We start from the raw sequence: 65,077 nt of genomic DNA, 5'->3' as shown, positions 1-65,077 counted from the left end.
AGAGGCATTTTTAGGTAAACAAAAACTGATTTTGCCATCACAGACCCTCACTAATGAAGTTATAAAGGTTATCCTTCAAGAAGAAGGAAAATGATCGTAGATGGATAAAGATGAAAAAAGGAGGTGATGACCACAGTAAGTGGTAAATATGTGCATACCACATATTAAAAAATGAGTAAAGTAAAAAATGAGTAAAGTAAAAAAATGAGGGGGAAAGAGCTTTCCAAAGAAATACCTAAGAAAAGGGGCATGGGAAAGAGACCTCAAAATCGAGGGGCAACAGCCTATTAACAGATTTAATCTTCCATTGGAAATGTAGAATGATTTAATAGGGGTGCCTGTGTGGCTCAGTTTGTTAAACATTCAACTCTTGGTTTTGGCTCAGGTCATGATCTCAGGGTCCTGAGATCGAGCTCCCTGTCAGGCTCCATGCTCAGCGGGGAGTCTGCTTCTCTCCTTCTCCCTCTATCTCTGCCCCTCTCTTCTCTCTCTCTCTCAAAAGAAAGAAAAAGAAAGAAAGAAAGAAAGAAAGAAAGAAAGAAAGAAAGAAAGAAAGAAAGAAAGGAAGGAAGGAAGAAAGGAAGAAAGAAAGAAAGAAATCTTAAAAAAAAGGTTTAAAAAAAGAAATGTAGAATGACTTAATAAATAATGATAACTAAGAGTTACTGTTGCTAACAGTGCTACCAGCACTTTTCTAAGCATTTATATGTTTGAGGATTATACCTGGACCCTCACTGGTAATAGGGACTAAATGAATTATTATGTGTAAGATGTTTAAGACAATGCCTTATGCATAATAAGTACAAGATACTATTATTTTAATATTTATTCTTTACAACAAACCTGTGACATAGGTACTAATAGCATACTCGTTTTATAGAATCTTAGGTTGGTTTCCTAGAAGCAGATCCTGAAACAAGAATTAAATATGCATGATTATTGAGGAAGGGCTTTTCAGGATGACCCTGTAAGGAAAAGAGTGAAACAGGATAGGAAACAGAAAAGGGCCAAGTAAGAATGGATCTTGGAAAATCTTAGCCTTGGTCTGATTCATACAGGGAGGTCTCTAGAGTCTAGAGCATAAACCATAAAATTAGCCTGCTCTTTACAGAAGAGTGGCAGCTTTTCGTATCCCTGTGTTGGGATGAGGTAGGGTATAACTTCCCCAGCTCCCTGTAGTACAAACTCTACAGAGGAACAGCTGTAATCCTTACTAGCCCCAGGTAACTCACAGGTCTGGGAGATGAGGGTACTGGTGAGTAAAGGGTATCTGGACAGGGCACCTAAGCAGCACATACCACAGCTGGTAAATGCCAGAGCCAGTCTGTCTCAGGAGCCATGCTTTTCACCTCTCCCTACATTGCCTCTTATAAAGTCAAAAGGAAAATGACGAATGGAGACATATGCAACAGACGAAGGGTTAATACTAAATACTTACTTTTTAAAGAGCTCTTACAATGAAACAACCCAACAACAACAAAAAAATGGCAACAACCCAATAGAAAGGCAAAGGACAAGGACTAGCACTTTACAATGGAGTTTTAAAAGACCACAATCAGTCCACATATGAACTTCAGCTTCACTAGTTTTTAAATATATTCAATTTAAGACAATAGGATACTGTTTTTGCCTACCAGATTGTAGATGAAAAAGAATGATAATATTCAATGTTGGTGAGGATATGATGAAATTAATCCTCTCACATGTTGCTGTTGGGGCTAGAAATTGGTACAACCATTTCGAAGGGAGATTTTATAATATATAGCAAAAGTTTCAGTATCTCTTGACCAAATAATTCCATTTTTAAGGACTCTACTTACATAAATGATCAGACAAGTGTGCAAAATAAATGTACCAGATGTTCATCACATTCGTCACACAATCATTTGTAATATAGAAACATTAGACACAACTTACATGACCAGAGATTAGTGAAAACAGTACTTGCTCATTCATACAATGAAATATTACACAGCCATTAAAAATGATGGCTTAATACATGGTCTACATAGGGAATGACCATATACAAAACCATTCCTTCAAGTTTAGGAGAAGTAGCTGTTCTGCCTAATTCATAGAAACAAACACAGAACATCAAGCAAAATGAAGAGACAGAGGAATATTCTCCAAATGAAAGAAGAAGATAAAACATTTTTTAAAAAGAGCTAAATGAAACAGAGATAACCAATCAACACAAAGAGATCAAAGTAATGGTCATAAAGATGCTCACTGGACTGGAGAGGGGGTGGATAAATGCAGTGAGAACTTCAACAAAGAGATAAAAAATATTAAAAAAAAGAACCAATAAGAATTAAAGCATACAATAACTGAAATGAAAAATACATTAGAGGAAATCAATTGTAGATTGGAGGATACAGAAGAACAGATCAGTGATCTGGAAGACAGGGTAATGGGAAGCACCCAAACTGGACAGCAATAAAGGAAAAAGAACAAAAAACAAGGAGGATTGGTTAGAGGATCTCTTGGGTAACATCAAGTGAACAAACATTTGCATTATATGCGTGCCAGCAGGCAAAAAGGGAAAGAATGTGGCAGAAAACTTATCTGAAGGAATAATAGCTTAAAACTTCCCTAACCTGAGGAAGAGAAGAGATATCAGGGCTCAGGAAGTACACAGAGTTCCAAACAAAATGAACCCAAGGAGATCCACACCCCAACATATAACGATTAAAAAATACAGCTACAAAATTAGTTAAGGGGACTCACAAAATAAGATTTGAAATATGACAACATATACATAATATGTGGCAAGGGGAGTAAAAATGAAGTTCTTTTAGAATGTGTTTGACTTTAAGTGACCATCAACTTAATACAGACTACTATATACGTAGGATGTTATGTATAAACCTCATGGTAACCACAAACCAAAAACCTATAATAGATACCCTAAAAATAAACAGGAAGAGAGCCAAGTATAACGCTAAAGAAAGTCATCAATCACAAGGAAAGAGAGCAAGAGAAGAAAAAAGGAACAGGAAACTACAAAAACAACCAGAAAACAATGAACAAAATGGCAATAAGTACATACCTATCAATAATTACTTTAAATGTAAATGGTCTAAATTCTCCAGTCAAAAGACATAGGGTGATGGCAGGGATGAAAAAATAAGACCCACCTATATGCTGCATGCAAGAGATTTAGTTCAGACCTAAAGACATCTACAGACTGAAAGTGAAGGGATAGAAAAAGATATTCCATGTAAATGGAAAAAGGAAAAAAAAAAAAAGAGAGAGAGAGCCAGGGTAGCAATACTTACATCATACAAAATGAACTTTATTTTTTATTTTTATTTATTTCATTTTTTGACATTTTTAAATTCAGTTAACATATAAAATGAACTTTAAAACAAAGACTGCAGGGGCATCTGGGTGGCTCAGTTGGTTAAGTGCCTGACTCTTGATTTCAGCTGAGGTCATGATCTCAGGATCATGAGATTGAGCCCCACATAGGTGCCCTGCTGAGTGTGGAGTCTGCTTGAGATTAGCTCTCTCCCTCTCCCTCTGCCTTGCCCCCAGCTCTCACTTGCTCTCAAATAAACGAATAAATCTTAAAAAAAGAAGATTCTCTCTCGCCTCTCCGCCCACACTCTCTCTTAAAAAAAAGAAAGAAAAAAACCCCCAAAGACTGCAGCAAGAGACAAATAAGGGTATTACATAGTGATCAATCCAATAAGAGGATATAACAATTGTAAATCTGCACCCAACATTGGAGCATCTAAATACATAAAGCAAATATTAATACACATAAAGGGAAAAATTGACAGTCATACAATAATAGTAGGGGACTTTAACACCACACTTACATCAATGAATAGATATTTCAGGCAGAAAAATCAATAAGAAAACTATGTCTTTGAATGACATAATAGATCAGATGGACTTAATAAATATACACAGAACACTGCCTCAAAAAAAACCCCCCCAAAAAACAAAAAACAAAACCAGAATACACATTCTTTTCAAGTGCACATGGAAGACTCTCCAGGATAGATCATATTAGGTGACAAAACAAGTCTCAATAAATTTAAGGAGCTTTAAATCATATCAAGACTCTTCTCACCACAATGGTATGAAACTACAATCACAAGAAAAAAACTGGAAACACACACAACACAAAACACATGAAGACTAAACAGCATGCTACTAAACAAACAATGAGTCAATGAAGAAATCAAAGGAAATTAAAAAATACAAGGAGACAAATGAAAATGAAAACACAACAGTCCAAAATCTTTGGGATGCAGCAAAAGCAGATCTAAGAATGAAATTTATAGTGATACAAGCCTCCATCAAGAAACAAGATCTTAAACAATCTAACCTTACACATAGAGGAACTAGAAAAAGAAGACCAAACCCCAAAGTTACTAAAAGGAAGGAAATGATAAAGATCAGAGCAGAATTAGGGGCTGCCAGTTGGCTCAGTTGGTTAGGCATCTGACTCTTGATTTTGACTCAGGTCATGATCTCAGGGTTGTGAGATGGAGCCCTGTATTGGGCTTTGCACTCAACGGGGAGTCTGCTTGAGAATCTCTCCCTCTGCCCCTCCCCCCTCAAATAAATAAAAATAAATCCTTAAAAAAAAAAAGATCAGGGCAGAATTAAATGAAACACACACACACACACACACACACACACACACACACACAAAGACAAGATCAATGAAATCATGATCTAGCTCTTTGAAAAGAAACGAAATTGATAAACATTTAGCAAGATTCATCAAGAAAAGAAGAGACGACTTGAATAAATAAAATCAGAAATGAAAAAGGAGACATAACAAGCAACACAACAGAAGTACAAAAGATTATAAGAGACTATAATGAAAAATTATATGCCAACAAACTGGGCAACCTAGAAGAAATGTATAGATTCCTAGAGGCATATAACCTTCTAAAAGTGAATGAGGAAGATGTAGAAAATTTGAATAGACTGATTACTAGTAATGAAATTGAATTGGTAATCAAAAAACTCCCCACAAACAAAAGACATTCTACACTCATGGATTAGAAGAGTTAATATTGTTAAAATGTCCATATTACCCACAGCAACCTACAGATTCAATGCAATCCCCATCAAAATACCAATAGCATTTTTCACAGAACTAGAATAAACAATCCTAAAATGTGTATGGAACCTCAAAAGACCCTGAATAGCCAAAGCAATACTGAGAAAGAAGAATAAAGCTGGAGGTATCACAATCCCAGATTTCAAGATATACTACAAAGCTGTAATAATCCAAACAGTATGGTACTAGCACAAAAATAGATAAATAGATCAATGATACAGAATAGAGAGCCCAGAAATAAACCTATGCTTATATATGGCAAATTAATCTGCAATGAAGGAGGCAAGAATGTACAATAGGGAAAAGACAGTCTATTCAATAAATGGTGCTGGGAAAACTGAGCAGCTACATGTAAAAGAATAAAATTGTATCACTTTCATAGACCATACATAAAAACAAACTAAAAATGGATTAAAGACCTAAATGTGAGACCCCAAACAATAAAACTCCCAAAAGAAAATATAGGCAGTAATCTCTTTGATGTCAATCTTAGCAACATTTTTCTAGATATGTCACTTTAGACGAGGGAAACAAAAGCAAAACTAAGCTATTGGGACTACACCAAAATGAAAAGCTTTTTGCACAGAGAAGGAAACCATCAATAAAACAAAAAGGCAACTGACCAAATGGGAGAAGATATTTGCAAATGATATATCCAACAAGAGATTACTATCCAAAATATACAAAGAACTTATACAACTCGTTATCAAAAAACCAAATAATCTAATTAAAAATGAGCAGAGGAACTGAATAGACATTTTTTTCCAGGGAAGACATACAGATGGCCAACAGACACATGAAAAAATGCTCAACATCACTAATCCTCAGGGAACTGCAAATCAAAACCACATGAGATATTACCTCACATGAGTCAGAACGGCTAATATCAAAAAGACAAGAAATAAGAAGTGTTGGTGAGGATATAGAGAAAAAGGAACACTTGGGCACTGTTGGGGGAACGTAAAGTGGAGGAGTCACTGTGGAAAACAGTATGGTGGTTCCTCAAAAAATTAAAAATAGAAATACCATATGCTCTAGTAATTCCACTACTGGGTATTTACCCAAAGAAAATGAAAACACTAGTTTAAAAAGATATATGTACCCCCATGTTTATTTCAGCATTATTTGCAATAGCCAAGATATGGAAGCAACCCAAGTGTCCATCAACAGATGAATGGATAAGGAAGATATTATATATATATATTATATATATTTATTATATATAAAACATAGATATAGATACATATGGAGAGATAAATATCTTTATATTTATGGAGAAAGAGAGAGAATATTACTCAGCTATAAAAAATATGGGTCTCCTGGGTAGCTCAATCAGTTAAACATCTGACTCTTGATTTCAGCTCAGGTCATGTTCTCAGGGTTGTGGGATCAAGCCCTGTATCAGGCTCCATGCTCAGTGTGGAGTCTGCTTGAGATTCTCTCCCTCTCCTCTGCCCCTCCCCCACTCTCTCGCTCTCAAATAAATAAATAAATAAATAAAAATTAGATCTTGCCATTTGCAACAACATGGATAGATCTAGAGAGTATTGTGCTAAGTGAAAGAAGTCAGAAAGAGAAAGAAAAATACCATATGATTTCACTTATATGTGGAATCTAAAAAAAATACAAAAAACAAATGAATACACAAACAAACAAAGCAGAAATAGACCCATGAATTCAGAAAACAAACCGGTGGTTGCTGGAGGGAAGAGGGGTTATTGAGCAAAAAGGGTTAAACTGAGTGGGAGGTACAGGCTTCCTTTTATGGAATGAATAAGGGATGAAAGGTACAGTATAGGGAATATAGTTAAGGTATTATTATACGGTTGTATTGTAACATTTGGTAGTTATACTTGCAGGGAGAATACCAGAATATATAGAGTTGTTGGAATCACTATGTTGTACACTTGAAAATGTAATATTGTGTGTCAACTATACTTAAAAAAAAAAAAGATGGCTTAGATGTATACCGGTTGACATAGATACAATATATTGGATTGAGTTCTATAAGGAGCCCTTTATAAAGCACTATAAATATTAACATTTTCTAACACATTTCACAATGAACATGTATCACTTTTTGTAATAAGAAAAAACTAGTCATATTGTGGTAATAGATAAATGAGCAAAGGACTGAGATAATTCATAAATGAAAAAAATAAAAGAGACCAATAAATATATGAAAAATGTCCAACCTTACTAGTCATCAAGTGCTGCAAATTAAAACAACATTGAAATACCTTTTTTTAATCTACAAAGATTTTTTTTTTAATGTTACTGTTCAGTGTTACAGAGCACGTCAAACTATCATTGCCATATAGCTGGTGAGAAAATATGCTTGTACAGACTTTTTGAAATCAATATTAGGAAAGTTAAAATTCTTATACTTATAAAATTCTTATACTTTCCCACCTAATAATTTATCCCAAGGAAATGATTTAAAATGTAGGTAAGGATGTCTACTGTTATGTCATTTAAAAATACTGAAAATGGGGGCGCCTGGGTGGCACAGCGGTTACGCGTCTGCCTTCGGCTCAGGGCGTGATCCCGGGGTTCTGGGATCGAGCCCCACATCAGGCTCTTCCGCTATGAGCCTGCTTCTTCCTCTCCCACTCCCCCTGCTTGTGTTCCCTCTCTTGCTGGCTGTCTCTCTCTCTGTCGAATAAATAAATAAAATCTTTAAAAAAAATAAAATAAAATAAATACTGAAAATGGGATACAATCTAAATGTCTGTTGTTAGGAAAAGGATTGATTGCAGTGTAGCCATGCACTGGATAGAACTATTAAAAATAGACAATTATTTAAAAGTATAAGAACATGAGGAAATGTTCTTTATGTTCAGTAAAAAAATGCATGTTGCAGAATTGCTTATTTATTATGATCCCAACTATGGAAAACATGTTTAATAGACAGTAGAAAGAATTATGCTGAAGCTATCTGAGTCTGGACGTTTCTGTACTTTTCCCATTTTATACAATAAACTAAAAGCATAAAGCAATAAAAAAGGTTAAAACTAAGAAAAAATACTATGGATCTGAATATTCCACCATGAATGAGCTCTCTGTTATTTCCTTCTGGTGACTTTCTATTAAAAATAAATAGATAGATAGATAGATAGATAGATAGATAAATAAATAAATAAATAAATAAATAAATAAATAAATAAATAAATGTAAATTTAAAAATCCATAGATATGAAACAGGGGTAAATACTTAGGGGTGAGGAGATAACAGTTTAGGAGTTTGGCAGGGGTGAGGGAATCTGCCCTACACTAGGGTGACTTATCATTCTTGGACTGAGGGCATCCCAGGATGTAGAACTTTCTACTTGAAATCCAGGACAGGAATTGGTAAAGGCAGGTGAACCAGGCACCATGTTAGGACTTGTGGAATGAAGAAGGTAGGCTTAAGGAGCCTGAGAAAGAAAAGTAAGTAACTAGTTCAGGACTTTACCCAGGAAACAGCCCTGGGTTCCTTTACAGGGTTAACGTTTGGGGTCCTCTAGAGTTGAAGTGGTCAATATCATTGCTTAACAGTAGGTCTGGAGGCTGCCTGTTAGCAAGGCAATCAAGTGCTTTTAATTCACCTGGTGTCACGTACAAAATAAGTTGCACAATGAAACTTACTTACTACCCTGTTATTCCCAATATCACTCAGCAGGGTGCATTACTCAGAAAGGAGGCGGGACTCCCATGACTACCCTGGCAATCTCCTGTGTGTTCAACTTCTAAGAGTCTGTTTGCCTTTGGGGTAATATGCATACTCAAACGTTCTCCTCTGAAGATTATAACCATTATTTTATGACGCTATTATCAGTCTTAATTATGGGATTGCGGATGTGCCCAGAGGTTCCCTTGACGGCGAATCATACAAATCTAAGTTGTGGTCATTTAGAACTCTTTCTACTTTAGTGGCTAGACTCCACCTCAGATAGGTGTCACTGACCCTCCCCCAGCTTTTTTTTTTTTTTTTTTGCATCAGTTGGACTTCAGTGAGACCGTGATCTCAGAGACATAAAGGACTAAGTAACTTTTTAGAGGTGCCTCACTTCCCGGTTAGCTCACATTCCTTCCAAGAAATCACGTACAGTCATCCTACATATGCTTGCTAGCATGCTGGAGGGATTATGAAGAGTAGGTCTTTCAAGAATATTGAGCAACACTCCATATCAGTGTCTATGAATTCGCCTCATTGCTTCTACTCACCACCCATTACAACTGCCCACCCCCTGACCACAGGCTTTCTTTAAGACTTCTGTGAGTCCTGGGACGACTGCGTGGTGGGTTAAGTGTCTGCCTTTGACTCAGGTCGTGATCCCATGGTCCTGGGATCAAGTCTCGAATCGGGCTCCCTGCTCAGTGGGGAGCCTGCTTCTCTCTCTCCCTTCCACTCCCCCTGCCTGTGCTCTCTCTCTCTGACAAATAAATAAAATCGTAAAAAAAAAAAAAAAAAAAAAAAAGACATTTGTGAGTCCCTTAAACCCATTTAGAAGGCTTACAGAAGTTCTCTCCATCAAACTAAGCATAAAGGTTTTTTTAGTCCAGCATCCTCAATTAAATGTCCACTTTTACCAGCCCTTCCCTTGGGGGAAGAGGAGGGAGAGGGAAAGATCTGGCATTTATTGAACACCCTCCGTGTGTCACACACTGAGCAAGATGCTCTATATATTTCTCACTTAATTCCCACAAATACCCTTTATCCCCATTTTGTGGATGAGGAAACCGAGGTGCAAATCACTTAGATAACTAATTCAAGTTTCTCAATTAATAAGAAGCAGAGCTAAGAGTCTGGTTTATAAAAATGTGTGCTCTTTCCAGCCTCCTCAAACAGCCAAATGGGTCTTTCTCTCTGCTTGCCTTCCTCCTTCCTCCCCCTTCCCTCCTCCCTCTCTCTTTCTTCCTTCCACCAATATTTTAGAATTGTAATAAAAGGCTATTAAGAGATACACAGAATGCTCCGAAAGTTTCTATCAGGGGAAGCAGGGCTCGTGTAGAAGATGACGGAAGGTTCTAGAGGAAATGACATGCTAAGGGATGAGTAAGAGATGACCAGGTAGAGGGAGGAAGATGGAGTGGCCACTTTGGGTAGAGTAAACAGCATGAAGTGAAGGCCCCAAGGTGGGAAGGAGACCGGGTGTCTGAGGAACAGAAGAGATGAAGGGCAGACATTCAGAGGGAAGAGTGAAACTTGGCTGGTGAGGGAGACAGGGACAAGGAGAGCGAGTGTTTGCCGCTGGGGGAGAGGATTCTGGCCCTTCCCTGAATGCACCTCCCCTCACCTGAAGCACTGAGGAAGAGGAGTATTTTCAGTCTTTACAGAGAAAACACTTTTTATCTTTAGAGCAGTATTTTTCTGAATGAAGGCCTTCCTGGCACTTCGGAGGTGATGCTCTTTACAGGGCTGTTCTGTACCGACTCCCACCCTGGTCTCCAGGTGCTGAAAGCCAGGAGCACCTCCGCATCAGGCAGCAGGGTGATGACCAAGAACGCGCCCACAGTTTCTGAAACCCTCTGCAGTGGCCCTGCCTCCTCCTGAGAACCATTGCCCTTGTCGGGACTGCAGTGGTGTCCCTGCCACCAACTTCACGACCGTGCTTCAGCCCTTCGCCTAACAATAGCCCAAATCCTCTTTTGGTGGAAGTCCTTCCCTACAGGTACCTCAATGGCTGAGGTTTGTGTCTATGACATTCTGGGAGCGTTTCTAATTCCACGAAGTAACTGTCGCGCCTCTGCTATATGCCAAGGTTGGGAGTACAGATCGGCTAGTGACAGAGACAGAAGTGAAATGATGAGTTATGGTGGAGAGATATGGTGGGGAAAGTGCAGCCGAGGATGCTTGTCCCAGAACGGGAGGTGGCGGAGGAGGAGGGGAGGGCCGCTCCTGGCCCAGGAGGCAGAGAGGACAGCAGTGCATTTTATGGAGACAGAAAACACAGGTGAGCTTGGGCAGCTATAAATAGCCTGGCATGGTTGAAGCACGAATTTCAAGTCCAGGTGTGGTAGGAAGACAGGTTGGAGAGGAAGGCGGCCCACACAGTTCATAAAGGGCCCCGTGTACCAAGCTAAGGAGCTTAGATAATATGCAAAATAAGCTCCCGAATGTGTTATACTTGCAAATCTTCAATCATCCTGAAATGTCAACACCTGGGTGAGGTGTGTAAGAGTTTTCTGAAGAGCTGTATCGATCAGGTTATCGCAGCGGGACCTCAGTTTCTCTCTGGCTCTTGAACCTCAATTATGAAGTTCTTGTGTGCCTTGGAGGATTTTGAAACTTCTTTTCGTGTATGTTTTTTAACAGCTTTATTGAGCTGCGACTGACACCTAATAAATAGCACATAAAGTACATAATTTGTCAAGTTTGACATTTATATGACTATTTATTCATCTGTGAAACGAGCACCGCAATCAGTATATCCATCAATCCAAGGGAGGTGGGTGGGGGATGGGCTAGATGGGTGATGAGGGCACTTGTGATGAGCACTGGGTGTTACATGTAGGTGGTGAATGAACTGACTTCTCTTGAAACCAATATTGCGCCGTGTGTTAACTAACTATAATTTAAAGAAAATTGAAAAAAAAAATATATCCATTAATACTAAAAATGTTCTTATGCCCCTTGGTAATCCTTTCCCCGACCTGCACCCCAACCGTGGGCAACCGGTGATTTGCTGTCACTATATATTACTTTGCATTTTGTAGAATTTTATATAGACGTGTACTTTTTTTTTTTTTGGCTTATTTCAAATGGCGTAACTATTTTGAGATGCATCCAGGTGGTTGCATGCATAAATAGCTCTCATTTATGGTTTTTTTATTTTTTATTTTTTTAATGTATTTTATTTATTTACTTATCTGGGAGAGAGAGAGAGAGCACTCATGAGCGAGTGGGCAGGGGGAAAAACAGGGAGGGAGAAGGACAAGCAGACTCTGCACTGACCATGAGCCCTACACAGGGCTCCATCTCACAACCTTGAGACCAGGACTTTGAAACCAAGAGTCGGTCGCCTAACCGACTGAGCCACCCAGGTGTCCCAATCATTTACTGTTTTATTAAATCTTCCACTTTTGAGGTATGTCCTCCTACAGTATCTTAACAAGTTTGCTCCATGAGATGACAAAGCTCCTTTTTACGAGGGGCTTTGGGGGACACTGGAACAAGAGATACTAGCTGGGGAAGAAATGACGAGGCATAGGTCCTGGTTTTCTAAGAATTCTCCAAAATATTAAATGGAGTTCTGTGGGGACGCCTACTTGGCTCAGTCGGTGAAGCATCTGCCATCGGCTCAGGTCATGATCCCAGGGTCCTGGGTTCAAGTCCCGCATCCGACTCCTTGCTCAGCGGGGAGCCTGCTTCTCCCTCTGCCTGCCGTTCCCCCTGCTTGTGTGCTCGCTCGCACTCTCTCTCTCTGATAAATAAATATAATCTTAAAAAAGAAAAAAGATTTGAAGACGTGATGATGTTGGCTTTGAAGATGGAGGAAGGGCCACCGCCCAAAGAGTGCAAATCACCTTTAGAAACTGGAAAAAGCAAGGGAATGGATTCTCCCCTAGAACCTCCAGAAGGGATGCAGTCTACTGACACCTTGATTTCAGCCCACTGAGACCCAGTGTTGGACTTCTGACCTCCAGAACTGAAAGATCATAAATTTGTGTTGTTTTAAGCCACTACGTTTGGGATAATTGGCTACAGCAGGAATAGAAAATTAATTACCAATCCTGTTTAAAAAAAAAAAAAAGCTCTGGTGAGTTTCACCACCTCTATTTCTTCTTCCACTTTGTGACACGTGGTCTAATAGAGCAGAAGCAAGTCGGCTTTGGAATCAGACTGAGCTGTCCTAGCTGCTCCTCTGAGCTCATTTCCTTAGCCTAGAGCAGGGATGATAGAGTATTTATCTCGGGGGCCATGGAGAGGATTGAGGAGATGAAATTCACAAAGGGCCCAGGACATAGTGCCCCCTCCATAAACCTTTGCTTTCTGATACTGGAATCCAAGGGACGGAGTCCTCGCTGCTAGTGACCCATCTGTGTAATTTTGGCTAAATTGCTTTCTCTCTTTCAATCTGTTGAGGTTAAAAGGAAATCCTTATTAAGTCTCCGAGAGTGTTTAGAGTTTGTAATGTGGCTGGATACTCTTGGTTGAAATGTGTTATTTCGATGCAAAGCACTGTTATCTTTTAAGCAGGTAATTATTTCCTGGCCTAAATTGGTTAGCACTGTCCTGAGTTTCCATTTCTGAGATGATGATATTGCTAGAGTGGTGAAGAAATACCTCATCTGGGTATTGTGTACCTTAATTCATGTTTATGAAGCCTACCCAGGCCAATCATAATAGGCTCAATGCTGAGCATTATTTTCCTTTCATATGGCTGTCACTTCTAGGATCTTAATATAGCAAGAAAAACTGTCCAATAAAAATTGGCATTTCAGCATTGGATTAGGTAATATTTACTTCATAGTCATGTTGGGGGGAGTCTCTGGGCTTTTTGTAAGAAAGGGGTTAAGGAAGTAGCACTATTATTTTTCTACAAGGACGTAATTTATATTCTTGCCCCTCTTATCTCTAGGGTGGCCAAACTTAAGCAAGAAAGTTCAGGGAAAGGACAAGTTTTCTTGTTTTTTTGTTTTTTAAATTATAGTTCTTTAAATCAATGTTCTTTAAAGTTTGTGATTAGAATTATTTTTAGAAAATCAATTGGCAGGAGTTTTCTGTTTCCAAAGTGCAGCAAAGGTCTGTGGTTTACAGCATCAATTAGAAAATCCAAGATGAAGGCATGGTTATGTCAACAGGAAAATTGGATAAAGAGACAACACTGACCCTCAAAGGGGCAAGAACCCCAAGAAAAGGCTGCTGGTAAAACACGGGCAGCAAGCTTCTCCAAATACTAGTTCACTCACAGTTTCAAAAGCTTTTTGCTTAGATATTTCAAATAGTTTCAGGATAAATAATTGGTAACAGGGAGTCATCAGTTTCATGGCCACTTACCGAAGGCCTACATCTCCAAGACGGCCTGTAAATAATACGCCTATATGGGTCTCGAGGGAGCACTGGGTTGATTTCTTGCTCCAACACAGTGTCTCCCTTCTGCCACTCAATGACAGGAGGAAACCAGACGGCCACGCGGAAAGGTGTATGGTTACAGCTATAGACACTGCTTTTGTGGGCACCCACGTTTCTGAGATAAAGTTAGCTGATAACATTACCAGCACGTGATCAAATGCAGTCATTGCAGAGGGAGCCTGTATCACATTACCTTTGAAAATACTTGAATCTAGAAACACCATATACGGGATACAAAATCCATGAAAAACTGGCCTCCAGGTGTGGCCTAGGACTATTATTCTGAGCCATCTCCTGTTTGTCTTTGTGAGTAAATAGACATCTTGAACTAGAAATGGAGAGAATTTGAAAATTAAAAGGGTCAAATTAAGTATTTTTGAATGCTCTTAAAAGACCACACATACACACACACACAGAGGCAAGTTTAGATCACATCGGAAGTTCCTTAGGTAGTCTTCAAAGTTAATTTCTTGCAATTGAGGGAACATGGAAGAGGCAGGCACACCATGATTTGGATGCTTAGTTTTTGTTCTATTATTTAATTGTAGCCAACTTCCTACTATTGAAAAAAAGAAAGATGATTTAGCATTAAAGAATGGCTCATCTGTATTGAAAGGTTCACGGGTTCACTCCATGATGTCCAGAGACCCCCAAGATGGAGGTGAGTTTCAACTGCTACCACTATTGTTTTTCCTCTTTGTGCTGACTGTGGCATGTGTTGGTCGAAGACTTAGAGCAGCATATCGCTCTAGGCGGTACAATATACTGTTGCAGGGGTGCCTGGCCGGCTCAGTCAGTAGAGCATGCGACTCTTGATCTCAGCGTTGTGAGTTCGAGCCCCACGTTGGGTGTAGAGATAACTTAAAAATTTTAAAAAAATGTTTTTTAAAGATTTTATTTCTTTATTTGAGAGAGAGAGTGAGAGAGCAGGGGGAGGGGCAGAGGGGGAGGGAGAGAGAGAATCCCAAGCAGACTCCAAACTGAGCCCAATGTGGGGCTCAATCTCACAACCCTGAGATCATGACCTGAGCCAAAACCAAGAGTTGGATGCTTAACCGAGCCACCCAGGCACCCCAAAAATTAAAAAAATATTTTTTAAAAAAGATTTTGTTAGAGAGAGAGCACGAGTGGTGGGGGAGGGGAAGAGGGAGAGGGAGAAGCAGACTTCCCCCTGAGCAGGGAGCCTGACTTGGGACTCCATCCCAGTACCCTGGTATCATGACCTGAGCCTAAGGCAGATGCTTAACTGGCTGAGCCGCCCTGGCACTCCAATAAAAAAAAATCTTAAGGAAAGAAAATCATTGGATCATGAACTTAAAGCTCCTGTTATCTATTCACATTCTTCCTGACACACATATAAAAGAGGAAGAAGAATTTGCATCCAACAGTCAACTATTTTTATTACACTTCATAGGATTGATCTTAGAAGAGTGGGGTTCAAGACCTAAGTGTTGAGTGGTTCATATTTCAGTGGAAGGAGTCTTGCAAGGGTGGGTAGAAACAAAGTCTGCTTTCTCCTCTGCCTCTGGGTCATAGCCTGTCTGGAGGCTAGCAAAGGTCTCAACACAGAATGGAGGGTATTAGGGATGAGGTTAAGTGACTGTCACAAGCACATGGTCCCACAGTTTTCCTTTGAAGATGGAAAGAATCCTCCAATATAGAACATGATACATGATATATTACCACTAAATGGGCTTAGTAAATAGAACAAACATCACCTACTACCCAGAAACAATGATTTGCTGACCCTCTTGGACCTCTAACCACTAAGGAGTTTTGGTTTTCCCTTCTGTAGACATTCTTAACTGATTCCATCAGACCCCTAGTCATCCCAGCCATGGTTACCGTCTCTTAAACTGGGCAACTTAGCGTGTCAGCACTTCAACGCCAACTTCAGACTTTATAAAAAGAAGTAAACCACACAGGAAATAGATGTCAGCATGGTGAGCACTTGTTGCTCAGGGCCCAGACTGACGTGCTTTCACAGGGCTGGGTCACGGGGATGTGCCCGCCTCATTTGCTCAGTGCTCAGGGTGATTTGTGAGTTATTGCTGAGCACATAATGGTCAGTATAGCTACATAAGCAGTCGTGGCCCTAAATGTGTTTACTGAACTCACTAAATCAGACTGGGTCTACAGAAAGGTTCTGTTGGGTTCTGACCAGAATCTCTTCGGATTCGCCATTGGATTCTGAGATTGAGCTGGGTTTTTACATGAGAAGATGTTCCAGTTCCTTCCAGCCACCTGTAAGAGGCCCTATTGGCAGTCTCTCTCTTTTTCTTTTTCTTAGCAAAAATTTAATTTTATCAGTTTCGGTGGGATGACATTTGAGAAACTAGGATCTGGCTACCAAAGGGTCTCTTCTTCCTTAGCAAGAAGGGCTTAGAGGTCAGCCAGGAGCATCTCAAGATACAAAGAAAGCATGAGCATGAGTTTGGGGCTGCAGCTTGGGTCCTTAAAGTCCTGCAAAACTAGAATTCCTCTTTCCTTTCTCTTTTCTCTGTAGGCACTTAAAGATACTCTTTTTTCCCTTAGAAATCAGATGCTTTTATTGAAGTATATTTGACACATAGTATCGTGTAATCTTAAAGGGTCCACATGATCATTTGATACATTTATATAGTGTAATACGACTGCCATTGCAGTGGTAATTAGGACCTCTATCATATTATCTAATCATTATTTCTGTCTAGTGGTTGGAATAATTAAGTTCTAGTCTCTTAGCAAGGTTTGTGGTTATGATACAATGCTGTTGTCTATATTCACTATGCTGTGCATTAGAGCCCCGGCGCTTATTTACTGTTCACTGAAAATTTATACCTTAAATAGCATCTGTCCTATCCCTTCACCCCCCATCCCCTAGTAACCAGCATTTGACTCTCTGTACTTGGGAGTCTGGCTCTTTAAGATTCTACCTCTAAGTGATATTATGCAGTACTCGTCTCTCTGATTGACTTAATTTCACTTAGTGTAATGTGCTCAAGGTCCACTCATGTTGTTGTAATGGAAGGATGTCCTTCTTCCTCATTTTCTTTATCCACTCATTCATTGATGGGCACTCAGGTTGTTTTCATGTCTTGGCTGTAGTGAATAATGCTGCAATAAACAGGGAAGTGCATATATCTCTTCGGCATCCTATTTTCATTTTCGTTACATATATACCCAGAAGTAGAATTGCTGGATTGTATAGATCTGTGTTTAATTTTTTTGAAGAATCTGCATATTGCTCCATAGTGGCTGAACCAATTTACATTCCCGCCAACAGTGTTACAAGGGTTCTCTTTTCTCCACATCCTTGCAACCATTTGTTGTTGTCTTCTTGAAGATAGCCATTCGAACAGGTGTTGGATAGCTATCTAATTGTGATTTTTATTTGCATTTCCCTGATGATGAGCGATGTTGAGTATCTTTTCATGTACCTGTTGGCCATTTGGATGTCTTAGACACATTCTATTTAAATTTATTTAGTGGTAGTTTTCACCATTAAAACAACACATTCATTTACAGGTAGATTTTTTAAATAGTTTAAAACTCTTACAGAGATCATGTCTCAGATATGTTACTTCTTCCTTTGACCTTTAAATATCCCCACAAGTAGAGTACCTAGCCTTCCATATCTGGGCATTCTTCAGTATTCCCACACTGACGTTGTTTTTGTTTTTCATTTTTAAACTACCATTTATTGAATGCTCACTCTGCCAAACACTGTGCCAAGAGCTTTACACACATTAGCTCATGTTCTTCTAGCAATCCCGTGAACTAGGTATTATTCTGATTTTTCAGAAGAGGAAATTAAGGCTCAGAAAAATTAAGTAACTTGCCGATGCCATATAGTTAATGAGGAGAGAAGCTGGAATTCACATCTATGTCTTTCAACTCTAGCGTTCCCACTGTGCTTTTGACTTTCCTGGGAAGCATTTTCCCATGTTCTTTAATTTGGGTTGGAGTAACCTATAATTCTGTTCATGAAGATATACCTCACTTTACAGTGAATATTAGGACCTAAATAATTTAAAGTAATCCTGCAGTGTTTCGTCTTCTACTTCTCCCATCCTCCTACTCTCCCTATTCCTTCCTTCCTGTCTTCTTCTTCTTCTTCCTCTTCCCCTTCTTCCCTTCTTCTCCCTCCCTCCGTTCCCCCTCCCCCCTCACTTTAAACAAAATATCTTTTTGATTTGAGTTCTCTAACATTGGCACATATCTATAAATTAAGATTTTTGAACAACTTTCTGTAGATGTCTTTACCACATTCAGTTTGTACTCCTTTTTCTTAGCTCATTTTTTTGGTCAAACATATTATTTTAGATTTTCAGGTTATCTAATAAACCACAAGTTCACAGACTCATAAAAATTTAGAGGAGGAGACAGCTTCAGAGATCCGCTCATCCAACCCTGTCATTATATGGGCAAGGGAGGCAGCTGGTGGCCGCAGGCCCCTTGGGTGAGTCAGAGCCTCAGTTACTCCACCTAAAGCTAGAGGAAATCCTATGGCTTCCAAGGAGTTGTTCCAAAGGTTCGCAAATCAAGAGGAGATATCTAAATGGATGTTTTCAATTTGGTTTAAAAGAAGGACAGGCTGATACCAAATGGTAGATGGTTTTGCTCTTACCATTTTCAGGAGTGACCCTAAGATACACTGCTACCCCCAAGCTGGGGCAACCAGTCAGGACTGCTCAGAGCAAGGTAGCCTCTTTGACTGGCTTCTGCCCGGGTTTGAGACAGAAGAGGGACGCTTGGCGGCAGACTGGCCTCTGGTTGTTCAAAAGGACTTTTTGTTCCTTGGTCATATTTCTATTAGTCCTTCTCTGCCTTTCTTTAACATACAAGAGAAAATCAGGAGAAGGGGACCAAAATGTCTGGAAGGACAGATGAAAACACCCCAGAATAGAGAAGGCTGGTGGTTATGTTTGAGCTGAGCCAGCTTTCAGTACCACACAGTGTGGAGGCCTGTCAGTGATGTGTGGACAAGTGACAGTCCTGGCACTTTTTTTTTTTTAAAGATTTTATTTATTTATTTGACAGAGATAGAGACAGCCAGCGAGAGAGGGAACACAAGCAGGGGGAGTGGGAGAGGAAGAAGCAGGCTCATAGCAGAGGAGCCTGATGTGGGGCTCGATCCCATAATGCTGGGATCACGCCCTGAGCCGAAGGCAGGCGCTTAACCGCTGTGCCACCCAGGCGCCCCAGCCCTGGCACTTTAACATAGCAATCCTTCACTTGCATCCTAAGCTCCTATTTGGGGAGAATACATTCCAAATAGCATTTTTCAAGGAGAGGATGATAAGTATTTGATCATTAACTAGAGACCAGATTCTCCCTCAAAATTTAACGAACAAAATATGTAAAACTGCCTTCAAAATTTTTTTTTCTTTATTCCTTGCTTATATACCACTTGGCTGAGTGTTCTGCCTTCCTGTTTGTAACTGAATTTCCCTAAATGAGAAGCATCTGTTTTGTTCTGGCATAAACAGCAATATAAGCACAGTTTCACACACGAGTCTGATATATTTAACAATGAGATTCTTCTCATTTTGCACAGAATAGGACACACAATGAAGCCAATCAATGAAAACCAGAAGATCTACTGTTATAATTAAGAACATCAAGAACAGGCAGCAAGGGACACAGGAGGCCAGGCGGCACATACATGGACAAACTCGATTTCTCAGAAGATACAACTTCTAAGCAACAGGAAGATTTGCCTTATGATGGGGCTTTCTCCCAAATTAAGTTATACAATGATTACAATTTTACCTCAAAAAATGACATTCTTGATATCTCAAATCAAATTCCTTTAACAGTAGATGACCCTCAAGAAAAGGCTACCTATCAAGAGACTTCCAGAAATGTAGACATGGCCACGACTCTGGGTAAAATGGCTAAAACTATTATCGACAAAAACTATGATAAAGAGAAACAATCCACCACAAATCTTGATATTCCGGCTAATGAAAGAGACCCTTCAAAGTCAAACATTTCTGATGTTTTACTCCATCATCTTTCCAATGAGGAATTCTTAAAAGGTCAAGGCATTAATTGTGAAACTCTCCCAGAGATTTCTAATACTGACAGTTCTGATGATGCTATTATTAAAAATACTATTTTGCGCCATGTTAAGAATTCTTGGCTACAAGAACAAACCCCAGAACTTACAGACCAACTGAGCCCCCAAAGGGGTGAAAACAGCAATATGCCCTGTTGCTCTCTAACTGTGACAGAAGAGAATGCCTTTGATTTAGAGGTTACTGGAGAGAGCAGCCATCAAGAAACTTCAAGTTTTCTAACTGAAATCAAGAGTCTACATGATAAACCAAAAAGTTGCCAAGGGCAGCCACCCCAGAAACTGCAGACTGAAAAAGCAGTTTCAGGCAATGGGTTCAAACATGGCCATGGTCTGGTTCATTACCAGTTACCTGATTTGCCTAAGGTTGCTCCCAAAGGGAAAATCCCTAAAAATAAAACAATTAACAAACCACTTACAATAGATAAACAAGTCAACTTCTCTCCTAAATTGAGAGAGAAGTCAGCTATTGTGCAAGACATTCTAGAAAGCATTTCTAGGTCAAACTGTATTGAAAGACAAGGGCAGAAAAGGAAAACCGCTGACCCTTCACAACAGCCGGAGGTAAGTGAAAGTAGTCTCCAGGAAATGCATAACCGGGGCCACTGCCCATCCGTATCAGTGTGGGTCAAAGACTTCTAGTCTTTGACCTCTCAGAAGCTCAGTGGGTGTCTTCCTACACTTAATCTTAGCCAAAAGAGCGAGGAGTGATCGGTGGGTGTCCTCCTGAGAAGAATCAGGGGCTGGACAAACAACACATCATAGACTAAACTCCAAATTCTCTGGCCTGGAATTTGAGTTTCCCCATTTTGGGGGGGGGGCTCCATTCTACCCTTATAAATTAGCTCTCATCCTCCACACATCATCCTCAATGAACTGGCTGGTCCCCAAGCTCTCTGGCCCCCCACCCTTGGAGCCCCTGCCCTACATGGAACATCCCACCTCTGCTTATCAAAGACCTGCTCATTTTCATGGCCTCCTTCAATTCCCTGTTGGCTGTGGGACTTTTCCCATCCTCACTCCCCCCCCTCCCCCCGTCAGTCCTTCACATCCTCTCTTGTTTAGGTTTCTGTCAGAGCACTATGTCAGCCTGCTTTGGATCATGATAATTTGGAAATATCTGTTTCTTCCACTAGACTTGAGTATTCTGGAGGGCAGCAACCTTGTTTCCATCTTTCCATTGCCTAATTCCCCCGGGGACCTGGCCTTCTGCCTTCCATATATTACACCCGTGGTTATTAACGCTAAATCAAGTCAAATTTAGATCTTTAATAACATGTTCCAAGCTTGCTGTATTGGTAACTGTTTAGTACCAAATGTTTTTAATGCTTACATTGGGATTTTATTTATTTATATTTAAAAGTAATCTCCACATCCAACATGGGGCTCGAACTCACCACCCCAAGATCAAGAGTCGCATGCTCTACCAACTGAGCCAGCCAGGTACCCCCGACAACCAAATTTTGTTAATGTTTAATTTCTACTATTTCCCCTTTCCTCATCTTCCCATTCCCCCATGCAACTTCCCAACACATCGAGGCTTGGGACCTCATCAATTATTTGAGGTCCAGGAGTTAAATTCACATTAATGATCAAAATAAACACTTTAGTTCTCTGGCACTTTGCCAGGACAGTATGATCTTTCTCTTAAGCTTTGAACAAAGGGCACTCTGGACTGAACACTCTTTGCCTGTTTCCATTTCCACCCCTTCATGCTTCAGCTCCCTTCTCTTTCAGCTGAACGCTCTGAGGAGCTTGAGCAGAACGCTCCCCCCCCGCCCCACCTGAAGCCAGCAGCCCACCTGGCCTTACCGGTATGCTTCTCTGTGTCTGACACTGGCAAGTCTCAGGGGTTCTCCTTCAGCTTGCAGGAAAACAGCCCTGGGAATGCACAGTCCTTGGTCCCCTGAGCTTAGTAGGAAGAGAATAGGTATTAGGCTCACCTCTCTCTGGCAGTGGCAGTCTGAAGGCAGGTGTCTGATTTTCTCTACTCCTGTCGATTAAGGCTGGAGAGTAGACTATCCATCATACAGGTGAGATACTCGTCAAAACCAAAGTCTAGTTTGACCACCACCGTTGAGCTCTCGGGCATGAGCATGTTTCCGAGCTTTATGTGTTGAGAACAGTGGGAAGACCTTCAAGGTGAGTCACTCTGGAATTTAAGCTCCTGTCCTGTTAGTCTGTGGTGAGTAAACAATCACTATCCTGACTCACATTCTGGAACTTACTGCATATGGTTTTATATTATTCTCTAGAGTGTGGCTACTGCACAGTGTTAGTGAGAGCACGAGCCACAGAGCTGGTGAGAAGACCAGCAGTGGCCCCTGCTTTCATGGAGCTTCTGGTCCAGTTTTGGGAGAAATGTTTCATTATTCCATTCCCTGTAATAGTTTGGAACATGGCAGTAGTAACAGCTGACGTGTCATGAATGCTTAACCACGTGCCAGATATGGTAATACCTAACATTTTATCTTCATAACAACCCTAGGATATTTCTATCCTCATCTTAGTGCCAAGGAATTTGAGGTTCATAGTGATGAAGTAATTGTCTTGAGTCACCTAGCAGATAAGTGTCAGAGTGGAATTTAACCTTGGCGTCAGGGACCCAGCTCTTGACACAACTCTGGGCTGCCTCCATGATGACCACATTATTTTAGATCTTAATAATGTTTTCTTATTGTACAGATGGAGCCCACAGTACATACTCACCAAGAACATCTCCCAGGTACTAATATTTGATTTGATTTGATTTTTTTATTTTTTTAGAGGGAGAGAGAGACAGAGAGGAGATGGGGGAAGGGGGAGAGAGAGAAAGAAAATCTTAAGCAGGCTCCACACCCAACATGGAGCCTGACGTGGGGCTCAATTTCATGACCCTGAGATTATGACCTGAGTGGAAATCAAGAGTCGGATGCTTAGCTGACTGAGCCACCCAGGCATCCCAGGTACTAACATTTTTAAACCTTTTTGATTTAGAGATACATTTTGAATTTTTTTTTAAAATAGCAAATGGTGGTGGTTGCCACAGACTTCTGTTTTAGTACTTAATAAATCTGCAGTGAAGTTGAGATGAATGGAAGCCAAAACTTATTCTTTCTTTTACAGGAATAGAATCTGAGAGGAGTCTCTTTAAGCTGTCATCAATCTCTCAGAGAGACCATTCCCCAAGTTCTTCTTACATATTTCAGAAGATCACCCAAGGGAAACAGATGTGCCAGAAGTTAAAAGAACAGACTGATCAACTGAAGACTAAAGTAATATTTTTAAAGCTTACTATGATGAAGAGAAGTGACCAAATTCAGACATAAGACATCATGCCATTAATGAAATATTGCATTTTTTCACTGCAGGTACAAGAATTTTCCAAAAGCATAGCACAAGACTCTCCCTATCATTTGCAAGACAAGAGGCTGGTAATAAATTTTACCCAGTTTTAAACATCTCTGTAAGGGAATTTGACATGGGTAAATACAAATGACTTTATAGCACCATGTTTTCTCTACAGCGCTGGGAGTGGAAATGTTCTGGTGGAAATATTTGCTGAAGATTAAGGGCAATGAACTCCAGAGGCCTGGCCTTGTGTCTTACACATATTATGCCCTTAATTATTAATACTGAGTTGAATTGAATTAAGATCTTTAATAACATATTTTAAGCTTGATATATTTGGTAACTAGTATGAAATGTTGTTAGTGTTTAATTTACACTGTTTCCATTTTCCCCATCTTCCCATCCCTGCCCCCACCCAGCCTCCCAACACGCCGGGGCTGAGGATCTAATTGGTTATTTAAGGCTCGGGGGCTTTGTGTTACAGGGGCTCAAAGAGCTTTCAATTCTATTTCTATATGTATGTAGCCTTCTCTCATTCTCAGGGGAATATTACCCATGGCTATTATTCCTTAGCAGTCACCCACAATAATCTGAGACTATGGTAGGCTTACGAGAATAGCATGTCAGTTATTATAAAGGTCAAGTCCATTCAGAGTTGTTGGGTCCTGGGGGATACAGGTTATAAAATTTGCCAGGATCTGACAACTTAATATAGAAAACTTTGAAAACTTAAAACGGATCTTAACGGATCAAAATCTGTGACTTTCACATCCTTATATCGTAACCACACAGCCTTGTTCATCAGTGCCAGGGCTGTGGGAAGAGGGGGTGGAGCATGGCAATGGGCGCTCAGCTAAAAAAGCTGAGGTTGCTAGAGCCAGAAATGTACAGAGCTGAAGATGCCGTTCAGGCCATTAGGTCAGCAACAGGTGGTCAGAAGGTAGGTGGTCAGAAGTCCTGATGTGAAGGACCACAAACAAAACAGGGCAGGGTGTGCAGTAGAGACCAGACAGCATAGACAAACACCAGGAGGACTCAGATGTTAAGAGACACAGTGCAATAGTGCATTATTCATTCATTCTTCACATTAATTAAATAACTCATTCGTTCACTCATCCATTCAACAAACACTTACCAGGTACTTCCTATGTCCCAGACTCTGTACCAGGCACTAGGGATTTGGAGATGAAGAAACAGTTTCAAGTGGCTTACGGTCTCCTAGGAACAACAGATTGATAAATAGACAAGCAACATGAAGCTTGAGAAATGTTACAGATGATGCTAATGGCAGCCTAGAAGAGGCTCACTCTTGCCAGTTAGAGGGCACTTGGGAAGGCTCCCTGGAAGGGACTGACCTCTGAGCTTGACACTGTAGGATGAATATGTATGAGACTGGCAAAGCCGGGGCAAGAGGGTGTTCCAAGAAAAGGAATCAGCAGGTACAATGGCACAGGGGGTAGAAAGTGCTGACAGTTGGAGGAACTGTATGGCACTGTAATTGGCCAGAGTTCAGGGTACGTGTGGTGAAGAGAAAGGGAGGAAACGAGAGAAAGAGTTAAGGTCTACATCATGAAAGACCTTTAAACCATGCTAAGGAGCTTAGCTTTTACCTTGAGGTTGAGTGATGGGGCAACATTGGAGTTTTGAAAGCCAAGAAATGGAGAGCACCCTGGGGGCAAGTCTGTGGCTAGGAAGCCATACTCCAGGTAACAAGCTATGAGGGCCTGAGCCAAAATTGGCAATGAGGATGGAGAGGGGAACAAATCTAAGAGTTTAACCAAGTGGTGGCAGATTAAGAGGGGTGAATAAAGGAAGGGAGGAGGCTTGGACGAGTTTCAGATTTCTAGCTTGGGCAACCAAGGTCAGGACTAAAAATGGAAGATCCAGTTCCTAATGGGTGTGGGAGGCAAGCAGGAGGCAAGACGCCAAGTTCATTCTGAGGTCCTTACAGGACATCCAATTGGAGAGATTCAGAAGTCAATTAGACCAACGGATCTGGGCCTCAGAGGGGTTGTTTGGGCCGAAATGTAAATTTGGGTATAACTGTGGGTTGAAGCTCTGAGGTATATGAGATTGCCCAGGCAACATGCAAAGGAAGCAGTAAAGAAGTCCAAGGAAAGACTCAGCAAACAGGGGCAGGCAAAAGAAGAGGGAGCCAAAGGAGACCGACAGGAGTGACCCGAAAGGTCAAGGCAGACCACAGGGGGCAGAGCTGTTAGAACCAAAGGGAAAAAACCACCAAATGTTCAAATAAGGGGGAAAAATCAAGAAGTGCATTGGATTCGGCCTCCAAGAGATCATGAGGGACCTTGGCAAACCCAGTTTTAATGAACTGGTAGATCTGTCGAAGCCAGATTGCCGGAGTTAAGGAGTGAATGATAAAGGAGATATCAAAAAATCCAGGCTCTTAAGAACTGGGAGAACACAGATTTTTATTTTTTTATTTTATTTTTTAAAGAGATTTTATTTGTTTGATAGAGAGAGAGTGCGTGCATAAGCAGTGGGTAGTGGCAGAGGGAAAGGGAGAAGCAGGCTCCCCGCTGAGCAGAGAACACAAGGCGACACAGAGCTCCATCCCAGGACTGCAGGATCATGACCTGAGCTGAAGGCAGATGCCCAACTGACCGAGCCACCCAGGCGCCCTGAACACAGATTTTTAAAGGGCTGAGCAAAGCAGAGGGAACTGGTTTGAGGCACTAGCCTTCCGAGCCTTCAATCTAGGAAGTTTCTCCTTGATGCTAGAGGATATGTGGGGATTCATGCTTGGACGGAGAAGAGAGTCAAGGTGACTCCTGACAGTGTCAGCGTTGGCCTGAGAGTTCCAGGCCCATTTGGTTCAGCACTGGGGGAGGGCCAGACAAGGCTAAAACTAACCTCAGTGTGAGCGGCACAGCAGAATGGAAAGCAGCCATTCTAGTTCTACATACTGATGGTACCGTCTTAGACACGTAGTGTGTCTTCCCATCTCAGAGCTGCTATGAGAATTAAACAGGGTACATTTATGGCTAGACAACCATGCTCTATCTTCTCTTGACATATAATCCAATTTAAATCCCAACATCTTAAATTACAACTTGTGATTGGCTTTCTCTCTTTTCTCTTTCCTTTGAACACCTAATTCCTTCGCATGGTTTTCACTGCCATCGCCATCTACCAATTCCTAAATTACTCATCCTAACTTCTCATCCACAGCTCCAAATGTTTGTGGGTAACTTCACTTGGCTCTCCCGCTCTCGCTGAAAATTCTACTTGTCCAACATGGACAGCTTCATTCAAATCTGTTGGCCTTTTCAAATTCCTCATTTTAAGTCAGGGGTTTCACATTCTTTCCGCCTGCCGAGCTAGAGATTTACAGTATCATTCAGGGTCCTGGCACCCTGATGGTTTACTCTAGTGGGACAACTGAGGAGAGTTTAATAACGCATCACTTTCCAACAGCGCGGGCAAGGTTAGGGGAAACCGATAAGGGACAGAGAACATCTCATAGAAGGAACAGTGGGACAGAAGGGATGGAGCAGATTTGGGAGCCTAGGGAGAGTAGCTATAGTGGTAGGAGTAGCTGATCCAGGCAGGAGTACATCAGGGAACTAAAGACCCCTACCTCATCCTTCATTTCTCTCTTCTCCTGTTGCCCTGCATTGGCTGAAACCAATGCCAGGGCCGGGGAGCCTGTTGACGCAGTTCACTGAAGGTCAGCCTCCTGACAGGGCCACAGAGAGAGATGGAGGATGAATCTGGGGAGGGGACATGGAAAACATCTACCACACCTGCCATTTTGTATGCCCTATGGCCAGTATGTTTCCAAACTTGTTTATTCATTTTTAATAATCAGAATTAATCGTGATGATGATGAGCCTGGCTCAGCATTAACTCCTTCAATTTTCACAATATGAGGTGAGGGCTATTATTATCTCAGATGAGAAAACTGAAGGTTAGAGTTCAAGTTGACTAAAATCGTACAATTATTAGGTGACAGTCTGAAGTTGAACCCTCGGGTGTCTGATCCCATAACCCCATTGTGCTATACGCATTATCTCTCCAGTCATCCTTTGCTTTCCATGTTCATGATTACTGCCTGGTCCAGGCCCTCCTGAGCACTTTTCAAGCCTGACTGAAGTCTCACTTCTTCCACTCAGCCATGGCAAAATCCTCGAATCCAGTCTCTCTTCCCAACTGGAGTAAAACCCCTGAGACCAGGCGTGGGGGTGCCTGATAAAACTTGTATCTTTCATACATGTGGCCCAGGGCCGCACACAGGCAGTGCTCAGGGAATGTTTAGCTATTGGGGCTGAGGGGAAAAGACCGGACCCTGACCTGCACGGTTCAAGTCCTCATCCACACTGGGCTGCATGTGTGGATGTCTCGAAGACTCATTTGAAGCTCTGGCTAAACTTCCTGATGTTCCTTCCCCATCTCACCCTCCAAGGGCCATAGACTCAAACTCAGGTCCTCTAACATCAGTTCCTTTCAAGGTCTATGTGGCTTCAGACATAGGTCTGAGAGCTCCAATTTCCTCCTGTATACAGCTGAGATAATAGAACCTATTTTGCAACATTTACGACATTGCTGTGTGGATTAAGGAAGATAATGCACGGGGAAGTGCTCTGTAAGCTACAAATCATTCTGCAAAAGCACAGGCTTATTGATATCCTATTAAGGAAGTTCAGAGGCCCCTGAGTGGGTGCTGGGAGCGAAATCAGGTCATTGTGCTGAAAAAGCCATGTGCTAGGAGGGTGTTGTAAACGTGGAGATGGCTCCTGGGGTGTCTGTATTTTAGATGTCAGACTCTGAAACAGAACAATGGCCGGGAGAAGGACGGTGGCTTCATTTTGAAACTACCATAGAGTATACGTTCCTTGTATTTGGGGGGGAGCCAGCCCCAAGCACAGGCTCACGTGCTTGATTCCGGTGACTTTACTGCTGCAGGTCCTGGAGAAACTGCAGGGACATCTTGAACTGCTGGAGCAGGAGTTTCTGGACAACAAGGAGAAGCATCTGACTTTGAAGCAAGTTCACAGGCATGAATCCCCAGCTGTCGGTGACTTTGATCCAGAAAGGTCAGGCTTAAACTGTGTGAGGTGGAGGGGGCAGAGGCGACCTCCTTCAGGTGGGATTCTGATGTGGCTTGCACAGCCCCTGGTCTAGGGTCCGCAAAAACTCTGCCACCAGTGAACAGGTGTTACCCATGCGACAAGCAGTGTGGCATTCCCGCTACATACGAAGTCCTGGGCTGGGCACTGACCCAGATGGAGTCCTCGAAATGAACAGTTATCTCCTGGAGTGGAAATTTTGTACCATAATCTTGTCCTTTGTTGGATGTCAGAATTGGTTCTGAGACTCAGAACAGCACGAGAAAACCCTAGAAAGGCTCACATGCTAACCCCAGAGGGCCTTCTCTCCAAGCTCCTCATGTCCTGCCCTTCACCCCACTCCTGCCTCTGTTTCCCCCACCTGGTTCTTCTGTCTCCCTCTTTGTCTCCCTCTTCTTTCCCACCCACAGACAATTCCAGCGGGGCAGTGGGCATGAGGGGACCATTGTAAGGCTGGTTAATGTGGGGCTGAAGGACCCACAAATCCCCATAAAAGGGAAAATGTTAAAGCTGAAAGTCAAAATGACTTCTGAGTTAGTTCACATTAGAAACTTGGAAGCAAACTCACCGAACTTTCCAACTGGCCATTTTTTATGGCCCTGCGCTCCTCTTTCTCCAATCCAAATAATTTTAAGATGTATTCCAGGACTCAAGGCTGGGATTGTTTCCATTTAATTTCCTGGTATGAATTTAAAGAATCCATTTAGGAGGCTTAATCTTCGTAAGTTCAGCTCTTTCCATTCATAGCATTTTCACATGGACTCATTCTCGAGGCCAGATTACTTTCATAGTTTATATTTCGGCACTAGTGTCCTCAGGTATTTTTTCCCCCAAAGTACAATTTTACTTTTTCAAAATGAATGAAATCTCTGTCTACTGTTATTTCCATACTGAGTAATTAGACAGCAAGGATGAGGTTTTAATGTTGATTTTTTCCCCCCAAAGGCTTATTTTGTTTTCTGGGAAAAGAAAGATCTCTACATACTTTCACTATTTATTTAAAAACTAATAGAGTGAGGATATTTATTTTCCAAGGAATCCCACTTGTCTGGGCCATCATTTTAAAGTCAGGCCTCTGTGCACAGTGAGACCAAAGTTATGCAATGCCATATTTATATCCTAGTTACACCCACAGTGTGCTGCGCCCAGTATAAATCAAGAGAGTTTCAACTGCAATTATATCCCAGATACAGGAAAAGCTTTCAATAAGCTTTGGGGTAAGGGAAGGACCCTTCCAAAACTGAGTTAAAACCACCTCAGAGCAAGCAAGGCTGCTCAGCTTGACACTGATCCTCTTGTTCTCGCACGGGCATAATGTAGCAATGAGCAGAACCCCATACAATTGTCCAGAACCTTCTAAGTGTTGAATCCAAAGGCCTTTGTGATGGCTTTCTGCTGGGGAAGGAATTCTGCTGATTCATTGACTTGTTTAAGTCCCCTATGTGCTCTTATTAAGACTTTCTCATTATTGCCTTTAAAAGATAATATACAAAAATAGTTGTTTTATTTCATGCATCTTGTTTGTCAGAATGTGGTCTGATAGTCATTTCACATGCTAACAAGAGAAGCCAAGGGGTCAAGAAATGGGTTCTTTCTCTACCAATCCCTTCTCTCTGATATTATGAGCATACAATCTTGACTTCTGCTTTATGGAAAAGATGGCAATGTCTTTTCTGGGGCACCTGGCTGGCTCAGTCGGAAGTGCATGCGACTCTTGATCTTAGGGTTGTGAGTTCAAGCCCCAACATTGCATACAGAGTTTACTAAAAAATAAATAAACTTTAAAAAAAAATGTCTTTTCCCCATCTCCAGATTTGCATGTTTTCACCTCTTCTTTCTTCTTTCACTCACTTCCAACCCACTTGGCCATGGTCCTTGAGCCCATTTCTTCCCACTACCGTCAGGCCTTGCTCTACCATTTCACTTCCTTCCAATTTTCAGCCTCTCCTTGCCCCCTGTCTAGTTCTTGTCCATCTGCTGGATTAGAGCATATTTTCCTATATTTTACTTGATTATCAGTATGGTTTTCCATGCTTAGATCTTCGTACCACCGCTTACTGAGTAGAGCAGCCTTTCCCACTGGATGGAAAAGCCACTTTTATCCTATTAAAAAAAAAAACCCTTCCACGTAGATGGGACTGGTTCTGTTCCATCCCGCTGAGCTACGTTTCTATTTCCACATTAACCACACAGTTTTAAATGACTATAGTCTAGTGTACATTGAAATATTTCTTCTTTAAATTTTGTTAGCTGTTCTTGCATATTCTTCTTACCCATAAACTTTGTAATCAGCTCACCAAACTTCCTTAATGAAATTCCACTAGAATTTTGTTCAGCATTGTGTTGAATTTACAGATTAGAGTTGAAATCTTGGTAATGAGTATTTCCATCCAGAAGCATGTTTTCTTCATGTAGATTTCATGAATGTTTTGTTAGACTTATTCCTAGCTATTTTATAGGTTTTCTGAGCATTAGTAATAGATGTTTTCCATAATTGATATACAGGAAATAAAGAAGAATAGTATATTTACCTTGTGCTGGGCTACAAGTTTGTTTTTAGTGTTGATTATCTGTTGATTGTCTTAGTTTTTGGGAGTGACAGTCATAGCATTTGAAAATAATGATGGGTTCCCCCCACTCCGATTCCCCCCTAAATATTTATACTTTATCTTTTTTCCCCTCCAATTCTTATATATCACATTTCTTTTTATTGATTTATTTTATTTGCTAGGTTTTCCAAAACAATGATAAATAATACTAGCACAAGCAATCATTCTTGTCATGTTCCAAACAGACTTGGAATTTTTCCAAGTATGACGCTTGTTGCAGTTTCAAGTAGATAAGCTTTATCAAGACAGCTTCCTTCTACTCCTAATTTACTAGGATTTGATTTTTTTTAATTTAGGAAAATGTTTGATCAAATGGGATTTAGAAATCTATTTAATTTCCTAAATCTATTAATATATTAATAAATATCCTAATATTTGTAGAATGATTTGGGAAATTTTCCCTTTTCTTTTTATGTTCCAAAAGGGTTACTTAAAGTCTTTCTAGAACTCATACATAACCCCACTTTGATTTTGTGCCTTTTGGGGGGTAGATTTTTGATAATGGTTTCTATTTTTCTCTGGTTAGTTTTTTTAGATTTTTCTACCTGTGTTTGAGTAGATTTTAATAATTCATGTTTTCCTAGAGACTTGTCCATTTCACCTAGATTCTAAACTGTGTTGGTATACAGTTGCTTAACCCCATTTGATTAAATATTTTTCTTCTGTTATCTTTTCTTTCTCATTCTTAATGCTTTTCAATCAGACTTTCCACTGGTTTATTTTATAGATTTTTCAAAGAAAATGTTTTATTTTAGTGATCAAATTATTTTCAGTTCCACTCATTTCTCCTTTTGGGGGGTTTATCTTGTGGTTCTTTTTCTAGATTCCTGTTTTGAATACTTAGTTTATTGATTTTGAAATTTCCCCCCTAGTAAATGCATTTTAAGCTATAAATTTTCCTCGGAGTATTGCACTAGCTACATTACATTGTTTTTACATGTTGTTTTCTTATTTATTATTCACTTGTAGAGTATCCCTAATCTCTATTTTTATTTCCTAGTTACCTAAGAGTTATTAGGATGAGTGTTAGAATTTCCAATTAGTTTTTTGTTGTTGTTGCCAAATTTTTTTTTAAAGATTTTATTTATTTATTCGACAGAGATAGAGACAGCCAGCGAGAGAGGGAACACAAGCAGGGGGAGTGGGAGAGGAAGAAGCAGACTCATAGCGGAGGAGCCTGATGCGGGTCTCTATCCCACAACGCCGGGATCACGCCCTGAGCCAAAGGCAGACGCTTAACCGCTGTGCCACCCAGGCGCCCCAATGTTGCCATATTTTTATTAATTTCTAGTGATCAAAGAATGTGGGTGGTATAGCTTTTTAAGACTTATTTTTTAAGAGTATCTTTAGCTCATAGGAAAATTGAGAGGAAGATACAAAGATTTCCCATAAATCTGCTGGCTTACATGCATGGCCTCTCCTGTTATCAACATCCCCCACCAGAGTGGTACATTTGTTACAACTGATGAAACTACACAGATAAATGATAGTTGTCCAAAGCCCATAGTTTGCACTGGGGCTTACTGTTGGTGCTGTACATTCTATGGTTTTGGACTAATGTATAATGACTTGTATTCATCTTTATGGCATCAAACAGAATTTTCACTGCCCTGAAAATCCTTTGTACTCCACCTATTCATCTTTCCCCCCTCCCCAACCCCTGGCAATCACTGATCTTTTTACTGTGGCTATAGTTTGTTTTTTCCAGATGTCACATAGTTGGAATCACGCAATGCGTAGACTTTTCAGATTGAGCTGCTTCTACTTAGTAATACATATTTAAGGTTCCTGCATGTCTTTTCATGACTTGATAACTAATTTTTTAGCGCTAACATTCCATTGTCTGGATGTGCCACTGTTTATTTTTCCCTTTACCTACTGAAGGACATCTTGGTTGCTACCAAGTTTTGACAAGTATGAACAGAGCTGCTATAAACATCTGTGTGCAAGTTTTTGTGTCAACATAAATTTTCAGCTCCCTTGGGTAAATACCAAGGAGTCTGATTGCTGGATCGTATGGTAAGAATATGTTTAGTTTTGAAAGAAACTGTCAAACTATCTTCCAAAGTGGCTGTGCCATTTTGTATTCCCACCAGCAATGAATGAGAGTTCCTATTGCTCCACACCCTGGCCAGCATTTGGTGTTGTTATCAGTCCATATTTTGGCCATTCCGCTAACGTATAGTGGTAGCTCACTGTTGTTTAAATTTGCATTTCCCTGATGACATATGGCGTGGAGCATCGTGTCATAGGTGTATTTCCCATCTGTATATTTTCTTTGGTGAAGTGTCTATTAAGGTCTGTAGCACATTTTAAAATTGGGTTGTTTGTTTTCTTATTGTTTTTAAGAGTTCTTTGTATATTTTCGATAATGGTCCTTTATCCGTCCTTTGCCAATATTTTCTCTTGGTCTATGGCTTGTCTTCTTATTTTCTTGGCAGAACAGAAGTTTTAATTTTAATGACATCTAGCTCATCAATTATTTCTTTCATGGATGGTGTACATACCCAAGACTATCTAGGTGTTCTACTGTGTTATCTTCTAGGATTTTTTACACTTTTGTATTTTACATTAGGTCTGTGATCCATTTTGAGTTAATTTTTATGAAGGGTATAAGGTATGTGTCTAGATTCATTTTTTTGCATGTGGATATCCAATTGTTCCAGCACCATTTGTTGAAAAGACTGCCTTTGCTCTTTTGTCAAAGTTGGGGGGACTATAATTATCTGGGTCTATTTCTGGGTTCTCTATTCTGTTCTTCTGATCTATTTGTATAGTCTTTCACCAATACCACACTGCCTTGATCACTGCAGCTTTATAGTAGGTCTCAAAGTTGGGTAGTGTCAGTCCTTCAACTTTGTTGTTGTCCTTCGATATTGTGTTGGCTATTCTGAGTCTTTTGTCTCTTCATAGAAACTTTAGAATCATTTTGTCAGTATCCACAAAAGAACTAGCTGGAATTTTGGCAGGGGTTGCACTGAATCTATAGATTGAGTTGGGAAGAACTGACATCTTGACAATATTGAGTCTTCCTAGCCACAAACATGGAATATCTCTCCATTTATTTAGTTCTTTGATTTCATTCATCAGAGTTTTTCTAGTTTTCCCTATAAAGCTCTTGCGCATATTTTGTTAAATCTATACCTAAGTATTTCATTTTTTTGGATCTTAATGTAAATGGTATTGTGTCTTTAATTTCAAATTTCACTTGTTCATTGATAGTATATAGCTAAGTGATTCACTTTTGCATATTAACCTTGTATCCTGCAACCTCACTACAATTGCTTATTGGTTCTAGTTTTTCTGTTAATTCTTTTGGATTTTCATCTGCAAACAAAGACACTTTTATTTCTTCCTTTCCAATCTTTATACCTTATATTTTCTTTTCTTATTACATTAGGTAGGACTTCCACTACGATGTTGAAAAGGAGTGGTGAGAGGGACATCCTTGCCTTTTTCCTGATCTTAGTGAGAGCGCAGTAGTATAATTTTTAATGTTTTGGAATTAGTTGAGATTTTTCTTTGTGGATTAATATGGGGCAAATTTTTGTAAATGTAATGGCTTTAAAGCAATTGGATTCTTTGTGGGTAAAATAGATATTTATATTTATGTATACACTTACACATATTTATACATATACATATATGTTCATATGCCTATAGATCAAGCTTATTAATCAAATGATTCAGATATTTCATGTCCTTCCTCTTTTTAATTGATATAAGTCATTATTTCCATAGGATCATAGCTCTTAGAATTGTAAGTGATCTCAAAATAATTAGATCCAGTTGAGCAGAGAATGGTTATCCCTATGTTATAGCTGAGACACTGGAGGCACAGTAAGATTAAGTGACTTTCCCAAGGATTCACAGCTAATGAATAACAAAATGTGGATTGGAGCCCAGGCCTTCGGAGTGAGAGGATAAACAGGATGCATGTCAGGGCGGGTGTCCATTATCCTTCCTGTCTGAAGCCAAACCACATTAGTAATATAGATCGATGCTATATTCACAAACTGTCGTTACTCATTAGATTGTTGACTGCATACCCAGTAAGATGCCTGTTTATGTCTATTAGAGAAGTGGAAGATGAAATCTTCAAGTTGGAGATGCTACTTGAAGATGTTAAAGAGAAAATTAACAAGGGCAAATATACTTCAGCTGTCTCTCTTCCCGTGAGTTCTCCAATAATCCCGGATGACTTGGCATCCACATCCTCTCCGCCCTCAAATGAGGTAATACAGCAACCTACAGCCTAATTTCATGCCAGGAAAAATGTTTTTTTTTATGCATTTATAGAATCCTAATTCATAAAATCATGAATTCTATTTTAATATTTCATGAAAATTAAACTTTCCGAAGTCCTAGGAATCATATTATTTAAAATGGAACCAGCTTTTAAAAATTAGAAGCAATTTTAAGTGTTGGTTTTTAAATATCTTAATTTAAGATGTAACAATGCATGGGGTGCCTGGGTGGCTCAGTCGTTAAGTGTCTGCCTTCGGCTCAGGGCGTGATCCCAGGGTCCTGGGATGGAGCCTCACATCAGGCTCCTCCGCTGGGAGCCTGCTTCTTCCTCTCCCACTCCCCCTGCCTGTGTTCCCTCTCTCACTGGCTGTCTCTGTCAAATAAATAAATGAAATCTTAAAAAAAAAAAAAAAAGATGTAACAATGCAGTTTAAACTGATGAACCACTGAAAAGCTATTTCTTCTGGATGAAGAGCAACATTTTTGTGGATCGTGCCTGGAAGAAATAATTTTTCTTAATAGTTTTATATTCCCTCTTCTACATAAAGAATAACAGACTCAGTGGGAAGAACTAGTTCCCATGGGTCCACTTCTGCATTTTCCTCTCAAGTCAAATTCCTTTGGATTGCCTACATATGCAAGATTAGGAATTCGAATCAATCACCACTGTCTTTCGACACTTTTTGTTTTTGTAGCCTCAACTATCAGAACATTCCAGACTAAATTAAAATTCTGAGAAACTGAATCATCTGGATAATTGCTGTCAAATGACACTTTTGTTTCAGACAGTACTTGGAGTCACAACCCGTGGCCGATGTTCAAAATTGGAGTAGGTTTTTGTCACAGTTAAGAACAAGATGCTGAAGAGTATAAAATGCCAGCCCTGCCAAAGCAGTGTGTTTGCCCCTTCAAAACACCTAACGTTTCCAGCAAAACTTCATTCAAGGGCCAGCTTCCGAGTTAGGCCATTTATATAACTTCGACACACAGTCCCCCACCCCAGGCAGAATTCTTTGCTCGGACCTCTGTGTCCTCACAGCACTGTGTCTCACTTGTTCCTGTGCCTTTGTACCTATCTTTGTAACCCAAACATTGGACCGAATGCCTGGTATGGTGTGAATGCTCACTATAGTAACCTCTGAGCCCTTGTGGATTGAACAGTTTTAATGCTTCCCAAGCTGTGAACCTGAATTAGCTTCCTGGTCATGTGAGGGAGCCCAGGGAGTGAGCCTAGCCTTCCGCCCAGAAGCTCCCTCTAATCTGGGTTTGTTTTTCTTACTGGGTCCCAAGTTTACCAGCAACTGTTGAGAAATAATGAGAACTCTATGACTTTGTGATAAGTGGCCCTGAAAAGAGAGTCTTTTGGTAGGATCATTCATTCATTCATTGAACAAATATTTATTGCCAAATGCTAGGCACTTTTCTAGGTATTGGGGTGTAACATAATCAAAGCAGACAAATCACCTGCCCTCAAGATGTTTACGTTTCTGTGAGGGATACATACAACGAACAAATAAAATTAATGTGTAATGAGGGCTTTCCAAGATGGCGGAGGAGTAGGAGACACCGTTTTCAGCCGGTCCTCCAAGTCGAGCTGCATAGGTACCAGACCAGCCTAAACAACCACGGAACCAGCCTGAGACGCAGGAAGACGCATCTGGATCTCTACAAATGAACATCTCCAGCGCTGAGTATTGAGGTACGAAGCGGGGAGCCATGAAACTGTGCACAGATATCGGAAGATAAACGGAAGGGGGAGGGAGCCGCCGTGTTCGGGCGCCGGGAAGCGGTAGCCACTTGCACGGGAGAGCGGGCGGGGCTCGCGGACGGCACCCGCAAAACAGCAGACTGAGACCGTGAGCCGGGAGCGCGCGCCACCAGGCATCTCGCGGAACCCCGGAATCCTGGTGCACTCACTGGATCCAGACTGAGACCGGGAGATCCCGAGCGCGCGCGGGGCGGCTGGCGGCTGGCGGCATTAGAAACACAAAGGACAGAGACGCCGGCCCTGGAAGTGAGGGCTGGGACACCGGGTGTGGGGCGCACATCCCGGGACGCTGCAGGGTTGAGCAGCACCAACAGAAACAGAGTTAAAGTGGCCAGAACATTAGTAGAGAACGGGCCGCAATCCCTCTGTTCCGTGACAGAGGCTGAAATTTGGCCGCTGCTGCTCTGACTCTCAGAAGAGGCACAGCAAACCGCCAGGGAAAGCCGCCAGAGAACAAAAGCCTGGAAATACCGGCTCAGGGAGTGCCCATCCCCATCCCCCCTCGCAGGGGACACGGAGACTCTACCCAAACAGGGCTGCCTGAGTATCGGCGCGGCAGGCCCCTCCCCCAGAACACAGAAGGCAGGCTGAAAAATCAAGAAGCCCACAACCCGGGCGCCTGGGTGGCGCAGTCATTGAGCGCCTGCCTTCGGCTTAGGGCGTGATCCCGGCGTTCCGGAAAGGAGTCCCTCATCGGGCTCCTCCGCTGGGAGCCTGCTTCTTCCTCTCCCACTCCCCTGCTTCTGTTCCCTCTCTCGCTGGTTGGCTGCCACATAATAAATAAAATCTTTAAAGAAGAAGCCCACATCCCTAAGATCCCTATAAAACAAGGGGCACGGCCTGGGACTCAGTCAATAATTTGGGCTCTGGAAACCCCGCAACCTCTCATCAGAATGACAAGAAGGAGAAGCCCCCCCCCAGCAAAGAAAAGACAGTGAGTCTGTGGCCTCTGCCACAGAAATAATGGATATGGATGTAACCAAATTATCAGAAATGGAATTCAGAGTAACGATGGTCAAAATGATGAGTAGAATTGAAAAAACTATTAACGAAAAGGTTACTGAGAATACAGAATCCCTAAGGACAGAAATGAGAGCGAATCTGACAGAAATTAAAAATTCTATGAGCCAAATGCAGGCAAAACTAGAGGCTCTGACGGCCAGGGTCGCAGAAGCAGAGGAACGGGTTAGTGAATTGGAGGATGGGTTAATAGAGGAAAAAATGAAAATAGAAGATGGTCTTAAAAAAATCCACGCCCACGAATGTAGGTTACGGGAGATTACTGACTCAATGAAACGATCCAATGTTAGAATCATCGGCATCCCCGAGGGGGTGGAGAAAAACAGAGGTCTAGAAGAGATATTTGAACAAATTGTAGCTGAAAACTTCCCTAATCTAGCAAGGGAAACAAACATTCGTGTCCAAGAGGCAGAGAGGACCCCTCCCAAGCTCAACCATGACAAACCTACGCCACGTCACATCATAGTGCAATTCACAAATATTAGATGCAAGGATACAGTATTGAAAGCGGCCAGGGCAAAGAAATTTCTCACGTACCAAGGCAAAAGCATCAGAATTACATCAGACCTGTCTACACAGACCTGGAATGAGAGAAAGGGTTGGGGGAGCATATTTAAAGCTCTTTCAGAGAAAAACATGCAGCCAAGGATCCTTTATCCAGCAAGGCTGTCATTCAGAATTGATGGAGAAATAAAGACATTTCAGAATCGCCAGTCACTAACCAATTTTGTAACCATGAAACCAGCCCTACAGGAGATATTACGGGGGGTTCTATAAAAGTAAAAAGGCCCCAAGAGTGATACAGAACAGAAAGTCACAGCCAATACAAACAAAGACTTTACTGGAAACATGGCAACATTAAAATCATATCTCTCAGTAATCAGTCAATGTAAATGGTTTGAACCATCCCATAAAACGTCACAGGGTTACAGATTGGATAAAAAGAAATGACCCATCCATTTGCTGTCTACAAGAGACTCATTTCAAACCCAAAGATGCATTCAGACTGAGAGTAAGGGGATGGAGTACCATCTTTCACGCAAATGGACCTCAAAAGAAAGCTGGGGTAGCAATTCTCATATCAGATAAATTGGATTTTAAACTACAGACTATAGTTAGAGATGCAGAAGGGCACTATATTATTCTTAAGGGAAGTATTCAACAAGTGGATATGACAATTATAAATATATATGCCCCCAACAGGGGAGCAGCAAGATACACAAGCCAACTCTTAACCAGAATAAAGAGACATATAAATAAAAATACATTAATAGTAGGGGACCTCAACACTCCACTATCAGAAATAGACAGAACACCCTGGCAAAAACTAAGCAAAGAATCAAAGGCTTTGAATGCCATACTCAACGAGTTGGACCTCATAGATATATATAGAACACTACACCCCAGAACCAAAGAATACTCATTCTATTCTAATGCCCATGGAACATTCTCAAGAATAGACCATGTTCTGGGACACAAAACAGGTCTCAACCGATACCAAAAGATTGAAATTATCCCCTGCATATTCTCAGACCACAACGCTCTGAAATTGGAACTCAACCACAAGGAAAAATTTGGAAGAAACTCAAACACTTGGAGACTAAGAACCATCCTGCTCAGGAATGACTCGATAAACCAGGAAATCAAAAATCAAATTAAACAATTTATGGAGACCAATGAGAATGAAAATACAACAGTCCAAAACCTATGGGATACTGCAAAGGCAGTCCTAAGGGGGAAATACATAGCCATCCAAGCCTCACTCAAAAGAATAGAAAAATCTAAAATGCAGTTTTTATATTCTCACCTCAAGAAGCTGGAACAGCAACAGAGGGACAGGCCTAATCCACGCACGAGGAAGCAGTTGACCAAAATTAGAGCTGAAATCAATCAAGCAGAAACCAGAAGTACAGTAGAGCAGATCAACAGGACTAGAAGCTGGTTCTTTGAGAGAATCAATAAAATTGACAGACCACTGGCAAGACTTATCCAAAAGAAAAGAGAAAGGACCCAGATTATTAAAATTATGAATGAAAAAGGAGAGGTCACGACGAGCACCATTGAAACTGGAAGGATTATTAGAAATTTTTATCAACAGCTATATGCCAATAAACTAAGCAATCTGGAAGAGATGGAATCCTTCCTGGAAACCTATAAACTACCAAGATTGAAAAAGGAAGAAATTGATTCCTTAAACAGGCCAATTAATTATGAAGAGATTGAGTCAGTGATAAACAACCTTCCAAATAACAAAACTCCAGGCCCGGACGGTTTTCCTGGGGAATTCTACCAAACATTCAAAGAAGAAATAATACCTATTCTCCTAAAGCTATTTCAAAAAATAGAAACAGAAGGAAAGCTACCAAACTCATTCTATGAGGCCAATATTACCTTGATCCCCAAACCAGGCAAAGACCCCCTCAAAAAGGAGAATTACAGACCGATTTCCCTAATGAATATGGACGCCAAAATCCTCAACAAGATACTTGCTAATAGAATCCAACAGTACATTAAAAGGATTATCCATCACGAGCAAGTGGGATTCATACCTGGGATGCAAGCGTGGTTCAATATTCGCAAATCAATCAGCGTGATACATCATATCAACAAGAAAAGACTCAGGAACCATATGATCCTCTCAATCGATGCCGAAAAAGCATTTGACAAAATACAGCATCCTTTCCTGATTAAAACCCTTCAGAGTGTAGGAATAGAAGGTACATTTCTCAATCTCATAAAAGCCATCTATGAAAAGCCTACTGCAAATATTATTCTCAATGGGGAAAAGCTGGAAGCCTTTCCCTTAAGATCAGGAACTCGACAAGGATGCCCACTCTCGCCACTATTATTCAACATAGTACTAGAAGTCCTTGCAACAGCAATCAGACGACAAAAAGGGATCAAAGGTATTCAAATTGGCAAAGAAGAAGTCAAAATGTCTCTCTTTGCAGATGACATGATACTCTATATGGAAAACCCAAAAGAAGCCACTCCCAAACTATTAGAAGTTATAGAGCAATTCAGTAACGTGGCAGGATACAAAATAAATGCTCAGAAATCAGTTGCATTTCTATACACAAATAACGAGACCGAAGAAAGAGAAATTAGGGAATCCATCCCATTTACAATAGCACCAAAAACCATACGTTACCTTGGAATTAACTTAACCAGAGACGTAAGGGACCTATATTCTAGAAACTATAAATCACTCCTGAAAGACATTGAGGAAGACATAAAAAGATGGAAAGATATTCCATGCTCATGGATCGGAAGAATTAACATAGTTAAAATGTCCATGCTACCCAGAGCAATCTACACTTTCAATGCTATCCCGATCAAAATACCAAGGTCATTTTTCAAAGAACTGGAACAAACAGTCCTTAAATTTGTATGGAAACAGAAAAGGCCCCGAATCTCCAAGGAACTGTTGAAAAGGAAAAACAAAGCTGGGGGCATCACAATGCCGGATTTCGAGCTGTACTACAAAGCTGTGATCACAAAAACAGCATGGTACTGGCACAAAAACAGACACATAGACCAATGGAACAGAATAGAGAGCCCAGAAATGGACCCTCGGCTCTTTGGGCAACTAATATTTGATAAAGCAGGAAAAAACATCCGGTGGGAAAAAGACAGTCTCTTCAACAAATGGTGCTGGGAAAATTGGACAGCTACATGCAAGAGAATGAAACTTGACCACTATCTCACACCATACACAAAAATAAACTCCAAATGGATGAAAGACCTCGATGTGAGACAGGAATCCATCAAAATTCTAGAGGAGAACATAGGCAACAACCTCTACGACATCGGCCAAAGCAACCTTTTTCATGACACATCCCCAAAGGCAAGAGAAACAAAAGATAAAATGAACTTATGGGACTTCATCAAGATTAAAAGTTTCTGCACATCCAAGGAAACAGTCAGAAAAACTAAGAGGCATCCCACGGAATGGGAGAATATATTTGCAAATGACACTACAGATAAAGGACTGGTATCCAAGATCTACAAAGAACTTCTCAAACTCAATACACGAGAAACAAATAAACAAATCAAAAAATGGGCAGAAGATATGAACAGACACTTTTCCAATGAAGACATACAAATGGCTAACAGACACATGAAAAAATGTTCAAAATCATTAGCCATCAAGGAAATTCAAATCAAAACCACACTGAGATACCACCTTACGCCAGTTAGAATGGCAAAAATAGACAAGGCAAGAAACAACAATTGTTGGAGAGGATGTGGAGAAAGGGGATCCCTCCTACATTGTTGGTGGGAATGCAAGTTGGTACAGCCACTCTGGAAAACAGTGTGGAGGTCCCTTAAAAAGTTAAAAATTGAGCTACCCTATGACCCAGCCATTGCACTACTGGGTATTTACCCCAAAGATACAGACGTAGTGAAGAGAAGGGCCATATGCACCCCAATGTTCATAGTAGCAATGTCCACAATAGCTAAATTGTGGAAGGAGCCGAGATGCCCTTCAACAGATGACTGGATTAAGAAGTTGTGGTCTATATATACGATGGAATATTACTCAGCTATCAGAAAGAACCAGTTCTCAACATTTGCTACAACATGGACAGCACTGGAGGAGATAATGCTAAGTGAAATAAGTCAAGCAGAGAAAGACAACTATCATATGATTTCTCTCATCTATGGAACATAAGAACTAGGATGATCGGTAGGGGAAGAAAGGGATAAAGAAAGGGGGGTAATCAGAAGGGGGAATGAAACATGAGAGACTATGGACTATGAGAAACAAACTGAGGACTTCAGAGGGGAGGGGGGTGGGGGAATGGGATAGACCGGTGATGGGTAGTAAGGAGGGCACGTATTGCATGGTGCACTGGGTGTTATACACAACTAATGAATCATCGAGCCTTACATCAGAAACCGGGGATGTACTGTATGGTGACTAACATAATATAATAAAAAATCATTAAAAAAAAATTAATGTGTAATGACAGAACGTTAAAAGTGCAACGCACTTAACATAATGCATTCCTGTGACTGTGAAGCCAAACTGCCTGGGTCTGAGTACTGGCCCTATCACTCATCAGCTCTGTGACCTTGGGCAAGTTATGTAACCTCTCTGTGCCTCAGTTTCCTCCTCTGTAAAATAAAGATAATAATACCTGCCAAACCTTTCAACTCCTCTTCTGCAAAAAGACTCTGCAAACTGTAAAGCCCTTAACCAACAGATTTATTATTATTTACTTCTCATTATAATTTTGTCATTATCATTTTAGACCCGAGGACTTTTAATCCCAGCACTTGCAGTTAATTTGTAATGAGATAATCTCGTGTGGTCCCCAGACCAAGAGCACTGAGGTCACCTGGCAGCTTGTTAGAAGTTGTTATGATGTCACTGTGGTGTTAAGTGAGTTAATACAGGTAAAGTGCTTGAACTGGGGCCGGGCTCATAGTTAAGCACACTAGCTGGGTATTAGCTTTTGTGACTATTCAGTAATGGCATGTGACCAAAAGTCACTCAGCGTGGGAGGGCCACGTGGGAGACATGGTCAGGGAAGGTGAGATTTGAACTGAGTTGGAGGGAGGGATAAGAAGGAGGCGGGTAGGTGGAGAGTCGGGGACAGGGACTCCAGGCAGGATGTGATGGAGCCTAAGGCGTGGGGATGGGGTTGCTGAACTGATTTGAGGCAGTCCCTCTATGCGGCTCCGAGGATTCCCAAGGAACATGGGGGTGTCCTTTGGGGCTGCAACAGGCCCCCTCCTTCGAACTAGCCTGACAAGTTCTGAGAGGAGAAAGGGAGAGTGGCCACAAGATGTCCCCACCACACTCTGCCTCAGGTTGCTCCTTCCCATCAACCCAGGAGGGCTGCAATTAAATTCCCGATGACTCGTAGCCAAAGGATCCCCTAACGTGGGGCTCCCACGGAGCTCAAGAACTGATTCTAAGTTCGAACTGCCTAAAAAATAACATAAAACACCAAAACCCCCAAAAGCAACAATAACACAGGCTAACCAGATCAAATGGCCATGAGGTTTTCCTCTGATTCCAGGGTCACGTCCAGCAGCCCAGCCCTGCTCGGTTCGGTTCATTCTGTTGCATCTCCGACCAGAACCAGTGCTGCTGAGCGTGGCTCTGAAAGGCATCATTGTGATCACCTGGCTCTTTTTTTTTAAGATTTTATTTATTCATGAGAGGAGGCGGGGAGGGGGGCAGTGGTGGCACAGAGGAAGAAGCAGTCTCCCCACTGAGCAGAGAGCCCGACTCAGGGCTTGATCCCAGGACTCTGGGATCATGACCTGAGCCGAAGGCAGACGCTTAACCGACTGAGCCACCCAGGCGCCCCGCCTGGCTCTTATACTAACTGACACCTGGCATGTTAGTGCTGGTGACAGCTGCTGGTATTACTGCTAATGTTTCCCACTCTCAGCGCTCAGGAGACAGACACTTGCCTGAGGTGTCTGTTCTGGATCAGGGCTCCTCCAACTGCAGTGCCCCTGGGAATGGTGTGCAAATCTTGCTGCACGCAGGCTTTGATTCGGTGGGTCTGAGGGGAGCCTGCAGTGCTGCCATTCTAACACGCTCCCAGGTGATGCCAGTGCTGCTGGTCTGGGGACCACACCTTGAGATTATTTCATTATGAATGAGCTAGAAATACCGGGATGAAAGTCCCTTGGGTCTAAAAGGATACTGACAGAGTTAAAACATGCAGTAAACAGTAGCAGTTCTGTTGGTTCAGAGCTTCACAGTTGGCAAAGACTTGGCAGAAGAAGAGCTGGAAGCTTAGGAAGGTGAGGAGACTTGCCCAGAACAAACGTCAGGGGACCCTGGATCCTAGGTCTCCCAGTTCAGGTGGAGGGCCCCTGCCTACGTTCTCAGGTAAGTCTGCCTTATATGTGAAGTGCAGGGGTACCCCTGTAGCCCTGAAAGTGAGAAGCGGTTAAAGAAAACACAGGCGCAAAGCCTTTATTTTTAAATTATAAAAATGATTATAATGATTATAAAATTATAAAAAATTATTAAAAGATTATAAAATTATAAAAACAAATTACTGCAAAAAAATAAAGAGAAAAGTATAAAGAAGAACATTTCACGGAGAGAAAAATCATAGCTAATATGTTAGTGTGTATCTGTCCAGTCTTGTTTCTTCTCTACAGACACATACACGTTTTTGCAAAAATGGGATCATGCTATGTATATTGTTTTTTTTTTTTAAAGATTTTATTTATTTATTTGACAGAGATAGAGACAGCCAGCGAGAGAGGGAACACAAGCAGGGGGAGTGGGAGAGGAAGAAGCAGGCTCATAGCGGAGGAGCCTGATGTGGGACTCAATCCCAGAACGCCGGGATCACGCCCTGAGCCGAAGGCAGACGCTTAACCGCTGTGCCACCCAGGCGCCCCTGTATATTGTTTTATAATGCTTTTTTTCTTTTAACATTCTGTGGTGGGCATCTCAACAATCATGTGGAATAAACCTACAGCTTCGTTTTTAAGGACCGCATTGTATTTCATTATGCCGATTCATTTAACCAACCCCTGGCTGACGGACGTTTGGCTTTTTCCAGTTCTTTGATATTATAAACACTGCTTTGGTAGCACCATTTTATGTGCAAGTTTTTGGCCATACTCAATTATTTCCTTTGAATAAAAACTTAGGAGTGCAGTTAATGGTTCAAGAGGCACAGAGTGAACATTCTGATAAACTGGCCCTTAACAAGGTGGTGTCACGCCCCAGTTGTGCATCAGGAAGGAGCTGTGTCCCACTGAGTCCCCCCCCCCGGGGGGTGTTTTTTCTTTTTCTTTCCAACCTTCACTAAAGTGATACGTGAAACTGGTATCTCATGGTTTTCATCTGCGTTTCTTTGATCGTTTGCAAAATTTAACTCATTTTCTTTTTTTTTTTTTTTTTTTTTTTAAAGATTTTTTATTTATTTGACAGAGATAGAGACAGCCAGCGAGAGAGGGAACACAGGCAGGGGGAGTGGGAGAGGAAGAAGCAGGCTCCTAGCGGAGGAGCCTGATGTGGGGCTCGATCCCATAACACTGGGATCACGCCCTGAGCCGAAGGCAGACGCTTAACCGCTGTGCCACCCAGGCGCCCCTGAAATTTAACTCATTTTCTTATGTTTCTTGGCCCTTGCCACCTCCTCTCTGACTACATCAGCATTTTAACTAATATTTGCAAAACTGAAACCACAGCCACTTTTTTTTAAAGGCAGACAAGCTGGAAAATATTAAGAACAAATAACGTTCAATATTGAGATTTTTATTATACAAGGGGCTCTGCCAGGTGCACAAAGGAGCAGGAAAATTGTGGTTAAGAACACAAGCAGACGGGGAAAGGTTCAAATCCCAGTTCTGCCTCTTACTCTCTGTGACCTTGCCAAGTTGTTGAAATCCTATGAGCCTCAGATTATTGAAAATGGGCACTGAAATGGGCACAAGGTGCCAGGGTGGTGAGAAGGAACAAGGGGGCTGTATGAGGAACACCGGCACAATGAGCAGTCAACAAATGGTTGTTTTTGCTGGTAAGGAAACACTGAAAATCTCCAAAAAAGTAATGGGCAAAGGAGATGAACTAAAAGTCACAAGTAGGAAACACAGCCGATAAATAAGCACATGGGAAAATGTTTATCTCCCTTAATAACAGAGGCGACGCTAATTCACACAAGGTGCCACCTCCCCGCTTTTTAAATTAACAAACACATTTTCAAGGATAATTCCTGATGCAGCGGAAGGCGTGGTCCAAGTGAGCTGCCCACATTGTTGGTGGCTGCGTAATTCTTACAACGTTTGTGCAAAGCAATTTGGCAACAGGTATCATCACGCAAACATGTTCACAACCTTTGACCTAGACATTTCCTAAGGAAGTAATTCAAAATGTGGAAAAAGCTATCTGTACCACGGTGCTTATGCCAGCATTGTTTATAATGGGGAGAAGAGCACGTTTTCTGTTTACAGAAAGGGTAAAACCATAGTAAAAAAATACACTCTGGGTGGTGTCAGGCCTTTCCGTGAAGTAGTATAATTTTTCTGTGTTAAAAAAAGGACATATAAACAATAATTTCAGCCTCTAAATAGTCCCTAGAGCCCGTTTTAACTCACCGTTGAGTGCACTTCTTTGGAAAAGCTTATAGAGCTGTACGAAGAGCAGTCAGATTGATGGATTTAAAAATTATCTTCCTGCATCTGTTCATGCCCCGGTGGAGCCCGGGGAATCTGAAATGAAGGAAAGAAAGAAAGGCGGAAAGTATTCTCTCATTTGCAAACTAGATTTTTAAATGTTTGGGGAAGGAGAGAGGCCGAGCCAGTGTTGAAACCTTCTCTCTTTAAGCCCCAGGCCGCTACAGCCCAGACCCCCACGAGCGAGAAACCCGAGAAATCAGAGCGAAGGAGTCCCGAAGAGGTGAGTCCAGCTGCCCCCGCGCGTGAGCGGCGGCGGGGTGAGTCACTTCCTCGCTCACAGCCACATCCGTGTGTGCTTTGTGGTGCAGGAGAACCCCAACACCACCTCGGGAAGGCAGGACCCCGCAGAGACGACCAGCGCAAGCTGTGCCTTTTGCCACCGGGTCTGTGAATGGTGAGGGCTTCTTGCTGCTAAGTCCCCAGGGCGGGTGGGAGCTCGTGCGGGGGTCATAGCTCCAGGGAGAGTGGGTGTCAGCTCAACCCAACAGGTGCCGGGGCCACGGCCGAGCTGCAGAGCCGCAGGTCAGGTCGCAGGGCTCGGCCTGCCCCGCCTCCCTCCCGACTCACAAATCCCTCTCGCCCGTGGCTCTTGAGTGCAGCGCGCAGCGAGCATCGGAGTCATCGGGGAGATTTTAAAATAATGCACACGCCTCAGGCTCACCTACTGTGTCAGCCTCCCCGGGGCTGGAGCCCTGGTAGGAATACTTTTAAATCCGCTCCGGTGATTCGCGTAAGTTCCCTTGGTGAAGAATCATGGCTACAGCACAGGAAGGGTGGCTCGTCCTATCGGCTGGGTCAGAACATTACCCAGATGGGAGATTATGTGCACCATTTATAGCCAGCTCCTCCTCATGACTGAAAATCTGCCCTGTCCCTCCCTCTGTCCCCAATCCCACTGGAAATAAACTTAATCCCATGTCTCGGGGTTTACTTGTCCCCATTCTTGAGCAAGAAATCTTGCAGAGGTTAAGAAGCTGTAAATTGTGCAAAAAAAGTGATCGATGTAAAGTCCTAAGGAGAAATCCTTAATGTTCTTGACACTTTGTTCGGATCAACTGTTAGCCCATGTGGATTCAGAATCATTTATTCGAAGCTTCTCTCTGTTAAGTGAGAGGCGCCACCTCCACGCTCAGGAGGCACTTGGATGGCGGGCCAAAGCTGGGCTAATTTACCCTGGGAAGGTCAAGAGTCAAGGAGGGAGGAGCTGTTTAGCAACCATTATTACATGTGCATAATTGGCTCCAACAGAAGCAGATGACAAGGTCTGAAGCTAGAAACTATTCCACCACGGGAATGGGCGCTTGTCCCAAGTGTTCTACTGAGTGTCCGCCCCCTAAAAAGGGAAACAGCATGGTGTTTGTGCTAAAAATGGCCATGCGTCATCTGGTGTGGACCATTTCTTTAAACCCACGTGCCAGTCATCGGCTTTGACTCTCCTGTAAATAAAGGAGCAATAATGAGACCTATGCCCTGAGCCACCCCAGGCCCACTATTTTTACTTATTGAATGAAACCTCGGTTTTGGAATTTTTTAAATTGTATTAATAAATAGTTTGACATTTAAAAAACACTTTGATTAAGCATTTGAGGTATTAAATGTTCTCTTCCAAACTCCTAGTCTAGACCCTACAGATACTCTTAAGTACCAAGTTAGGTTCCAGACTAAATTTATCTTTTACGATGGACAAGAGGGAAAGAAAAGCACAGCAAGTGTGAAATCAGATCTAACAATGAATGTACCGCTGGGGTGTGAGGTAGAGAGACACATGATGTATAAATTGAAATCTTGGTAAACTACATAATACCTGAGGGATTAATTGAACAAAGGGCTAGATATACTCTTTACTCTTCTAGAAGGTTAGATAGCTCTCAGATGGGACATGTGCTTTATGAAGTTTGCTGATGTTTGAGGGATATTTATATGGATGCAGATTAATGATATATTTGCTACATATAAAATGTATATCCCTTTGTGCTATGTCTGATGCAGGATTTTTGATTTAAGAGCACACTTTAGCTACTTTGTCTTCTTGGAAAACTGTCTGCTCAAGTAGAATCACCCTTAGTTTCTATGTTTGGCAAAAAGATTTTAGTGCACAAAGAAGTTTAAAAGAGGCAGAAAAGGAAAGTCATGTGTGGGACTGAACTCTCTTGAAAGAGATCCAAGTTTTCCACTTTGGAGAGCAGATGTTCAAATGCCCCGAAGGCGGAGGGTGGAGACAGAAAATGAGGTGTGAGAAAATATGTGAGTCAGGAGTAAAGCATGTTTTTCCAAGGGGAGGGGAAGGGCCCAGCCTCTCAGCCCCCAGCCCCACCAACTCCAAGCACAACGCCTCTCTCCATGGGCAGAGGGCGGCCAGCGGCCTGGGCACGGTTGGGGGTGCTGCATTTGCCAAGCAACACCTGGGGCTCGTCCCTCTGTCCTGTCCCCCCACCCCTGTCCCGTCTCCTCCTCCCCCCCCCCATCAGTCTCATTCCTCTCGCCAGCTATGTCCAGGACATCATGGGCACAGTGCCTTCCACACTAAGAATGAACCGCTTTCCTGGAGGACTATCACTGTACCTCAGGGGCTGAGTGAGGGTTTTAAGAATTGTGATTAATTAGAATTTCTCTGAAGGAGTTAGAATTTCTGTAAAGAAGGGAGGCTGAAGCAACAGACAGGATAGAGAAAGCGTCCTGGTAAAGGACGACTGGAAGGTATCTTTCTGATGCCCCCTGGTGGCCTTGTGCGGCTAAAATTAACCCTGTGGGCTCCCACCGCTTTTAGCCCCCACACACTGGACCAAATCCAGCTGGCTGGACGTTCTGGACACATTCAGCTCGCACTTGTGCAGCCAAAGCCACGTGACCTAGTACCGACAGGGAGCACAGCTTCTTCCCTAAGAGTTGATTTTTGAGACACGAATATGAAGAAAACTCTAAATTTTGCAATTCCATACTTCAAATTTCTATATTGCACATGTGTGCATGGTGATTAGATAGCATCCTCTGCGGAACAGAACAGATTGACTTTTTAACATTTAGTATATACATTCTTACCAGGCCAAGCGGTGCTGGGGGCAGTTTCTTAGAGGGAAGCTCTCAAACAGGCAGGCAGAGGGGAGCTCTGTGTTGAGGACAGGATGCCAGTATCGTCCCAGGCTCTGATGTAAGAAAGTTAACATTTCAGTTTTACCAGTACGCTCACGATCTCCAGGAGAAGCGGGCTAAACGTTTATGGGGTCTTATGCACCTTTTATAGGAAGGAAAACACGGAGAAAAAAGGGCACAGAAGGACCAACTGTGGAAGGTGTCCCCCTGCCATTCAAGAAAAGGCATTGCTTGCAGATTCGATTCTCAGTAAGTTGAGGGGCCCAGGGCTGCGGTCTCTCTCCATGGGTCTGCTCCCTGCTCCCAGACCATATGCCACACCACACAGCCTTACCTAGACGAGGGCGTGGCATAGTGTATGTTTTTTGCCACGTGCAAAGAATTAATAATGGAATAGATTCAAATAGATCAACTGTGGTCAGACCAGGTGAAAGTGCCCACCTGTGTCTGTGCGGGAATCCTAGGACTCCATGCACTCGGTGGTGAGGTGGCCTCAGCTCTGGGTGTCATCCTTCCAGCATGACCCGGAATCCCCACCTGGTGAGCTTCCTGGCCATGGGAGACTTGCTGCTGACTTGTCCATGCACATTTCACAGAAGCAAAGAAAACTAGAGCTGGGAGGAGACTGGGAGAGCACGCAGGACATGGAATTCAATGGTTTTAAGTCAGAGGAGCCTTCCTCCAAAGGTAGTTTAAGCAGAAAAACATCCCCTGGCAGAACCACCCTGGTTGAGGAAGAGGTGAGGCCGGGGCCTGTCTGTTCAGGCAGCTCCTGAGCACGAGAGCCCCCGCCCCAGCCCTCTCCACCCTGTTGATACGCGAGAACCCGGGCCCAGAGGCCTAAACGAGCTCGTTGATGCTCATTCATACAAGCTGTGGGCTGAGAGCCTTTCCTGACTCGGTGTTCTGTCTGTTCTGTCACACGTAGTTCTACATTTTCTTTTCTTTTTTTTTTAATTTTATTTATTTATTTGAGAGGGAGAGATAGTGAGACAGAGCAGTGAGAGAGAGCTTAACACCGGGGAGGGGTAGGAGAGGGAATAGCAGACTCCCCGCTGAGCAGGGAGCCCAACACGGGACTCAATCCCAGGACCCTGAGATCATGACCTGAGCCCCCCAGGCGCCCCGATGATTCATTTTCTTTTTCTTTCTTCTTCTTTTTTTTTTTTTTAGAAATCTTTCTTTCTTTTTTTTTTAAAAGATTTTATTTATTTATTTGACAGAGATAGAGACAGCCAGCGAGAGAGGGAGAGACAGCCAGCGAGAGAGGGAACACAAGCAGGGGGAGTGGGAGAGGAAGAAGCAGGCTCATAGCGGAGGAGCCTGATGTGGGGCTCCATCCCATAACACCGGGATCACGCCCTGAGCCGAAGGCAGACGCTTAACCGCTGTGCCACCCAGGTGCCCCCCGATGATTCATTTTCTAATAGTAATAGTAACGTGTCACTGATTGAACACCTACTATACCAGATTCCGTACCGGTACAGGCTTTCCGAGTGTGGTCAGAAGGCCCTGGGGGTCCCTGAGACACTCTCTGGGGGGTTGTGATGCCCTTTCTCTCTCCCAGCTGCATGTCCCGGCAGCCGATTGCCTGGAGGAGCAGCCGTGGAATTCAGCTGCCTTCTATTAAGCCAGGTATTCAAGACACCTGCCAAAACATAAAATACTGCCACTCTTCTGATACTTTTCATTTTAAAAAATAGCTCTTTTGCATTAAAAACCCGTTATTTTGGGGCATCTGGGTGACTCAGTGGGTTGAGCGTTGGACTCTTGGTTTCGGCTCTAGTCATGATTGCAGGGTCATGGGATGAAGCCCCCATCAGGCCCTGTATTCAGCGCTGAGTCTGCTTGTCCCTCTCCCTCAGCCTTGGCCCCTCCCCACTCCGCGAGCACGTGCACACGTGCTCTTTCTCTCTCTTAGATGGATAAAATTTTTTTAAAAACATAAAAAAGAAAAAAAAAAAAGAAACAGGGCGCCTGGGTGGCTCAGTCGGGTAAACATCTGCCTTCGGCTCAGGTCGTGATCCTCGGACGCTGGGGTCAAGCCCTGCGTCAGGCTCCCTGCTCAATGGGGAGCCTGCTTCTCCTTCTCCCTCTGCCTGCAACTCCCCCTGCTTGTGTGCTCTCTCGGGTATGAGTTCCTTTCAATAGATTGTCAATGTCAATTAAATAAATAAAATCTTTAAAAAATATTTTAAAAACCCCTTATTTTGTCAGCATGAAACGAATTACTGTTGGTTTTAAATGACATAATAAAAGTATTTTTAAATGTTTCAGTTTAAAATTCCATTTAAAAAAAGCCTTAGGACTGTCCATTTAGTCTTGGGAAGATCTGAATGATTCTGCACAAGCAAAAATGACTTGCAATTTATATTAGATACCTCTCTATAATAGATACCTCCATCTTCAACTGACTCAATGTCATATAATAGCTCTTCTCCAATGCAGGGTGAGGTTTTTCACCACAGGTACAAAAAATGGCTTATATTACGGTATATGATAGATAAAAACTATAATAAGCAAAAGCTCTTTAGGGTTCTTTTAAGAGTGTAAAAGAGTTCTGACATAAAAAATTTGAGAACTGCTGACGTAGTGTGTAACATTTAGCTATCCTTATACCCCTGTAAGTAGGAATTATTATCTTTATTTTACAGATAAGGAATGGGAGGCTCAGAGAAATTCAGTAACTTGCCAGTCAAAGAGCTGGTGTATTTCTACTGCTAGGTAGTGAAGTGTCCCAAAATGCAATGGTTCAAAACAACAAACATTTTCTATCTCAGAATTTCTATGGGTCAAGAATTTGGGAGCAGCTTAGCTGAGGGATTCAGGCTCAAGTTCTCTGATGAGGCTGTAGTCAGACATTGGCCAGTACCGCCATCATCGGAAGGCCTGACTGGGACTGGAGATGTGCCTTTAAGACGGTTCGCTCAAATGGCCATTGGGAGGAGGTCTTAGTTCCTCACCCTGTGTGCCTCTCCAGCAGGCTGCTTGAGTGTCATTATGACATGACAGCCAAGGGATCCAAGAGAAAGACCAAAATGGAAGCTTCAGTGTCTTTTATGACCTAGTTTTGGAAGTTATACATCATCGCCACCACTTTATTTGTGAGAAGCAAGTCCCTAAATCCAGCCCACACTCAAGGAGAGAAGAATTAGGCTCTACGTCCTGAAAAACATATCAAAGAATTTGTGGACATATTTTTAACCATAACTGCTAACTCGTGGCAGACCCAGACTTCAAATTCAGGTCCATCTGAACCCCATGCTCTTTCCACCATACAACCTTCCCAGGGTGCACCCTCAATCCTCTACTGCAATCTCCTCGATTTATGGGTTGGGAAGGAATTCAATGACTATCTTTTTTAAGATTTTATTTATTTATTTATTTATTTATTTGAGAGAGAGAGATAGTGCATGTACAGTAGGGGGAGAGGAGCAGAGGGGAGGGAGAGAATCCCAGCAGACTCCACATCGAGCATGGAGCCCAACTCAGGGGGCTCGATCTCATGACCCCGAGATCACAACCTGAGCCAAAACCAAGAGTCAGATGCTTCACAAGCCGAGCCACCCAGGCGCCCCTCAATGACTACTGACCGAGATGTGGAAAAGAAAAAACATCCCTAGGGGCGCCTGGGTGGCACAGCGGTTAAGCGCCTGCCTTCGGCTCAGGGCGTGATCCCAGCGTTACGGGATCGAGCCCCACATCAGGCTCCTCTGCTATGAGCCTGCTTCTTCCTCTCCCACTCCCCCTGCTTGTGTTCCCTCTCTCGCTGGCTGTCTCTATCTCTGTCAAATAAATAAATAAAATCTTTAAAAAAAAAAAAAAAAAGAAAAAACATCCCTAGAGCTCATTCCATTGTGACTTAGTCTTTTAAAGATAATGTTACAAATGAGCAGAATCATGAGAGCAGCAAGGCAGTCTTTGTCCCCTGGTTTCACCTCTCCTGGAGCTGAGATGTTGCTTGAAAAACGAAGCCTGATGCGCCCTCACACTCTGGCCTTACCTGGAAGGCTCCATCTCCCACAGCCTTCCAGGTTCTAGACCCGCACTAGACACACACGCTCTCTACTACGAGCCCCTCTGTGGTAAAGATAAGGGCAAAGCTATAATTCAATTTCCCGTATCGGCTTATGGATTTGATGTAGAGAAAAGCCATCTTTCCAACTGTCTGGGTGACAAAACACAAGCTCTTGGCCACACAGAGTCTGAGAAAAGAATGTGGGTGCGTCGGGGCAAATCGGGGAAAATATCGATCTAGCATTGTAGTTGACTCAGTGGGCCACATTCTCACAGACCCATCAATTCAGCAGACCTTCACTAAGCACCTACATGTGCGAGGAAAATCTTGAGACTTTCATATCAGATCTGTTATTTACCAAAACATCCCTCAGTTGTCATAAGGGGATTCCAGATGTCATCCCAAGGCTGGCAACTCCCCATGAGAACACAACTGGGGAAGTGGAACACTTTGGCGCCTACTACATACCTGGCGTGGTTAGGGCCCTACTCACCACACGGCATTTTATGACTCTAATGAAGAAACTCACGCTTCCTTTGTGTAACTTGGGCTTTTTCAGGTTCTGATGCAGGCCCCAGCTGCTCTTCTGCTTCTGGGACTGGACTGCAGAGTAATAAATGTGAGAACTGTGGCACTAAGAGTCATAATTCGAGAAGAGTCTGTGGCAAAAAGCCGCTTGAAGGTGAGTGCGACTCGGGGCCTTGCAAGGAAGGCCCACGTGGGGACAGCTGTTGTTCGCAGGAGTGAGTTGTATTTTTCATCTTTTCTTTTTAGAATTTCATTACAGATACAACATGCCAGGAGAGAATTACTTAAATCCTAACGAAAGAAGTGCCTTTGTCAAGCTCTGCTTTTTAAACGAAAATAAAAATTCTTCACCTTGTAAGTACATCTGCTGCACGATCTCATCTTTGTAAGCAGGCTGGTCTCCCAGGCGTGCGGGATCCGCGTCACACCGGCCACTGCTTCCCTTTGTGGGGGCCCTGCCCTCTCCAGTCTGCTGCCTGGCTCTCCAGCGCTCATCTGACGCTCCCGCATCCTGGATGGCCAGAGGCTGGGCCAGGGCTGGGAGATAGGAAATCCTAGCAATAAAGGACTCTGAAAGTTATTAAGTGCTAACTCAGTGTAAGTTAGTAACAAATGGTAAATATTTGCTACACAAATGACTAACTGAAGAGTCACCACTAGTATTGCTATTATTCAGGAGTGGGTGAAACATATCCCTACTAAAGGTCAGCATGTAAAGAAACAGACTATTTTTACACTCCTTAAACATCATCTTGCTAATTTCAATGCAAAATTTTGCTGTCTTTGGAAAAAAATTAAAAGCCCACATTTATTTATAAAGATGAATAAGACATGGCTCCTCCCTCCCCAAGGAGTTCACAATCTATTGAAAGGAACTCATACCCAAATAAGGAAGGTTCATACCAAAATGTGGTGCTAGAATTAACAAAGTCAGAGTGTGCTAAGGGAACAAAAGGGAGAGGAGGAAATACAGTGTTTTGCTTCTGAACCATATCTGGTCCTTTGACATTCTCTCTTTGTGGGAAAGCTCATACCTCTAGAGTTTTCTCTCCTTATCTGCGAACAGGGGCATCAGGGAGAATGTTTCTTATCTTTCACAATTGCCAATTTCCAAGATGAAAGAATGCCATTTACCTGATTGAACTCAGCTGCCCCCAGCTGCCAAATCCTTCAAGTGGATGTATTCTTTCAAGATATAATAGCCACTAAAACTCTGCAGAAGCAACAGAGCAGATTTCTTTACTATTTCCTTGTTCTTTGGGTCTGCAGCCCATGAGACTTGTCATTCCAATATGAGGGAACGAGGGATCAACAGTCATATGAACTCTGACTTTGAGCTGCATTAGTAAATGTACAGTGGCCGAGAGGGTGGAAGTCATAGGGAGGCATGGCTCAACATTGAAAAGAACCTTCCAGAAATTGGAATGGAGTGGGCCATGGTGGGAGGTCGTGAGCCCCACCTGTAGGGATATCTCTACATTTCCCATCCGGAGACAATGTGTTTTGTTGGGATGTTGCAAATCTGCAGATCAGGCTAGAACTGGACCAGATGACCCTATGGTCCTTCCCAACTCTGAGTTTCTATGTTTCAAATAAAATCCAAAATTATATTTCGAGACCAGCAAAGGATTTAGACTGAGCTCATTAGTATCTCTGCTCATCATGACTTAAGTTTGGGTGGTCCACATGACTAATTTGGACTTTCTGGCTTCTGCTCTGCCTTCCATGTCTGAGGGACAATGTCTCCCAGTTCCCATGTCAAAAGGGACCCTCCTGAGGGGAAGTGAAGCCTAGCGACGAGAAACTGGTGAATAAGACAGGAGACCTGGAAAGGAGAACAGCAACAGAGAAGGCAGATTTATTGGCCACTGACTCTTTTGCTTTCCCTGACTTTCTTCTTGTCTTCCATGGTGACTTTCCTACATTTATCTTCTTTTCTGTTTAGTCTCTGTTTTCTGGAATTGTCTTAGTAACAATTCAGTTTCTGACTCCTGGAAACCTTGCTCCTGTGCTTGGGGAAGACTTCAATCCCTATCAACGGGATTACCCCTCCTCTTGTCAGATGAAGTAGTTGAGTCCACAGAAGTTGGACGGCAGTCTTGGATGTCACACAGTGAGCACCCAGCAAACCTGAACCTAGACTCCTGGGCTCGGGGCTATGGATAAAACTCCTTTCAAAAGTTGAATTTCTTAAAATAAATAAGTTGAATTTCTTTTCCTGAATTCAGAATACTTGATAGAAAGTTCTTTGTTTTCTATGTTCCCTAATTTTCTTCTTAAAATTTCATGAACTATTTCATTCATACAGAGAAGTTCAGGAAATGATACTCATACAGCCACCATTTAGGGATCATTTTTGATGCGCTGAGTTTAATCATAGCTAACATTTTTCAGCTTGTTCAGAACCAGAATGGAATTGTTCCCAGACATCGAATCCAAAATCTTCTCATGATGAACATGAGCCCATACCAGGAAAGTAAGTATTATTTTATTATTAATAATAACAAAAATGACTACCCATTAGTTGGGTACATACAGTGCACCTAGTGCACAAAATTACTGGCCCAAGATCACCTAGATCACGAGTAGTTGAGCCAAGATTCAAATCAAAGTATGGCTAATACTTCAAACATTCATTTATTCATTCAACAAGTATTTGAGTATCGATAGCAGGGTCCTGGGCCAGGTTCTGAGGACACAGTGAAAAGTTAAACTACTGTCCCGGCCTTCATGGAAGTTACTATTTTGGTAGAAGAGCCAGTCTTTGTGAGTGCCACAAAGGGGGTGTACTGAGTGCTATTACCTAATTTGGGGGTTCAGGGAAGCTGAACACCAAAGGATAGGTGTGAATCAACTAGCAAGGGGATGTAGAGGTAAGAGTGAAGACATTCCAGTCTACGAGAGCTTGCTGGAGTGGGAAGGCCCCTTGGCAAATTCCGGAACAGTGTAGTGCTCGTGGCTGTGGGGCATGATGGGACTGGTGAGGGGAAGCTGGTGGGATGGGCAGGGCCAGACCATGCAAGGGCTTGTAGGCTACAGGAAGAATTTCAGACTCTTGAGTATAATAAGCCAATGAAGTTTTTAACCGGGGTGTTCTTAAAGTTTCCCAGTGTTTTGAAAGATCATTCTAACTACCAAAGGAGTGGGAATGGAGTAGGGGAATCAAGGATTGGAGCACAGAGGCCAAGTAAGTGGCTAGTGCAATAATCCAGGTGAGATGAGAGCAGCTTGGCCAAGGGTGGTAGAGAAGGAAAGAGAGAGGTCTAGTATTCAAGAGCTATTTGGGAGGCAGAATCGACAGTGTAGCTGAGTGGTTAATGGTTGACAAGCCTCTGCATTCGCTCACTCCGTCTGAACCCACTAGCCACTACCATAATGCAGTGTAGTGTTTAAGACCTCTGGCGAGGTCTTGGGTTTGCATCTTGGTTCTGTGTCCTTGAGCTGGTTGCCTGACCTCTCTGGGCCTCCCTTTCCACACTGTATTTCCCCATTATTCCCCAAATGGGAATAATAATAGGGCCAAATTCATTGAGGACTGGGTCAACACATATAAAGCACTTGGAAAGGTACCTGGCGTTCAGCAAGTGATGGCTATTATTGTTGACCATGGTGACTGATTGGATGTGGGGAGACAGAGGACTCTGAAGCCCACGCCCTTTCCACTGCACTGCCCTGCCTGGAGTTTTTGATTAGTTAGGGCTTCCTGACGCTGCTGTTCTCTGATGCTCTCAACTGGACTATAGATCCAATGTGTTAAACTAACTTGCGGAACCACCTCATGTGAATGTGGTAGGGGAGGGGATCGAAGGGAGGCTTTGGGTCATAAGCATTTGAAGCCAGACTTTCTGCCACGAGTGTCATACGTACCAAAGAAATCATGCTTAACAGAAGGAATCTCAAGCCAGGGGGATGTGAGAATGGTTCCACGGCCCATCTGTCAACAGGCTAGGTCTTGTGGCATCCCTGAAGGCCACTACTCATGGTTGTGCAAAGCATAACACCAGGCGGTGCTCTTCACATAGACTGTGAATGAAACCTCCCAGAGCTATGCAGTGCACAACTGGAACAACTGTACATGGTGACACTGGCCCCCCTTATGCACCCAGACTATCAAGAGACAGAGTCATACTGATAGTGTAGTAGTCCAGGGGAGCCTGTTTTAAAGAGGTGTTGCTTTTATCCTTCTCCTGCTGCTGCCTCCTTGCTCTGTAAGCTCACTGGTGCTAGAATGAACTCAACTCAAAGTGCCTGCAATTGGCAGATTTGTGTGCATTTGTTTTATAAACATGCAGGGTAGAAGGTTGGCCTGAGAAGAATGAAAACCGAATAAAAATCGGTGTTTTGCCTCTTTCTGTGCCAAGGGAAGAAGAGACAGATTCTGGGAGAAAACACCCTTCATGGTCGTGGAACAAACTATTTCTGTGGTCAGCCACAACAGGACTATAAGAGCTACAAAGGGCAGAGAGTACACAAACTCCTCTGCCCCAACACACACACACACACACACACACACACACACACACACACACACACACACACACACACATTACTGAACCACCACAGAGCTAGGGGGAAGGGGGAGCTTTATACAAATATACTTTTGCCTTCCAGAAAAAATCTTAAGGTTTTCATGACCTACAATTCAGACCTTGCTACACCCTCACCCCATTGCCACTTCTGCAGGATTTCTGGAAGCAAATCCTTAAGCAACTTTGGCAGTATGGAAGAAACAGAATCTGAGGTGAGGACTTAGGAAAAAAAACCCAACATTCTAGAATCCTTGCAGCTTGTAAGTATGGTCTTGACCACAAAACTGATGGCTTTTAAATTATTACAGTATGGGTGCACCAGAAATGCTCCGCTAAAAACAATTTGTGCTCAGCACTAACATAGAGACGCACAGCCTAAGCAGCCACACGGTTTGTATTATTCCTAAATTGGTTCCAAGGGAAATTTCCTGGAGAAAGTGTTTGGTGGGTGGTGCTTCGGCCACGGGATCCCTTGGGCGAGGAGTGAAGGCAGCGGAGACGGTTTCCAGCTGCCCGCAAGCCTGTTCCAGTGACACTGGGGATAGAGCTGCCCTCAGTTCCCTAGTTTCCAGGCAAATCCCAGGCCACTTTTCAAATGCTTCCAACGCAAGCACTAATCCCCCTGGGTGTCCTCTCAGGGGTTACGACCCCTCTGTCCCCTTCCAGGACCCCCAAGAGCTTGCCTTCTTTCTCACAGATCTCTTCCTCTGCTGCAAGGCAGCCGCCCAGCAGGTTGCTGATCTCACCCTCTGATTCACACTCACCAGTCACGTGTTGGGTCTTTTTTCTGTCCCTTTCCCTAAAAAATATATTCCATCTCAGACTGGTTTCCTAGGAAACCAACCGTCAAAAACAGGAATAGACTGGGTGGAAAAAGAATACTCCAAAAATTCCACCTTGCAATGTTTAATAATGAGATAACCCAATTAACAGAAACAGTAACTTTAAATAAAATGTGTGGACTTTTCCTCTGCAGATTTTAAACTCATCTCTGGATCATGCCCTAAGGACAGCCTCCATTTTGAAAGAAACAACTGATCGAATGATTAGAACTATTGCAGAAGATCTTGCCAAAGTACAGAGATGGAGGAATCGACTGAAATACTAGTTTGACCCAAGGCAACTGAGGACCTAAAAATAAGAAAAATGCTAAGAAAACTTGATCTTCCCCTAAAAAGTATCTTATTATACCATTTAGGAAGGTGACTTTCTAGAGAAAATACCAAAACCATAAGAAATGGGGGGCACCAAGTACTTAAAAGGAAAAAACAACGGACCCCTGATTTTTAAAGTTGAAATCAACAAGTAGTTATTTTAAAATAAATCTGTTATTCCTAACTCATAATAAAAGAAATCAAAGCAATAAACTAGGGGCACTTGGCTGACTCCATGGGAAGAGCATGCAACTCTTGATCTCAGGGTCGAGAGTTCGAGCCCCACCCTGGGTGTAGAGATTACTAAAAAAAAAAAAAAAAAAAAAAAAAAAAAAAAAAAAAGAACCAAACTATACTTTTGCCTATTAGTATGGCAAAAATGAAAGTTTAGAAAAGCCAGTGTCAGCGAGGCTGGGGGTGACGGTGCTCTTGCACCCTGGGGACGGAAGTATAAATTGATACAACCTGGTGGGAAGGCAACTTGGTATCAAATCCTACAAATGTAAAAGCACTTACCTTCTCAGCAGCAAGCCCACTATTAGCAATTACTTCATAGGTGACTCACACAACAGGCCATGGTATTACACATGTGGCCACTGGAGCACTAAGGGAAGAGCCCCCAGTGGAACCAATCTAATACCTTCTGGGGTGATTCATAAACAAGGACAGTCATGCAGTTAGTGCTCTGCAGCCACTGAAAAGATGAGGTGGATTATCTTGTAAGATAGTGAAGAAAAGCAAGAACGACTAATAATACATGTAGTGTGATCCCATCTGTGTATGTTTTTTAAAGGGCAGACATATTTTCTGGGAACGATGCAGAAGGATATTCAGTGGACCTCTAGGAAATGGAACCTGGGAGTTGTTCAGGGAAGGAAGAAAATCTTAACTTGTACTTTCTGTATGGTATGAAATTCTTACAATATGTTTATAATGTAAATTACATGAAGATCTCTTGAAGTCCAGATGCAAAAACATTAGTCCTAGATTAATGAATATGGGACAAAAGTGAAGACAAGTCACTAAAACTATGTAGCAGAGATTAACTAACTGTGGCATTTCATGTAGAATGTCAGAACGAGATTTTGCTTTGCTTCCTTAAGACTGATTTATAACCTCTTTAATGACAGAGTAGCGCATGATTTGCTCTTTCCCTGCTTCCTGAGGTCTCTCTTCATTCAAAACAGTCAACAAATGGTCTCCCAGCCCCCAGAGCTTTGTTCAGTGGTAAAAAGAGTTGAATCCATTCCCACTTTGAAGATTTTGTGGCCAAGGCAGCTGCTATTTGCCTAGCTGGCTGGAGAATGGGCTATTTTTAACTTTGGGCCTTGGAAATTGGTTTAGGGTGCCTTAGAAGAGATAAAGCAGGGCCAGCCTGAAGATACCTCTGACTTTGTGGCTAAAGGTACTTTAAGCCGTGGCACCATAAGGAAGAGAGTGAAGGTAGCATTTTAAGAGAAAAAAGGGAGCTTAAACTGTGTATATGCTAAGAGGCTTCTAGATTCATCACTTACCTAAATTTAATCACAACTTGATAACCTGTTTTGTGTGCCAAGCATCACTATCCCGTCCCCAAGTTTGAAATTACACTTCTCTAAGTTGAAGGGTTCTGTACGATTCATTAGTTCTTAACCTTTTCTGAGTTCAACCCTCTTTGAGAAACTGATGAAAGCTATGCAGTCTCTCTCCCCCATGCTCCACTCGTGGGGAAAAGGGATATAAGAACACACAGAATTTTTAAAAGTTCATGGACACCTAAATCAAATCTATGGAACCCAGGTTAGAAAGGATCACCATAAATGAATATTCCTAAACCCTCAGCTAACCTTTAGAGAAACTACTGTAATCATTTATTTAAAAATATGGCCTATCTCTGCTTTATTACACTATATTCTAAATGTAATTTTACATTTCCTTAATGATTGAGGATTATTATGAACCATCACTGCAACATGCTTAATCCAAGAAACAGAAATAGGGCAACATCCTGAAGAATTTCTGGAAAAGTGCTAGGCTCTGATTTGCAAAGGTAACTTTATATTTACTGATTATGTGGCCTTGGCTGTCTCCTCCCTTCTTTGTGTAAATTCTGACCCATCTCTCCTCTAATTCTGCTGCAGTAACAAACCAGAAAAACAAGCTCATTAGCTAAAAGTGATTGTATTTCTAATGCTGAGTCAAGGGGCTCACCATTGCTGAGAGCAGTGGGGTTGTAAACACCTGGCAGTATCCACCGTCCAGAGGCCTTTTCTGTGTACTTCCAACGGCAGCTGTGCGCTGGTGGCTTGAGGCTGCCAGGAGCAAGAAGCAGGATGAGGGGGAATGCTTTGAACTCTTTAATAAAAAAATTCTAGCCATCCATTTTATTAGATTATACAAATGAAAACTCATCTTTTAATCACTCCTTTCAACTGTAATCTTACAGTTAGGGATTTAAAACAGACCTAATTCATACTAAATTTGAGTATGTTTATTTATTTTTAATACCCAAAATGTTGTTTTGGTAGTAGAAATTTGACTGTGGAATGAAGACTTTGTCGCTCCTTTGATTTTAAAAGAAACCTGCCTGCAACCTGACAGAATTCACAAAAGGCTATGAATACCTATAGCAGAACTAAGTTATGGGGGCATCATGTCTTACAAAATAAACTGTAGGATCTGGGCCTTTGAGGCTCAAATCCAAGAATTTTCGTGTCTTTGTGAATGGCTATTTTTCTTATTTTTTTGTGAATATGGCTGAACAATGCGAATCCACTATACTTTATAAACCAAGCACATTTCAACAGGAAGCAAATGTGGGCTTCTGAGATAGCAAATAAATGGTTTCAGTTAGTTGTAAGAGCGAAATGTCTTTTTCAGGGTCTTATCAGAATCTGTAATTGCTAATTCTGGAGGCAGAATCAGTTTATACCAGGAATTTGTGTGAGATGACAACTTATGTTTTCGAGTTCAGTAAGCGATTTAGGAAACAGGATCTAATTCTAAGCCTAAAATACATGTAAAGTGGAGGCCTCCGAGGATCTCACAGCACTGTGATAGGACAAAGTAATCACTGAGGTGTTAAGTGACTGAATGAATGGGCCAGTGTGTGCTGTCATCACGCTCTTGGTTCCATTTGTCACAGGGCATCGGATCAGTGTAAATTTCTGTTCCACACACATACTAACTCGGACACATAGTAACCAAGGTATACAAGGGCCTCAGATAAAACACAGACACCAAAAACCAACCCTTTCCCTGGCAATGAACTGTTCCCATGTTCGATGCACAAAGAGAGCCGTGTACTAACAAGCTTTCCTCCCCACGATGCACACCCAGGTTAAATTACATAACCTTCTTGTGCCCTAGTTTTCTCAGTTTTCAAAGGGAGATGATAATAGTGCGCATCCTCACAGGATTAAACAAGAAGACTCAATGAGGTAATGTAAGCACTTTGAAACAGTGCCTGGCACATATAGAGCTCTAAGTAAGCACTTGCATATTATTATTTTGTTATCACTACCTAGCAAACTAGCAAGTTATGAAGTTAATATATCAAACCAATAACATTCCTATATAATGTTTTTGAAAATAATATAAAAGATCCAATTCACATGGAACCACAAAAGAAAGATAGGACAACTGCAGTACCTATTTGAAGAAAATAAAGGTTTTGAAGGTTATAAAGATTTAAAATAAAAAGACATTCTATATTCCTGAATTTTAAGTTTCAATATTATAGGCTGTCAATTTTTTTTTTTTTTTTAGAGACTTTATTTATCTATTTGAGAGACAGAGAGAATGAGAACAGGGGGAGGGGCAGAAGAAGAAGTAGACTCCCCACTGAGCAGGGATCCTGATGCGGGACTCAATCCCAGGACTCCAGGATCATGACCTGAGCCGAAGACAGATGCTTAACTTACTGAGCCACCCAGGTGCTCCGAGCTGTCAATTCTTAAATTAACCTATAAATTTATTGCAAACCTAATGAAAATACCAAAATAATCTTTGGTATTAACAAAATGATACTAAAGTTCATTTAGAAAGATGTAATAGCTAGAAAATCCCTGAAAAATAACAATGATTAAGGTGTGGGTGGAGTAGAGATTATAACTGCCACACATTAAAATATAGCATGAATTAGGGTTGCCTGGCTGACTCAGTGAAGCATGCCACTCTTGATCTGGGGGTCATGAGTTCGAGCCCCACGTGTGGCATGGAGCTTACTTAAAATTTTTTACTTTTTTTTTTTTTTAAGATTTTATTTATTTATTTGACAGAGAGAGAGCACAAGCAGGGGGAGCGGAAGACAGAGGGAGAGGGAGACGCAGGCTCCCCGCT

The 65,077-nt window shown here is 42.1% G+C and overlaps 1 protein-coding gene across 1 annotated transcript; it reads left to right on the top strand.

The window, feature by feature from the left end:
- Positions 1 to 19,791: 19,791 nt before the first annotated feature.
- Positions 19,792 to 63,380, top strand: AKNAD1 (AKNA domain containing 1). The gene is made up of 13 exons (XM_087866145.1): positions 19,792 to 20,769; positions 22,891 to 22,930; positions 23,311 to 23,459; positions 23,556 to 23,618; positions 28,462 to 28,592; positions 35,313 to 35,469; positions 47,747 to 47,832; positions 50,680 to 50,777; positions 55,106 to 55,228; positions 55,321 to 55,428; positions 57,469 to 57,550; positions 59,686 to 59,815; positions 60,580 to 63,380. The coding sequence occupies exons 1-13, from the start codon at positions 19,792 to 19,794 to the stop codon at positions 60,709 to 60,711; spliced, it is 2,277 nt and encodes a 758-aa protein (XP_087722271.1). The 3' UTR covers positions 60,712 to 63,380.
- Positions 63,381 to 65,077: the final 1,697 nt, after the last annotated feature.

Source organism: Ursus americanus, chromosome 12, assembly GCF_024610735.1.
Source record: "Ursus americanus isolate L20-20 chromosome 12, mUrsAme1.1.p, whole genome shotgun sequence".
In the NCBI taxonomy this organism is placed as follows: domain Eukaryota; kingdom Metazoa; phylum Chordata; class Mammalia; order Carnivora; family Ursidae; genus Ursus; species Ursus americanus.
This window is presented reverse-complemented; position numbering and strand designations above follow the sequence as displayed.

Coding starts and splice junctions, on each gene's coding strand:
- AKNAD1 (XM_087866145.1), top strand. CDS start 19,792: ATGGACAAACTCGATTTCTCAGAAGATACAACTTCTAAGCAACAGGAA. Junction 23,460..23,555: donor CTGATCAACTGAAGACTAAA/GTAATATTTTTA, acceptor TTTTCACTGCAG/GTACAAGAATTTTCCAAAAG. Junction 28,593..35,312: donor GGTGACTTTGATCCAGAAAG/GTCAGGCTTAAA, acceptor TATGTCTATTAG/AGAAGTGGAAGATGAAATCT.